General features: G+C 41.5%; 2 protein-coding genes across 2 annotated transcripts; one reads left to right on the forward strand and one right to left on the reverse strand.

Moving 5' to 3' along the window:
* Nucleotides 1-9,414: 9,414 nt before the first annotated feature.
* On the reverse strand, nt 9,415-41,923 carry LOC124284373 (NADPH oxidase 5-like). Its single transcript, XM_046720461.1, has 14 exons — nt 41,624-41,923; nt 23,231-23,336; nt 20,741-20,891; nt 17,700-17,910; nt 16,571-16,962; nt 16,120-16,295; nt 15,302-15,493; nt 14,580-14,712; nt 13,402-13,527; nt 12,866-12,963; nt 12,387-12,443; nt 11,621-11,830; nt 9,991-10,257; nt 9,415-9,749 (listed from the first exon to the last, which is right to left on the reverse strand). Exons 1-14 carry the CDS (start codon nt 41,857-41,859, stop codon nt 9,618-9,620), a joined length of 2,487 nt encoding a protein of 828 aa, XP_046576417.1. The 5' UTR covers nt 41,860-41,923; the 3' UTR covers nt 9,415-9,617.
* Nucleotides 41,924-51,033: 9,110 nt separating this feature from the next.
* Nucleotides 51,034-51,564, forward strand: LOC124284362. Its single transcript, XM_046720447.1, has one exon. The coding sequence runs from the start codon at nt 51,034-51,036 to the stop codon at nt 51,562-51,564; it is 531 nt and encodes a 176-aa protein (XP_046576403.1).
* Nucleotides 51,565-72,089: the final 20,525 nt, after the last annotated feature.

A 72,089-nucleotide genomic window follows, 5' to 3' on the forward strand; every position in this document is an offset into this window, starting at 1 on the left:
TTTCTCTAATGAAAATCAGCAGAAAATGTTTTAAAAGACTGTAATCATAGGAATGATTATTTTCCAATTTTACACACTCTACAGTTGTTTCTTGTTTTAACAGATGAAAAATGGTGACTTGAAATGGTTTATCTTTGTCTCAAAGCAGAATGTTTTTTAAACCTTTCTTTTGAACATCTAAATCGCTGTTGTTGGTTTATTGCGACATGGGCGAAAATAGGACAATTTAATACTTCTGAAAAGGATGCATTTTACCTAAATATGAATGTATTTGAGGATTTCTTTTCGTGATTTGCATCAAGCTGTGTTGTTAAGCTTTCTTCTAAACTAATACCTTCTAACATATTTTTGATAGTTTTTCAGTAATTCATAAAGGTAGGAGGGTAACGTTTCTTTTGGCGCGTTGTGTATATATATATATGATTCAAATGAATTTCTTCACCTTAGAGGAACTAACTGCAAACCTTATGCAGATAGACTGCACGAGGATCATGCATAAAAATTGCTGACAAGCATGTGCAAATATCGTACATGTGAACTCCTGCGTTTTGGTGTAAAGTTTTGTTAAGAATCCGTCAATTCTCACTGAATTTCATCATTTATTGAACTCATGACTATACTCTTTTCAACGTTAAGAATTTGTTTTACAATACATCAGTTCATGTGTAAACAATACCGTTAAACCTTATGGAATATTTTGCAAAATTTAGTTTAGAACAGTTGACTTAAGTAAGTGGCTACATTTACACTAGTGACCTTCAGTAACCCATGCTTGTAACAGGCGATCAACGGGATCGGGTGGTCAGGCTCGCTGTCTTGGTTGACACATGTCATCGTATTGTCATTGCGTATGTCGAGGCTCATGATGTCAATCACTGGTTTGTCTGGTCCAGACGCGATTGTGTATGCGTATGGCAGGAAATATTGTTTAAACAAACAATAAACCAACACACTTTGGTAGTTAAACGTAGTTGTAAAAGTTAAATACGACGAACCAAACCTTGCTTTGTACTTGGGTTGTGGGTTGTGTTATGTATGACGCTCTTGCTGGCTGGCCAGTGGGCGATAACTCGTAAACAGATTGCCAAGGGATACAACTCTGTACACGAAACCGTCGCTAGGACTGCTGGGACAAGTGTACCCCAAGAAAGACTGACAACTTTGCCAAGAAAGACTGACAACTTTGCCAAGAAACACTGACAACTTTGCCAAGAACCACTGACAACTGTGCCAAGAAACACTGACAACTTTGCCAAGAACCACTGACAACTGTGCCAAGAAACACTGAGAACTTTGCCAAGAAACACTGACAATTTTGCCAAGAAACACTGACAACTTTGCCAAGAAACACTGACAACTTTGCAGCTCAGAATACCAAGCTTGATTTTGAATCTGGTGCAGACTCCATTATTGGCGATCCGTGTAGAACGTTATTGTTCCCAGTTAGGATGATCTGGAACATTCGATGTGATGCCTACCACCACAGACTTTTCAAATTGAGTGATATGGTCATGCAGTTCTGTACGTTTATTAACATACACTTCAGACACGGCGCTACAACTTGGGCCTGGAAATGATGTACACTGATGGCATCCAACATAGGACTAGTCTCCATATCGGTCCACATAGTTAACATATCTTAATTCGCCCTTAACTGTTCACATACACTATTAAGTAAATAGGGGATAGACCAGTTTAGGGTGATAGTATTTGGGAACCAAGTTGTGTGAGTGTGTATGGTTTTTAGCAATATTCCAACAATATCACGGCGGGAGACACCAGACATGGGCTTCACATATTGTACTCATGCGGGGAATCGCACCCGGGCCTTCCGCGAGACGAGCGAAAGCTTTAGCTACGAGGCTACTACACCAGCCCACCACATTTTATGACTGCATACGGATTTGATTATTCCATTCACAGTAGTTTACTTATGTGCATTTCGTGCAAACACGTCATACAAGCGTTTTCGATGATGTGCACGTGAATATTGTCGGAGTAAAATTGAAATGCCCCAGTAACCTGTAACGAGAGATCCTAACCACCTTGCTATGGACAACATGTCAAAACGGCACCGTCAACAACACTCTCAACGAACTTGGCGCTGTTCTGCAGGAGGAGTGGAGTGAAATTAACCATTGGACCTTTGATTATGAGCATGCTTCGCCGTAACCGGGACTGTCTTCATTGTCACGTGATATTTGACTGTTTATGGTAAATGTTGTGAAGGAGTCTGATGTTACTTGTGTTAAACTATTTATCTCATTAAAGATATATATTAGCAATAGTAAAGACACCCTTTTTATTACTCGCCCGTAGAAGATTATAAGTTGTTCACTGGTCTCAGAGGGTGACATGGGTTGATGTACCATTGACGTTTGTTTATGTTCCCTGACCCAGAAGAAAAACAGATTTATAGTGATCTCCCTTCCATCGATTTGCATCGGTAATTTCCGTGCATCATACGTGATGTTAGTCGAGATAGAGAACAACTAAAACGAAGTACAACATGAGTTGCCATTGACAGCGGGGTAAATTGAAATGTTACTCGCCTGTAAGCGGGGTACATTGAAAATAATAGAAGAGCGCTCAGCCAATCAGAAAGCGACATTTATGTGTGAGGTAAGATAAACTGCAATGTAATATTTTGACATCAATATTACACTAGTGTATATATACCGCTAGACAAATGACGTCATAATGTTTACAGTCAAGTAGTACAAGTTCGGTTCGCCGTCTTTGATGTCGACCAGGTCTACGTTGTACGTTTTCATGGACCATATCGGATCAGTGGCGCGTTTTCTGCTGTCTCCCTTGTATTCGCCAGGCTGGTATAAGTACCTAACGCTGACACGCTCCGGTAATTTTGTCTCCGTTTTATCGCGACGTGCCGCCACCGGTGACGATTCGATGGAATTCATTTTGATGGCTTCGACGGGTCTCTTGCCCACGAGTCTGGTGACTTCGTTGTTGATGGCATCCACCACTCGCAGCAAGCGCACGACCCATTCCGTGTTTCTGTTTTCGGGATCCATCAAATCCTGCGAGTACTGATGCGAGAACAGGCGTTCAGCTAGGGTGCGATTGAATTTCTCGACGATGGCTTGGCTACGGTGAGCTCCCGCTATACTTCGTCTCACCCGTACTTTGTGTTTAGCCAGAAGCTGCGACACGGCTCCCACGAACTCGCATCCGGGATCGATTTGCAATACGTCAGGCCAGGTCAAGCGACTGCGTTTGTATATGCGTTCTAAGGCTTTGGCGACTTCGTTCGAATCTTTGGCCGTCAAAGGTTCGGCTTCCTTGTAGCGACTGGCGACTTTCAGGGCATACTTGTAGGTTTTGCGTCTCACCCTGTCTTGAGGTAGAAACAGGAGGTCAACTTGGTTGACGTGATTCGGTGTTGAAATGTCGAATTTTCTTCTCGGGATGTACCGAGGCGCCGGCAGGTAGATTTGCCAGATGGCTTGTGTTTTTAGCCAGGCTTTGGCTTTCTCTTCCGAGACTCGAGCGGCTTTGGCGAGTTTCGGGATGGCATCCGCGCCATTCGAGTACCCGCGCGGGCTGTAGTATATTTTCTCCATCGTGTATGTATTGCCTGTGTGTTACTTATTTAATACACGCGCGTGTGTCCTTACGCGTAGGTGGTGATTCCGTCGTCGGCGATCCATCGTTTCGTGTCCATAGGAGACAGCGACGTCTTGTTGATCGTCAGTGCGTATATCCTGTGTCCGTCGCCTCTCAACATGTTCATCTGGTGTTTGAACGGGTTTTTTTCGAACAGGGCTTCCTTAACTCTGGCGTGCTTCATTTGTCTTTTCACCACGTGTTTTTCACGCCTTTAGCCTTCTTGATTTCGCCGTCGTCGGCTTTCTTGATGGAATACATCTTGGGTCTCAATCCGACGTATTCTGTGATCGGCGTGCCCGCGCACTCGTCCTTCATCTTGCCGAGAACTATTTTGTTGACTTAGCTGTGCATGGGGTGATCTTTGGGGAAGTCGCTGGTGTCGTACAGGTGCATGTGTATCTTCATGTCCTCGTACACGTCCTCGGTGTGGATTTCCATCAGCAGGGAATCCGTGTCCGTGTGCAGCACTTCTCATTTATCGTCGCCGTACTGTTTCTTCAGCTCGTTGTAGTAGAAATCGTACAACAGGTGTTTGGAGAGGTCGAGGACGCTCATCCCCACGTAAACGGGTCGGTTGAACACGATGTGGTTTTTGTTCATGTGCAGTGCCGCCAAGTCGTCGTCGAATATCTTGCTCCGGTTGAACACCAAGGCGGAACGCACCATGTTGCTTTGTATTATACATTCGTTTTATCGTCGGCTTTTTAAAGGTTTCACAAATTACCTTGAAATATGACAGCACGCCCTCCAATGGCAACCATCAACAACCCTCGCCAGCAGACAACAGCAGGTATTCCGTAGATTATTAGAGTTGCCTATAGGGAATTTAAAATGTGTAGAGGGGTTTACAATGCGTACTGCGGTAGATTGGATGGATGGATGGATTGATGCATAACATGTATGTATGTATGGATGGATGATGGATGGATGGATGCATAAAATGTATCTGTGTATGTGTGGATGTATGTATGTATGGATGGATGATAGATGGATGGATGCATAAAATGTATCTGTGTATGTATGGATGTATGGATGGATGGATGATAGATGGATGGATGCATAAAATGTATCTGTGTATGTATGTATGGATGGATGGATGATAGATGGATGGATGCATAAAATGTATGTGTGTATGTATGGATGTATGGATGGATGGATGTATAGATGATAGATGGATGGATGCATAAAATGTATGTGTTTATGTATGGATGGATGGATGGATGTATGGATGATAGATGGATGGATGCATAAAATGTATGTGTGTATGGATGGATGGATGTATGGATGATAGATGGATGGATGCATAAAATGTATGTGTGTATGTATGGATGTATGGATGGATGGATGATAGATGGATGGATGCATAAAATGTATGTGTGTATGTATGGATGTATGGATGTATGGATGTATGGATGATAGATGGATGGATGCATAAAATGTATGTGTGTATGTATGGATGGATGTATGGATGATAGATGGATGGATGCATAAAATGTATGTGTGTATGTATGGATGTATGGATGGATGGATGATAGATGGATGGATGCATAAAATGTATGTGTGTATGTATGGATGTATGGATGTATGGATTTATGGATGATAGATGGATGGATGCATAAAATGTATGTGTGTATGGATGGATGGATGATAGATGGATGGATGCATAAAATGTATGTGTGTATGTATGTATGGATGGATGGATGATAGATGGATGGATGCATAAAATGTATCTGTGTATGTATGGATGGATGTAGTAATTTAACTAGAACTGGTTGAAGCAAGATGTCAGCTCAGCCATTGTTAACTGGTGTTCCTAGTATCGACCACCTGTTTCTCCTTGAAATGAGAGAGTGTGTGAGAGAGAGAAGAGAGTAAGAGAGAGAAGAGAGTGAGAGACAGAGCGTGCGTAGGCGAGAGAGAGGGGGGAGGGGTGTGAAGGGGAGGGGAGGGAAAGAGTAAGTTTAATGTGGCCCTGCTGTTAGCATTGTTCACAATGCCCCGGGACAGTACTAAACTCCTGGTGATCAGGATGACGGGTGAACACTTTAACCACTACCCTACCCGACTGTCCAAGATTCCGTTACAGGTGACACAGGGGCCGTTGAACCCGCACCATGGTCACAGAATATCAGATAAACAAACTCAAACAGAAAACAGACTTTATTATATTTTTATCACTGTATCAGAGTCAATAACAAATAATGATTGTTCGGTTATGGTTGGTTAAAAAGGATTGTAAAAATGCGAAACATTTGACTTGTAACACGTCCAGCCAACTTCGCACAGGTAGAACCATACGGACTGGCCAGTCAAGAGAATGAGTCTGCTTTTACTCTCGTGTCAGGGATGCCTCTTCCCGGTATACCAGATATGGGCTTCACATATCTTAACCATATGGGAAAGGGAACCCGGATCTCAACACCGACGAGCAAAGGCATTAACCACAAGCCTATCCTACCGGCCGCCAGGCAAGTTTCTGACATGTGAATGAGTGAGTGATTGAGTTTAGTTTACGCCGCTTTTAGCAAAATTCCAGCAATATCACGGGGGACGAAATGGGCTTCACACATTGTCCCCATGTGGAGAATCGAACCCGGGTCTTCGGCGTGACGAGCGAACGCTCTAACCATTAAGCTACCCAATCGCCCCTGACATGTGCCTATTTTCAATCGACTATATACTCCGCAATCTATGAATTATGTATGCGCAATAAACTGTTGCTGTGCTCAATACTTAATTCGACTGAACTTCTTATTAAAAGATTTATTGGGTAATGAGACAGTGAGAACAAAAGCTACTTCCTTTGCGAAGCGACTTAACCTACTGCCTAGGACGCGGTTGTATACGCTGTTAAGCATAAGATTGTACACACCCTCACCCTGACTGGGCCGTATGGTGACAAATTTGATACAACAATGGACATAACGCTTGCACTGTTTCTGCTTGGTTTTCAGCCAACCAATTAAAGTTCTGAAAGTGATTGCGTTTTGGGGGTATTCATTTAATGTTTTGATCGTATATTTTGGACAACATCTCCAACTTTACCTGAGCAAAGACATTCCTTCTCAAACTCAGAATGGAACCAAGGAAATGGTCTCAAAAACGCAACCTGATCTCGGAGATGGTACGGTGTTCTCCATGTTTTTAATGCAACTCATACTGCACGTGTTGTTCAGAAGGACTAGCCCTATAAAATGCACCCCCAAACCTGGTTGAAACATTCACATTACAACGTCAGCAGGATGCCGCGACTCACGACAGCTCAGAGGAACCAGGCGCTAGGAAGACTTGAAGCTGGCCACACTGCACAAGCTGTTGCCAATCACTTCCAGGTCAACGATAGGACCATCTAAAGGCTGCAGCAACGTTTCCGGGCAACCAACACCACAAATGATCTCCCCCGTACTGGCAGACCAAGGGTGAGCACAAGACGACAAGACCGCCATGTTGTACGACAGCATGTACAGAATCCCTTCATGCAGGCATCCGAAACAGCACGCCAGACAGTGGGAACACACGGAAGACCAATCAGTACTGAAACAGTACGCCGACGTCTTAATAGCGGGAACCTCAATCGCCGTAGACCTTACCGTGGACTTATCCTCACCCCTCGTCATCAGCGTGAACGTCTGCAGTTTGTCCTAAACTGGCGATACAGGAGGTGCAAGCATCATGGTATTGGGTGGAATAGGCCTGAACCAGGGAGGGGGTACTGTGGTGTTCCAGAACCTTGGTCACAGCGGTGCGCTACATCGACCAAGTTCTCAGACCCCACGTCATACCACATTTCGCTCGTCACCGGAACAACATTTTCCAGCATGATAACGTCCGGGCCCATACTGCCAGAGCTACACGGGACTTCCTACAGCAGAACGCACGGTGTCAACATTATGCAGTGGCCAACCTTAGTCCTGATTTAAACCCAATTGAACATCTTTGGGATGAAATTCAGAGGAGACTGAATAATGTCGAACCAAGGCCGAACACAGCCGATTCATTGCGCCAGGCTTTTCTCAGAGTGTTGTTCCAGGTGCCAATGGCCCTCATCAATCGATTGGTGCACTTCGTACATAAACGCTGTGCTGCAGTTATTGCCGCTCGTGGTGGTCACACTAGATACTGAAGTCAAGAGTCTGAATGGACTGCAAACGATCACGTAATGCATGGAATTGTGCTGAGCTATTCATTGATGTGTCAAGATATTGTACACAAAAAATGTTTTTGATCCGCTTATTATGTCCATTTCTGTAAAGATTTGATTACAGTGCCTATCTAATTTTGAATTCGTACTGTCGAGTTTTTTTGCCGCTGAGTATAGTATGATATTGGTACGAACATAATATTCTGTTTATTACCGAAGTCGTCAAATTGAGAAAAATAAACCCAAATCTACTTTCAAACATAGGCTGGCTAACTGCCGTCGCCGCATGTAGAACGCAACGTCATACAAGAAACAAGCATTGTTGATGACGTCACGTCACCATGGCAAAGTGATATTTTGCCCCAGGGCATCGTATGAAAAATATAAACCCCGATATTTTCGCCCTCGTAGGTAATAAATATTGCCAATGTATGTGGACATTTGACTTCAGTATCTATCTACAAATTGTACTCTGATCGTTAGCCTCACGTTGAAGACTTCATACGTTACGCCATGGGGCTTTTGAATTCTGTATTGGGATAGCAAAACGTACAAGTGTAACACGGATTGGACACACACTTTATATGAAAGAATTACTTTCAACTTATATGAAAGAATTACTTTCAACTTGTCCATAGGTCTGTTGATGGAGCACTAGGGTCACAGCAAATCAGCATGAACCAGGATCTGGCGCGAGCTTTTGACATGCAACTGGTTTCACTCTCAGTGCCATTTAAAATCTAAGTAGCCTCCACTTAAGAATGAACGTCAAGATGATCCTAGAGCCAAGGTAGCCTTGAACTGAGGAACACAGGAGACAGGACAAGTCCTGAATCAGTCGATGTGAAGAGGATAGTGACGTGTAGCTTGCATTCCTCTGTACACTGGTTATTTATATCACGAAACACAAACTAACCTAACTCCCCGATGTTTTGGATGTCTGTGGTTGTTGCATTCTAATTATACACTGGTCGTTTAATGACAAATCCGTATTATTATCAGACGTCTATAGGGCGAAAAGCAAAATATTTTGATCATTGCTTAAACATTTATCTGCAGACCGTCATTAAACGGTAATGCAGTTTAAGTCTTAATCCTTCACACATTGTCAAAATAACTGAGTTATGAATTACGCCACCAGGTTGACTTTATCATAGCCCTGACTTTCAACTGAAAATGTCCTATGTCTGCGATATGTCATCGAACAAATAGCACAGGAATCAAAGTGACTGAGTGAGTTTGAAGCCGCACTCCAGCTATATGACGGCGGTCTGTGAATAATCGAGTCGGGACCAGACAATCGAGTGATCAACAACATGAGCATGGATATACGCAACAGGGAAACGATGATATGTGTCAACCAAGTCAGCGAGCCTGACCACCCGATTCCGTTAGTCGCCTCTTACGACAAACATGGGTTACTGAAGGTCACTGGTCACAGCAAATAATTGGTCTACAAAAAAAGTTAACACTTTAAAATGTGCAAACCTTTTTAAATTATAAAGTATAACATCTATATTTTAAAAATAATCATATGGGGTGTTGTTCGCATTAATATCACAAACATGGTAGGGGGCCTGTGATTAGAGTTCATTTCCCACACATCCTTCATTCGAACAATATACTTTCCTACAAAATCATCAAGCCACAGACAACATTTTACAAACGGTTACAGGAATCAGTGACTTTTAAATAATCAATTAAAAAATTAAACTAAACAATAGTTCTTTCACTTTTCAATAACACAGAAAACGAACGGAATTCTTTTTCTTGCCCATCTGCCTGTGTCGCCGCGATGTCGTTGAAATGAGAGCCGTGTCTTCTTCGACTGTGCCGGTTTGTCTATCTAGAAATTTTCCTTTGAAAAGCCAAACCCGAAAGATACACAATGCTGTTTGATTGCTTTAGCCAGTGTTGGGTTTCCACAGAAGAACACGTTCACTTGCCCATTCTTCTCGGCAGCAATCTTGCCAAACAGCTGAAAAACAGCAATGACATGAGTAATACATAGCGGTGTTACAGCCATGTCTACAGAGACAACTGGTTTGACGATTCCTTGTGACAATGCATAATATTAAATAAACTTCATCAGTAAACCAGGATTCGGATCCAGCGTTTCGTATTTTAAAACCGCAAGAAGACAGGAAGAGTGTGGTGGCGACAAGGCTTGGAGCTGTCCATCTGATAAAAACATAAACGGACCTATAGCGTCTCCCTACCTTTCGGAAGTCTGGCCTCCCTGGCTGTGTGCGGGTCTTCAGTCCCGTCAGCAGGTCCTTGTCTTGTTTCTTATGGATGAGGTCCAGGGCCATCTGTAAACCGATTCCTTTCAGGTCCGTCTTGTTAAGTGCTGCAGTCATGTACATGTGCATCTCGATGAAGTTGCCCAGCCCGCCTTCCATAGTCTGTTCCATTTCTAACTGAGTGAGGAGGCTGACGAACCACTCGAAGGATTTCTGGTCACGGTTGATCCAGATGAAGTCGACCTGACAACAGAACCAATGGGGGAAATATCGTTATTACACATGGCCTGGTAATGGAACCAATGAAGGAAATACCGTTAATACACACGACCTGCCAACAGAACCAATGGGGCAAATATCGTTATTACACCCCACCTGGCAATAGAACCAATGGGGCAAATATCGTTATTACATACGACCTGACAATAGAACCAATGGAGGAAATACCGTTATTACACACGACCTGGCAATAGAACTAATGGGGCAAATATCGTTATTACATACGACCTGGCAATAGAACCAATGAAGGAAATACCGTTATTACACACGACCTGGCAATAGAACCAATGGGGCAAATTTCGTTATTACACCCCACCTGGCAATAGAACCAATGGGGCAAATACCGTTATTACACACGACCTGACAATAGAACCAATGAAGGAAATATCGTTATTACACACGACCTGACAATAGAACCAATGGGGGAAATATCGTTATTACACCCCACCTGGCAATAGAACCAATGAAGGAAATATCGTTATTACACACGACCTGACAATAGAACCAATGGGGGAAATTTCGTTATTACACACGACCTTGCAATGGAACAATAGGGGAAATATCGTTATTACACACCAACTGGCAATTAAACCAGTGAAGTATATATCGTTATTACACACTTCAGTGTGAGAGAAATAAACTCATGCCAATAATGGTTGTCACCCCCATCAATTTTTTTTATTGGAAATGGGGTGTGGGGATGTGTGGGGCTGGGGTGGGGAAGGGGGTGACAGCCATTATTGGCATGAGTATATTTTACTTGCAGTCAGATTACACGATATGTCACTGCAGTGAACATAACATTTTGTTCTTACCAGAGTTACCATACCACAAATTATCTCCCTTTACATCGTCAGCCCCGACAGACTTTCTACTCCACATTGATACGGCAAATTAATGACAGTCATTTTAAGAGTTAATACACTCTATTTACGTAGAACTGAAATGTTTTCAATTGGACACGTCTCATTAAATTCGTTGATCCCGTTTGGTCGTTTCATAATAGTCTCGTACATGTCAAGAATAATTTCATATGTACACAAAGAACTAAGTTAAGCACCCCCTGCCATATCTCACGATTGAATGAGCCCCGATCTTAACCATTTGGAGCATATCTGGGACATGATTGGTCGTCGTGTGCAACGAAGGGATCTCCTGGCCTGGGCCAGTTCCATATTGCTGTATTTTGTATTTTGGTGATTCCATACTATCGCGGCAAGTAATCTCCTTGAGCCCTTGCCCATAGCTCACTCGTCCACCTTCACTGGCACAGGGCCAGTAGTCAATGGGATGAAGAAGAGAGAAAGGGAACACAGGTGATACTGACCTTCTTGAGGTTCATGACGTGATGTGGCACTTCATCATACCAGGAGTGGCTACATCTAGGGCAGCATCTCTTGTAGGCCTTGAACCTGTACATGATGCTCTGTAGGATGGAGGCGTAGGGTGTCACGCCGATACCGGAACCAATCAGAACAGCATGCTCCGTCTCAAATAATTCCCTGGACGATGTACCATAGGGCCCGTCGATGAAACACTACAGAAGAACATGCACACACTTCCCCTCATTACGATAATCTTAACCGACTTTGATTTCAACAAATCCTTAATAATTGCACGTCGTAACTGAGTGACTGAGTGAGTGAGTTTAGTTTTACGCCGCACTCGGCAATATTCCAGCTATATGGCGGCGGTCTGTAAATAATCGAGTCGGGACCAGACAATCCAGTGATCAACAGCATGAGTATCAATCTACGCAATTGGGAACCGATGACATGTGTCAACCAAGTCAGCGAGCCTGACCACCCGATCCCGTTAGTCGCCTCTTACGACAAGCATGGTCGCCTTTTACGACAACGTCGTAACACGAGGTGACATAAGAATGTGGGTATGGACACAAATGACAAATTATTTGCAACCTTTGAACCATTTATATACGTTGTGAGCGTAAGCTGGTTTTGAATTAATTTAAAGAATCGATGTTCAGAGCTTAAATACAGATGACGTCTGTGCATGACTATGCTTCGGATTGAACTGATGACAACGTCCCCTGGTATGAATGACTTATATTGGTTACCGTTAAAGTAACTTACCCGCACGTGAACCTGCTTTTGTTTCTTCCCTCCTCGGACTTGTGTCGGCCGTCGGGACTAGAACAGATTATGAACGGAAAATACGTTCTTTTGTTTGTTTGTTTGTTTGTTTGTTTGTTTGTTTGTTTGTTTGTTTGTTTGTTTGTTGCTGTACTCAAGGATTGTGTAAATATTCGAATCTCGACGAGACAATCGATTGATTGACATCATGTGCATCGATCTACGTATTACTAAGTAGAATATGATGGCATGCATGAACTGCGTCAGCTAGCCTGACAACCCGACCCCGTTAAGCTTGCGACAAAAATGACCAATTAAACCCCGGATCTTCACGTGTTCAGAAACAAAGTTGCACATGACCTTGGTGTAACCTTGATACCAGAAGTTGTAAATGCGCTTACAGTCTAACTGATAGATTATTCATTTCGAATGGAAATGTTCCAAAACTCTGGCAGTGACGACCCCCAACACAACGTTACCTTCAGCCTGCTCTTGTCAGCTGCGACGGAGTTCGTTGCATCAGCTGCAGCTTCACCTTTCCGTTTAATACTCAAGAGATGAACTGGAGCCTGAAACCCTGCAACGTCACCATCGTTAAGAGTTAGCCAGGTGCTACTGGAGTGAGGAAGGTTTTACGCCGTCCATCCCAATAGTCCAGTAACACCACGGTGGGGGACATCAAACCCGGGTCCTCGTGTGATGAGAGAATGCTTTGACCACCATGCCCTTACTACACCACCGTTTTTCTATTCTCCTTAATATATCTGTATTTAATTTTGTGAGACAGCACAGTGCAAATTAGTGGAAACTGTCGATGAAAAGTATAGCTTTCCGGCCTGTACGGATGACTTAATGTATCTGGTTTATTGACCGTGTATAAGTATTGCCTGGATATTACACATTGGTATGCGCTCGAACATGCCCTCATCAAACATATTTTCTGTCATGTTAACCCACGTGTTTACGTGAATGTACATGTGTAAATCATGGAGCAAAGAACGAACAGGTAACCTACCAGCGTTCACGTGTCCGCGGGTCTCCTCGTCTTGCTTCATGTGTTTTTCCTCATCGTAGGTGCTGAAGTATTCGTACAGTCTGTTGGTCCAGTGTCCGGCCGATCTCACGTGCACCCATAACCTGTCTATATTGAAAACCTAATGGTATAATTACCCTGAAGTATCTTGCCACAGAAGTACCAGATAGAACAAGCAGACTAACCATCTACAGCCTGGTGGGAGTATGTTTCGCACTGCGCAATATTCCAGCTATATGACAGCTGACTGTTGCTCCGACCTGACCACCTGATGCTGTGAGCGGCCTCTTACGACGGGCATTGGTTGATGGGTGTCGTGCCGGGAAGGCTAAAATGTATTTTCAGATTTCCCGGGAGAGCTAATTTCCAAGGGAATATGGGAGTACCGCCAAAGCTAAAGATACGGTGCCGGGAAGCATAATCCATGTCGGGAGTAGATAGATTTCTTTTCAAAACATTGTTATAGTAGATTGTTTCAGATGTATTTAATTATAAAAACATTAGAATAATAGTCACAAGACATAATCCATGTGTAGATAGATGTCTTTCCCAAACATTGTTATAATCTTCTTCGCATGTTTAGAACTTTATAATACGTGGCCTTTGTATTTAAGATGTATTTAATTAGAAAAACATTAGGGCATAATAATTATCGTAGTAGATAAATTTATTTTCTAATTTTCTCTTTTCGTTCGTGAGATGTTATTTACAAGTGGTTTTAGCTGTGCATGGATTATGCAAGATGTTGGTGATGCCACTACCAGCTGTAACCCGAACCTGTGACAAGCATGCTCTCCTGCAGACCATTTATACCCAGGGACTGGTGATATTGGAGACCAACATGATTGGTAACCATACGGTGCCATGTGATATGTGGCTGATGTATAATCATGAATGGGTTCCCTGTTCCTAAAGGTTCATGAGGATAACCATGTGACCAGGACAACAGACATAACCATCTGATTTGTATCAGCGCTGGAAAAGGGCACAAGAGGTAAGAAAAACAACAACATAAATCGGAACGACCTGCATAACATGTTGGGTTTAGTTTCTCAACGCGGTCTCAATGTGTATCGCTATATGACAATTACTTTACACAGGGAATAGTGCAACCGTCTCTCATTGAGGGCAGCGGGGCGTAAGAATATAGGGCGACCTACCATCTAGTTCCGGGGCACTGCTGATGGTGAAGGGATGCCACTCATGCTTAGCGATGTCTGGAATCTGCAGGAAGAGATAGTCACCTGGACGGTACTTCATGCTGGTAGGTTTCGTTATCACAAGATGGGTCACCTGTAAGATTGGAATATGTCAGTACTGCAAGCACAAACAGGTAGGAATTGTTTCACTTGATTGTATGAGCATCACATAAGCACCACCTGAAAGCAACGTCGTCAATGTTTTTTTGTTTTTTTAACCCTTGCAAACTGGTCTTCACACAAAAGCTACCTGTCGCAAAGACGCCAAGCACACTGGGGTAAGAAATATGATAATTGCAGTATGTAAGCTACAGTTACTGATTTAAAGCGGTGGTCAAATCTTACGGACAGGCACGTAGTTGACCGTTGTGGGGAAACCATGTAGTAGACCGTAGTAGACCGTATTTGACATATCGAGGGTGCCATGCATATTCTTCTTTACAATTGCAACTGATTATTCTTTTTTATGGCAAGAAATACATACTTTGCTAGACAATTATGGATGATAATAGCTGGTACAATTTTCGATATGCTGGTTTTAAAATATAATATTCAAGGTAACAACTTTATCAAATCTGACAAAAAGGACATACTAGTATTAAGCAGATATATATATATATATATATATATATATATATATATATATATATATATATATATATATATCAGGTTCATTAACTTACCTGGGAGGGAAGAAGGTTGACTTCTGTTATGAAGGTGTTCCCGTACGTCATTCTCTCAATCAGTTTAGACCTCGACATTTTCTCTATTAAAAATACAACTCCGGGAACCAGGAACCACTTCCAGAAATGCCTCCCGTGAAGAATCAACAAGATCCAGAAGACCACGTACAGCATATGAGTCCAGTAGAACACCTGAAAGGGAAAAGAGAGGATGGATGATGCAAGGGTAGACAACTCCTGAATAGAGAGGATGGATCATGCAAGGGTAGACAACTCCTGAATAGAGAGGATGGATCATGCAAGGGTAGACAACTCCTGAATAGAGAGGATGGATGATGTAAGGGTAGACACCTCCTGAATAGAGAGGATGGATCATGCAAGGGTAGACAACTCCTGAATAGAGAGGATGGATCATGCAAGGGTAGACAACACCTGAATATAGAGGGTGGATCATGCAAGGGTAGACAACACCTGAATAGAGAGGATGGATCATACAAGGGTAGACAACACCTGAATAGAGAGGATGGACCATACAAGGGTAGACAACACCTGAATAGAGAGGATGGATCATACAAGGGTAGACAACTCCTGAATAGAGAGGATGGATCATGCAAGGGTAGACAACACCTGAATAGAGAGGATGGATCATACAAGGGTAGACAACACCTGAATAGAGAGGATGGATCATACAAGGGTAGACAACTCTCGAATAGAGAGGATGGATCATACAGGTGTGAACCAAACTGGACAGAAAGGATGGTTCACTTAGAGTTTACCTGCAACATCTGCAGCATCTTACTCAAACTATTTTCATGTACCTGGAAATATCCACTCCTCCTGACGAAGGGCATGGAGCAGATGAACATGACGACGAAGACGACGACGAGCAGAACGCCAGAGAGGGGAGCGAAGCCGGCCACCCAGCCGATGTTGGCCTCGGTGGTGAAAATGAAGGCAGGCACGGTGAGGTTGAACTGACTCTCGGCTACCATGACTACAATGCAAATAAGAGACACATTTAGAATCTCAGGAAATACTGACAAGAACATGCAAAACCATTTTGCAAAACCAACTGTCAAGTCTGAAATAAACACACCACTAATTGATACCAAAGGTGTCACCCACGGTATATCATGCTTTGTAATTGCATAAATCTGGTATTTTTTGTATATTTTCAAACACTAATAGATCAAGTCAATAGGTTTGGTAGAGCCATGTGACTATATTTTCGTGTTGATGGAGTAATGTATTGGTTTCTAATCAACTTACTTGCATTTCCAATGTGCATAGCTGTATGCACAATAGTGAAAAACATTATCAAGATGCCTGTCAGCTTATGGAACAAAATATTCTGGTCCAGTGGAAGTAAGTTTCCAGCAGGCGTCGCACGCAGCCAGGTAATGCACTTCCGCAGCATGAGGACAACGATGAAGGTGCAGTCGAAGTTGAGACAGAGGCCGCATCCTCTGGCTACTATGATGCACCAGTTGGATATGCGATAGTTCCAGCAGCCCACAGCAAACAGGATGCAGTTGAGGAGGATCAGGGTGGCAAAGAAAGCTATCTTCCGGAGGTTGTTGAGGAAGTACGCCTTCGAGAAGTAGTGCCGATACCATGCTGTTTTCTTTTTCGGTGGTGGAGGCAGCAACCATTGTTCCACACTGTAGAGGAAACAACCAGCTGAACATGGGTCTTCAAACATCTACAGTTGCATCATACGTTCCTGTCCATTTTGCGAGCGATCAACCAGTTTGGTTGCTTCATGTATAGATTAGACGTTGAGAATAAGGTTACCTGCTGCGCCTGTGAATATACGTCTTCCTTTCCCCATGAAGCTTACACACTGTGATATCATTGATTTAGCGTTTAACCGGCGTCAACACATACTTCCTCACTAGTCAATCAAAGGATGAAAAAGTGCAACGGATTCAAACCATCGGATTAAGATGCAGATCTGCACATTCCACTGCTCCATTCTGACCATAGACGAATTAACACATAAAAGTTGGAAGTTTTATGGGAATGAGGAGTGTGCTTTCACACTACATGTACGTTTAGCCATATTACGGTGTGCAATCTGTTCCCAACTGCGCAGATCGATGCTCATGCTGTTGATCACTGGATAGTCTGTTCCAGACTCGATTATTCACACATCGCCGCCATATAGCTTGAACATTGCTGAGTGCGGCGTAAAACTAAACTCACTCACTCACTCATATCACGGTAGGATACACCTGAAATGGGTTTCATACATTCAACCCATCGGGGGAATGGAACACGGGCCTTCGGTGTGACAAGCAGACAACATAACCACTAGACTACCCCAGCAACCTGTAATACATAGTGGAAGTGTAGATATCATCCCGTCAATATGTTACGAGGACACATACAGGCTCACCTCAGACACAGGTTTTCCTTGACTCCGGGATTCTTATCCATGACAGATTCAAGTTCTTCAAAAGAAATTTCTCCGCTGTTGTCTTCATCTGCGTCCTCAAATAATGCCTGAGTCAGCATGTCCAGTTCCTCCTCCCCCAGCTTCACCGAGCTCTCCACCATGCACGACCGCAACGCAGTCCGTAGTTCCTCGATGTCGATATAACCGTCACCTTGAAGGAAGAACAGTGTATAAGTTATGTTGATATAACCGCCACCTTGAAGGAAGAACAGTGTATAGGTTATGTAGATACAACCGTCACCTTGAAGGAAGAACATTGTATAGGTTATGTGGATATTACCGTCACCTTGAAGGAAGAACAGTGTATAAGTTATGTGGATATAACCGTAACCTTGAAGGAAGAACAGTGTATAAGTTATGTGGATATAACCGTCACCTTGAAGGAAGAACAGTGTATACTTTATGTGGATATAACCATCACCTTGAAGGAAGAACAGTGTATAAGTTATGTGGATATTACCGTCAGCTTGAAGGAAGAACAGTGTATAAGTTATGTGGATATAACCGTCACCTTGAAGGAAGAACAGTGTATACTTTATGTGGATATAACCGTCACCTTGAAGGAAGAACAGTGTATAGGTTATGTGGATATTACCGTCACCTTGAAGGAAGAACAGTGTATAAGTTATGTGGATATAACCGTCACCTTGAAGGAAGAACAGTGTATACGTTATGTAGATACAACCGTCACCTTGAAGGAAGAACATTGTATAGGTTATGTGGATATAACCGTCACCTTTAGGGGGAACACTGTATACATCGTGTGGATATAACCGTCACCTAGAAGGAAAAGCAGTGTATACGTTATGTGGATATAACCGCCACCGTGAAGGAAGAACAGTGTATACCTCATGTGGATATAACCGTCACCTTGAAGGAAGAACAGTGTATACGTTACATGGATATAACCGTCGCCTTGAAGGAAGAACAGTGTATACATTATGTGGATATAACCGTCACATTGAAGGAAGAACAGTGTATACGTTATATAGATATAACCGTCACGTTGAAGGAAGAACCCGTGTATACGTTATATGGATATATCCGTCACCTTGAGGGAAAAACAGTGTATACACTATGTTGATATAACCGTCACCTTGAAGGAAGCGCAGTGTATACGTTATGTGGATATAACCGTCACCTTGAAGGAAGCGCAGTGTATACGTTATGTGGATATAACCGTCACCTTGAAGGAAGAACAGTGTATACGCTATGTGGATATAACCGTCACCTTGTAGGAAGAACAGTGTATACGTTATGTGGATATAACCGTCACCATGAAGGAAGAACAGTGTCTACGTTATATGGATATAACCGTCACCTTGAATGAACAACAGTGTCTACTTTATGTGGATATAACGTCAGCTATGAAAGAATAGTTTTACACTTCATGTTGCCATAACCGTCCTGAGGGTGTCACCCCCCCCATCCCCCCCCCCTTAATATTGCTGGAAAACTGCCAAAAGCGGTATAAAACTAAACTCACTTACTCACTCATGAAAGAGAAACAGTAGAAACTGTCCTGAAGGGCATTGTAGTATCTAATGCAAATAAGATAAAAGAATCGGTAAAACTACATGCGTCACCAGTTATATTGATGGACACCATTGACCATATCATGATAAGTTACAGGCTTGTGCACATTAAGAGGTCTAGAGGTTAATGTGTTCTTCGCAGAAAGTCCCAAACTCTCTCCAAAATGCTGGGATTTTCTCTATTTAAAGCCAAACAATGTCATATTTGAATTTGAAATTAATATTAACAATCCTTTAGTGAGTATATCCATTTAGAGAAAGTAAAATTAGCTTATTAAAGAGGGGTAAAATATACATTTCTCATTAAAGGTTGGAAAAACCTATCTCATTAAATGGAGGCAACACATACCGCCCTCATCAAAGGTTGGCCTATCTCATTAAAGGGAGGTAACACATACAATTCTGATCAAGGGTTGCGTCGCGAAGACGCATATCTCATTAAAGGTAGGCAACACATACCACCCTCAGCAAAGGTTGGCCTATGTAATTAAAGGGAGGTAACACATACAATTCTCATTAAAGGTTGGAAACGCATATCTCATTAAAGGTAGGCAATACATACCGCCCTAATCAAGGTTGGAAAGGCCTATGCCATTAAAGGGGGGTAGCACATACCGCCCTCATCAACGGTTGGACACGCCTATGTCATTAGAGGTAGATAACATGTACAGCTCTCATGAAAGGCTGGTTACAACTGGGTCATTAAGTGGAGAATAGAGGGACCTAACATATACAGCTCTCATCAAGGGATGTTTTTTACATAGCCAATTGGGATGAGAGGGGAAAGAGGACAGGGAGAAACTACCACTTTCATAAAAGACCTGTCCCATTAAATGTTGATAAACCAGAGAAGGGAGAAAACATCCTCATCCTATCAAAAGGAGATAAAGTACCTGCAACACGTATCATAGTGAGATAGCATCTCACATCTCAACTATACCAGCTGCTCATATTGAAGAGAGGTGACTGCTCTTATCATAGGGGTGTTAAATGTACCATTGTTGCCAAAGTAATGTAGTACCTGCGTAATTGTTCAAAGCTTGAGCACGCTCATCAATCAGAGGAAGGCTGGACTTGATACACTCCCCGAAGGACTTTAACACTCAAATCTCTAATCATATTGAGGATATATAGTATGACAGGAAATGATTTAGAATTTTAGGAATATGTTTCATTGGATTTCTAGTATAAACAACCTTGACCAGCTATCAAGTGCTTGGTTTCATTCAACAGAGACAACTCCGTTAATCCTTTTCATTAGTTTGTGAAGAGTTATCCCCCTTTGTTTACTTGCTAGCAGACGACATTTTCAGTGATCCTCAGTATGGATGATTTAGAGAAGAGGAAGTTGATTTTAGATGTACGTATTTGCGATGTAGCAATACGATGATATGTTCCACTCTGAAGGGAGATAACACACGGACTTCACTAGGAGGTGGCACCTACCGCTCTCATCGTAAACGTCAAACAGGAATTTGAGTTTTTCTGTAGACGTCCCATGTCTGAGACGTTTTATGGCAGACAACATTTCTGCGACATCTACAGTGTCGCTCTTGTCTGTGTCGAACAGCTTGAAGAACCGTCTGGCGAAGAACGACTAAAACAGGAGACAACGTCAATAGAAGCAATATGAAACAAAGTTTGTTCATCCACAAGCATGTGCTCTTCGTCGTGCAGGTATGAACCATACACACAACACTTTAAGATATTCACGATTGCACTTTACACGTAGGTTATCCTGGGGTATCTCCGCGTGAGATGACACCTACAAATCCTGGATTCTCGGTTCCCATGGTGTTTCTAGGCTTGTAAACAACACATCCTTGTTGATGGATTTCATCTCAGTTGCCAGACATGGATGCAATGTGTGATGCCCAATTCTGATCTCCCTCGCCGTGATATTGCCAGCATATTGCTGAAAGTGGCGTAGAACTAAACTCACTCATTTAATCACTCACCTTAGTGGTTAGCTCCTGAGACAAACATTATATGGGGTCCTTCTCCCACTTTAAGCTCACATGCATTGACATACCTTGACTACTTTAAAAGGTGGCTTTAAACCCAATTCACTCACTTTCTACCTCACATACCATTATCTTAATTTAAAGCCATGAGCACTGGTGTGGTGCTGGCAAACCGAGAAGCATAACCGTGTCGACCCAAGAGTGAAATCGTGGTGAAATCTGTGACAGTTTGATCAAAAGATAGCTGTCGCCAACTCACTCTTTAAAAAGCCATGACTAACTCAAATGCAGACAAGCGAAGCCTTGTTTAACTCAATGACAGACAAGCAAAGCCTTGTTTAACTCAATGACAGACAAGCAAAGCCTTGTTTAACTCAATGACAGACAAGCAAAGCCTTGTTTAACTCAATAACTACTCAATGACAGACAAGCAAAGCCTTGTTTTTGACAGACAAGCAAACTAACTCAATGACAGACAAGCAAAGCCTTGTTTAACTCAATGACAGACAAGCAAAGCCTTGTTTAACTCAATGACAGACAAGCAAAGCCTTGTTTAACTCAATGACAGACAAGCAAAGCCTTGTTTAACTCAATGACAGACAGGCAAAGCCTTGTTTAACTCAATGACAGACAAGCAAAGCCTTGTTTAACTCATTGATAGACAGGCAAAGCCTTGTTTAACTCAATGACAGACAAGCGAAGCCTTGTTTAACTCAATGACAGACAAGCAAAGCCTTGACTAACTCAATGACAGACAAGCAAAGCCTTGTTTAACTCAGTGACAGACAAGCGAAGCCTTGTTTAACTCAATGACAGACAAGCAAAGCCTTGTTTAACTCAATGACAGACAAGCAAAGCCTTGTTTAACTCAATGACAGACAGGCAAACCCTGTTTAACTCAATGACAGACAAGCGAAGCCTTGTTTAACTCAATGACAGACAAGCAAAGCCTTGTTTAACTCAATGACAGACAGGCAAAGCCTTGTTTAACTCAATGACAGACAAGCAAAGCCTTGTTTAACTCATTGATAGACAGGCAAAGCCTTGTTTAACTCAATGACAGACAAGCGAAGCCTTGTTTAACTCAATGACAGACAAGCAAAGCCTTGACTAACTCAATGACAGACAAGCAAAGCCTTGTTTAACTCAGTGACAGACAAGCGAAGCCTTGTTTAACTCAATGACACACAAGCAAAGCCTTGTTTAACTCAATGACAGACAAGCAAAGCCTTGTTTAACTCAGTGACAGACAAGCGAAGCCTTGTTTAACTCAATGACAGACAAGCAAAGCCTTGACTAACTCAATAGCAGATAAGAAACATTGTTTAACTCAATGGCAGACAAGTGAAACCTTGTTTAATGCAATGGCAGACAAGCCAACCTTGTTAACCTCAATGATAGACAAGTGAAACCTTGTTTAACACAATGGCAGACAAGCAAAACCTTGTTTAACTCAATGGCAGATAAACGAAACCTTGTTTAACTCAATGGCAGACAAGCGAAACCTTGTTTAACTCAATGGCAGACAAGCGAAACCTTGACTAACTCAGTTGCAGACAAACGAAGCCTTGTTTAACTCAATGGCAGACAAGTAAAACCTTGTTTAACTCAATGGCAGAAAAGTAAATCCTTGACTAGCTCAATTGCAGACAAGCGAAGGCTTGTTTAACTCAATGGCAGAAAGTGAAACCTTGCTGACCCACACATTCGCAAATTAGAGAAGTGGTATGCCTCACTTAATCACATTGAAATGAATCCGTACTGATTATCGCCATGCACGGTAAGCATTACTGCCTCACTCACTCACAGACAAGGAGCAGCTCTCTCGCTAACTCTTCACGGACAAGGGTAAGTCAAACTCACTCACTAACTCACATACACGGGGAAACTGACTGGCTCGCTGACTCATTCACTCACTAAGTGACAGACAAGGGAAACTGACTCGAACAAAAGGGTACGGTGCTTGACTCACATCTCTAACTTGAAGGCTCCTCTTGAATGTCTTGTAGTCAATCTCTGTGTCGAGGCCCACTGTCTCCGACAGCTGCTTCTCAAGGGAACGAACCATGTTGGCCTCGCTGAAACAAGGGAACGTATAGGAGTCAGCGTCCCAATCACACCACATCATCTGTCAATTGCGGGAGAAGCGATGGCGGTCTCGGGTGTGTAGCACTTTAGTGAATCCAACGAGCATGGATCAACTGCTGACAGACCTCAAACTGCTCAAATCATACTCAGGACACACCAGGAATCGAACCCACAATCACAAGTTCTGTAACACACCACACACCCCACACCCCATCACAAATTCTGTAACCCCCTTCTCTATCTCAACCTCCGTAACTCACCTCATCTCAACCTCCGTAAGACCGCCTCCGTGGTGTAGTGGTTAGAGCGTCCGCCCGGAGAGCGGAAGGTCGGGGGTTCGATCCCCGACCGCGTCATACCAAAAGACGTTAAAATGTGGTACTTGTTGGTCCCTGCCTGGCACTCGGCATTAATGGGTACAACAAGGACTGGTCGGCTCGGAGTCAGTATAATGCACGTCGTCATATGAGCGAAACATTCTCAAGCCCGACGTTAAACCCAATTTCACCTCACCTCACCTCACCTCACCTCACCTCACCTCACCTCACCTCACCTCCCACCTCACCTCAACCTCCTCCGTACCTCCCCTCATCCTAACCTCCAACCTCCGTAACCCCTCATCTCAACCTCCGTAACTCCCCTCATTTCAACCTCCGTAACTCCCCTCATCTCAACCTTCGTAACTCCCCTCATCTCAACCTACGTAACTCCCTTATCTCAACCCCCGTAACTCCAAATCGTATCCTTCGTAACGCCCCTCATCTCAACCTCCGTAACTCACCTCATCTCAACCTCCGTAAGACCGCCTCCGTGGTGTAGTGGTTAGAGCGTCCGCCCGGAGAGCGGAAGGTCGGGGGTTCGATCCCCGACCGCGTCATACCAAAAGACGTTAAAATGTGGTACTTGTTGGTCCCTGCCTGGCACTCGGCATTAATGGGTACAACAAGGACTGGTCGGCTCGGAGTCAGTATAATGCACGTCGTCATATGAGCGAAACATTCTCAAGCCCGACGTTAAACCCAATTTCACCTCACCTCACCTCACCTCACCTCACCTCACCTCACCTCACCTCACCTCACCTCACCTCAACCTCCGTAACTCCCCTCATCCTAACCTCCGTAACCCCCTCATCTCAACCTCCGTAACTCCCCTCATTTCAACCTCCGTAACTCCCCTCATCTCAACCTTCGTAACTCCCCTCATCTCAACCTACGTAACTCCCTTATCTCAACCCCCGTAACTCCAAATCGTATCCTTCGTAACGCCCCTCATCTCAACCTCCGTAACTCCCCCTATCAAAACCTCCGTAACTCCTCTCATCACAACCTCCGTAACTCCCCTTATCTCAACCTCCGTAACTCCTCTCATCTCAACCTCCGTGACTCCCTCATCTCAACATCCGTAACTCCCCTTATATCAACCTCCGTAACTCCCCTCATTTCAACCTCCGTAACTCCCCTATCTCAGCCTCCGTAACTCCGTAACCTCACCGTGTTACTCATACCTATTCTTAACCTAATAGGGTCGGTCGGGCAGCCTAGTGGTTAAAGGGTTGGCTCGTCACGCCGAAGATCCGGGTTCGAATCCCCACATGGGTACAATGTGTGAAGCCCATTTCTGGTGTGCCCCGCCGTGATGTTGCTGGAATATTGCTAAAATCGGCGTAAAACCAAACTCAGTCACGGATAAAAATATGCACGATACGGTAGCAAATAATTTAGAAAACGTAGCAGATACGCACCACATCAATGGTGTACGGTCTTAGAATCATTTACAGACGTATTTATCTGGAAAATTATTGTTTTATTGTTTATTGACCTGTTTACACAAGAATTACAATGTTATGGTGAATATATGACACGAAACACAAGATTACTGATACTCCATTAAATTCCATTCAGTACTCTAAATGTACTCGTAGGGTTTTCCAGTACTCCTGTATTGAAAAATTATCTGGAGCCCTGCTATTATTTTTAAGACACATGAAGAAATAGATTAATACATCCTCATAATCATGTGAGCATAAACAAGAAGCATTATCAGAAATGAAACGATTATATTTACCACTGTTTAAGTCCCTGCATCCAAGTCTAAGGCGACAGTGTATTTTTTTACAAAATCGACTACCAAAATCTAAATCGAACATTGTATTGGTATCAGCTTGTGGTGTGAATAGGTTCTTAAACTGCCCAACAGAGGAAGCAGTTGTCCCATATGTGGAAATTTTATTCCACTGTTTAATTGTATCGGGCAAAAACGAATTGGCATCCACAGTAGGTTTGCATCTTATAGTGTCATTTACTGGTAATGTTCATGATCATGGTGTCAGACACATTCCCTGGAACAAGATCACAAAGATTTTCGTGGATCATATAATGGTTTACCATTTTGTAAAATAATGTTAATTTGGAAATTTCTCTTCGTTTCGCTAAGGAGGTCTGGTTTGTCTCATTATACAGATTACCTGTGAAGGTCCGGGTTAGAATATTAATCTTCAGTAACCCATGCTTGTCGTAAGAGGCGGCTAACGGGATCGTGTGGTCAGGCTCGCTGACTTGGCTGACACATGTCATCGGTTCCCAGTTGGGCAGATCAATGCTCATGCTGTTGATCAATGGATTGTATGGTCCAGACTCGATTATTTACAGACCCCCTTCATATAGCAGGAATATTGCTGAGTGCGGCGTAAAACTAAACTCACCCACTCATTATATAGTTCGGCATGGCTCGTACCTCTCTGACTGCACTGCATATTGTGCGTAAGGCATCTTAGTGAAGGTGCTCTAGTGACAATACTGTTCGTTTGTACAATTGTCCCAGAGATGGCAGCAATAATCAAATAAAGGTAAAATAAAGGATTTATACATTGTTTCGAGAGTTCTGCGTGACAGTCTGTATTGAAAACTACGATGACAATTAATCATTGGGCTAATTTCCCTTATCATTTCACTAATGTGGGAATGGCAAAGGAGGTATCCCTGACATGTAATACCTAAATGTTTAAGAATCTGCACTTCATTTATAGGGGTACCATTCATGGTCACGTGAAGTTTCCTAGAAGGTTCAGTTTTGCGTCAAAATTGAAAAGTTTCAGTTTTGTTTGGATTAAATTTTACTTGCCAGGTCTCCACACATTTACATATTCTGTCTAAATCTGAGGTCAGAGTTAATGCACTCGTATAGGGATCGTCGATCATTACATAGAGTGATGTGTGGTCTGCGAAAAGACGTACATGTGTATTGGTTTCGATTCTATCAACTATGTCGTGTATGTATACTAAGAATAAAAGAGGCCCAAAGACTGATCCTTGCTTTGTATCCTTGAATAACTACTCTTTGAATTTTAGTTTGCAAATAACTTTCACACCATTTCAATAGCTTCCCATATATCCCACATGATTTAGTTCATGGACAATCCCTCTGCGAAACTTTATTAAATGCCTTGCTTACATCGCAGATTACAGCTCCGATTTCTTTTCCGTTATCTGTAGCTTTAGCAATGAAATTATAAAAATGCTTATGTTGGTAAGCTGTTGAGTTTCCTGACATGAATCCACATTGTAAATTTGAGAGACAATTGTTATCTCTCATGAAATTAAAGACAGATTTAAACGTACACGTTTCAAGGACCTTGGCTAAACAAGATGTTAAGGCAACTGGTCTATACTTAGAACAGTGGTTAATATTACCTTTCTTGTGGATTGGTATGGCTGATGATTCTTTCCATACATCTGGAGAAAATGATGTTTGAAGTGACTTGTTAAAAAGGTTAGTTAATGTTGGTGACAAGGAGGATGATATCAAACGTAAGAAACGGTTTCCAATACCATCTGGTCAAGCCGGCTTGGGTAATGTTTAACGATGATAGCACATCTTCAACATCCTGCTTTGTAAGATATAAATCACTCAATTGTTTCCTGTTGTTGTTTAAGGTCATGTTTGGAAGATCCTAATTAGGGTCAGTTATTGTTGCTTGGTCAACAAAGTAATTATTTAAGACATTTGGAAGTGATTCTGGCTCTTGATTATTGTGGGTAATAGGAGGAAAGGATGTACTTTCAGATTGTTTGTTCATATAGCTTTTAACTAAACGCCATAGTTTAGTGCTATGATTACTGTTGATATGAGTGTCTTATTTTGTTGCATAATCTTTCGTGGTTTTTCTAACTGAAGAAGTCACTGGATTTCTTAGTGATCTAAAGGTAGCCCAGTCATTTTTACCATTTCTTTTCTTCGTGATGATATGTTCTCGATGTCGTTTCCGCATGAGTTTGTGAATTGTATTATTCATCCAAGGAGTATCTTTACATCTTATTGTAACAAGTTTGTTTGGTATATAGGGCCCGTAAGTAGGTCACGGCACTTCGCGAGACAATACGTTGTTTAATACTTCCGGTGACAAACAACGTTTTGCGACAATGGCGATAGCACTGTTACATGGGACATGTCCCGGATAGTTATACTCGACACACTCTGTGTGGCTCATAAAACGGTGACATGTAACAAACTACCAAATTACTTGTGTATAACTGTCAAATCAGCTGTAGAGGTGCCAAAGCGTCGTCTTGAGGCTGGTCCATTCATTAGTCGAGGTAAGTTTTACATCTATGTCTTTTCTTTGTTTTATTAAGACGCTGGTATAGTTCAATCATGGCATGTACAGTAAGCCAGGAGTTGGCATGTGTGCAGATCAGTGAACCGTATATAGCAATGTAAAGTTCTTTGGAACCTCACAAAACTATTTTTTTTGTGACCAAAGGAGATGGGACAAAAACAAACATGAGTTATTGTGATTTGGGATTTTGGGGGGTCAATATTTGTAATAAAGTACTCATGTAGTGCAAACAAAAATTTTAGGGGAGTGTTGTAATAAATATCTTATAAATCTTGCAATTTGGAATCGTCCATAAAATAACTTTATGTGTAATGGAATACCAGGTTCAGTTCTGAAAAATAATAAATGTAATGAATTAAATAATAACTTATCTGCGTGTAAATAATGATGACAATTTCAACACATTGATTTATGTTAATAGCTCTTAATAGGTGTCTTTCACAAATGTATTCTGTAATATGAGCTTGGTTATTACAACCCATTTTGTATGTGTTTATTGTGTAGCATGTTATAAAACCAGGGATAATCTATAGTCTCCCTGGTTAAACATAACATCCACTTGCTTAATTTATCAATAATATATTGATGTCAGTATTCTAAGGATTGTTTACATTTTAGAACTATATCATACTTGGTCTCACATGTGTTATGTATTTTTTTCAGTTGGAACAGATGCACATCTTTAAGAAGAGAAAGGAGGAATAGATTTCTATATCACCACAATTACCATTCACATCAAGAATAACACAAACTGAAGCAGATCTTCAGATTTCTTTCAACATCTGGTGGTCAAGCAATACATTGCCAATGAAGAAACAGCAAGTGTGGTATATACAGTTATAAAACATATTTAAGCCCTACACATCACACTTTGGATACTTGCTTGAACAGTAAATGCTTATCATCAGCAAGGTGTTGTGGAACGTCTTGTGACATCTTGGGACTCTCAGATAATTCAGTTAGAATTTAGATGAGTGACCATGAAAATATTCCAGTTCATGCTGTTTCAGTATTTTTTCAGGCTGAATAAAGTTTCTGAATAGTTCTAGAACATGTGTGTATTTATTTTTAAGTGTGGATAAAACAAACACAAATTAAATGGTTTGGGAGATTTCTGATTTTAGTTGGGATATTGATTTTCAGTGTATATATCAAAGGTTTCCAAGTGCATGAGTGAGTGAGTTGGGTTTTACACCGCTGTTAGCAATATTACAGCAACATCATGGCGGGGACAGCAGAAATGGGCATCACACTTTGTACCCATGTGGGGAATCGAACCCGGGCCTACAGTGTGACAAGTGAATGATTTAAACACAAGGCTACCCCACTGTCCCAGTTTTCGTGAAAAAACATGCTTGACAATGAAAACTAAACTTAATGATTGGCATTGGCACATGTATTTCTACATGAAATTAGTTTTTTATTGAAATATAAAATTCTTTGTATTTGCTGTAAGATTTCAGCATGCAATTACACCAGTTCATAGCACATTAACCAGTTTACATTATTCCTTTCCATTTTCTTAAAACATATTAGTCCAGCTCTGTAGTTGAAAATATAGAATGTCAGTTACCAAACTTGGCCTTTTTCGCAGAATATTTGAACATATAAGTGAAAAACACGATATATACATTTCATGACAAGTAATCATACTCATGTAGCTGTCAGTCAGGATCTGTAGAATCTACAGTCATGACATAGTATTTCTACACATTTAGTTTTTTCTGAAGTATTGGTCAGTATCTTTTGTAATACAGGAAATATCTTTGAGTGATTACTTCATATTTTAGTGTATTTGATCTTGCATTTTGGCAACTTGTGACCTAATGGTGTTGTGTGCTAACACTTGCTTACTGCACAGAACCTAAACCCTGCATAACCAAGAAGCAAAGAACATTCATGTACTGTACATCACAGGACACGGTTCACTGAACTACTGTATACAAGACAAGAAGTACAAAGTGTAAAAGCAATATTGTTAAACAACCAGTTTTTAGTTACCACTGGACTATAATACTGTTTACATAAATTGATAAATAATTGTTTCATGATGAATACTAATATAGGTGAGGCTTTTGACATTTTTGTTCTGAATACCTGACAGTGTTCATTGGTTTGTGACATTGACTTTTTTGTGTGAATAAAAAAGTCACCATATATGGGAAAGTTTCACATATTTATATTTTTTATTATATTATAAGAACTGGTATTTATTCAGGATAAATTAGTTTTGGGGTCTATATCTTTACAGGTCGACAAGGAAAACTAATTTGACATACACTGTCATACCTGTCATCTATCCAAATTAAACTTTACAATACATTTTCTGTGAACTTTTCAATGCAACAAACAATTTTTTTCTTGTATTTTTTAGTCATTCTGTCACCTGAACTTGCATACAGTCATCCTTTAGATTTGGAAGAGAGTAACATTATGTACCAAGCCTACCAAACGTGTATATTTACAAACTATTTATGTTAATAACTCGAGTATTTATGCACATGCATTCTACATTGTATAAAGTCAATTGTCTCCATCGATTATATTTATTAAATTGTTGCTAACAAATATAAATATTAATATGTATAAAATAGTTTTAAATCTGGAGAAGTTACTGAAAATATTGTTGCAGCATAATAATGTACTTTGAAAATTAATAACAAATTAAACAAACATGTTCTAATCTGAATGCTTTTATTACATGCTTTAACTGAAAATGGAAATGACAGAGTCAACATGGTCAATGTGGCCAAATATGAAAAGAAGATCAACTTGATAAAGTTGGTAACACATGCAGTATATTGATTGATTGTTTTATGAAATCAATAAATACAATTTGCTCAGATACATTTCACGTTAACCATATTACTATTCTTCCCCAAATATATTTTGACAAACACTGTCCGGTATACTGAAAGAAACAGGTTCGGCGATAGAACTGCACTGGTTATCAAAATACATTACAGGTACAGGAAAATACTCATACGTTTTCGAATTGTCTCATAGTTGTCGATTGTCAGTAAGGAACCGATAATCCTTGAAGGAATAATACATTTTCGATCTTATTGTCCCCAAATTAACCAACTACATGTAGCACCTCGCGAGACTTACGGGCCCTATTGGAATCATATATATGAGATACGTTTTTCACAACTGCGTATGTGCTCATACTTATATAAGGTGGTGATAGTACGTTCTCCCAGTCAGTATTAACCCAGTCAGTATTATCCCAGTCAGTATTATCCCAGTCAGTATTATCCCAGTCAGTATTATCGACGTGGGAGCAAATAACATCTTTATTTATCTAGGTGTGATCATAAATCTTTCTCTGATATGTTTTCGTTAACTTCATACATTCTTTTATTGTTATGGGTACTTGACAATGATCGCAACAAAACTTTCAAAGATATTTGGCTCTTTTGCCAAATCTCTGAGTTTACTCACCCTTCTTAATGACCCACTTACTTACCCCCCTAGTACCTCTTACACCTACACGCATTACTCACACCTCCACTGTGGTGGTGTCCCATTTTAACAGCGTCTTGGTCACTGATCCGTTAAGGTGTGAAGTTTCCCTGTCAAAACTGGGACTAAGAAAGAAGTGTATATTTTGCAGCTGCAGGGTGGGCAGAAACAGATGAAGAAACGTCGTGTTGAAAATGCTTCAGCAACTTTGTACCAAGCTCACTGTAAAATTGGGACAACTGGCTAGATCAATTACAGAAGTGTCAAATTTCACTGTCGAAATTGGGACTGTCACAATAGTGAGTAAACCTCCACTAACCCCTTACACCCCAATTTAAACTCACCCCTAAACACGAACCTATCTCAACCCCTATCATAGAAAAGACCTCCCACCACATCCTCCGTACCCTGAAGCGACAAGCATACACCGAAACCTACTTTACCAGCTCTACACCACTGCAAGCTGGTTTATTACAGAATTTAGTATAACCAAGAAAGTTATTCTCTTACAACATGCACCGACAGTCCCCAACATCGAAGATGTTTTACTGTTATAACAAATGTCTACTTCCAGGTAAGACACCAGCAAACCCAACTGAAAGCTAATGGCAGGAACACCTCAAAACGACAACATCAACCCAAAGCTTTTGTCTACAAAATCAACTGATGTTGAGGTGAGGCCTATGTGGGTGAAACCTCCCGACCCATAAATATCAAAGAACACTTATCTATCATATGTCAAATAACACCTATCTATCATATGTCAAATAACACCTATCTATCATATGTCAAAGAACACCTTCCATCTACCATAAAATCACAAAACCTCTGACCACATCATCAACTATCCTAATCACAACATAATTTGCGACATTTATTGAAAACCTACAGGACTTCACCAAAAGAAAACTAGCAGCAGCAGTTCAAATCCGCAGACACAAGCCTTTAATCAACAGAGATCAAGGACAGCTGATCCCATCTGTATACAATGAACTATCAAAACAACAGAGCAGAGCACTCCAGCCATCCAGCCTAATTAATCTTATCAGCCATGTATATTTTGTTCTGCCTCATGGAGAATTCGCTTCCTCGTATTGTCTCTAATCCCCTTGATTCAAACCTACATGTTGTTTTTACTGAATCCCTGTTGATGTATATAAGTCCGTTGTGTGCTGTGGTACTTCACTCTTGCTAGACAATGGTAGAAGAATCTATACCGAAACGCAGCATAATACATAATAAAGACGTTTTCATCCATAAAGTATCTCACTTTCTCATCACTTAGCAACTTCTAAAATTCCAAACAAACGAATCATTGAACCGTACAAGATTAAGGTAGAGAAATGAGACAATAGTACAAACGTCACACTATTCAAAAAAAATATTCCAACTATGTAACGCCTGGCTGTTAATAATTGAGTCAGGTCTACCTCATACAGCGCGATAGCAGGAACACGCTGTCGGTTTGTTGTTCTGCCCTATTTCAATTAGAAACGCACCTGCACACTTTATCAACCACCAACCAACATCCCGGATCTTCATCCTGCTTCTTTGTCACCCGCACGGGACTCGAGCTGTCATCATGCAATCCAACAAACCAGGGTGCACGGAGTTGGACTGTTGTCACATTGACTGAGTCAATGTGGGGCACGACGCAGCAGGGTTTGAAAAGACTCGTCATGTGGAACTAAAAAGGTTACTTTCGTGACTGCTCTTAAACCCACAACCACGCAACGACAAAGTTAACACAAGGAAGCTCCGGAACGATATCAAACTACCGGGACTAGAAAGAAAAGTACCATAAAAGTGGTGACGGGTAACTGTTTTAGTCATTATAGAACAATTGTAAAGCATGGAAATACACGGGCAATACTTACATACATAGGGCAGTGCATGTGCAATACTTATGAAAAAGAGAAAACGTACAACACATATATGTTTGCAGTACATGTGCAATACTTATGTAGGGCAGTACACGTGCAATACTTATGTAGGGCAGTGCACGTGCAATATTTATGTAGGGCAGTACACATGCAATGCTTATGTAGTACACGTGCAATATTTATGTAGAGCAGTACACGTGCAATACTTATGTAGTACACGTGCAATACTTATGTAGGGCAGTACACGTGCAATACGTATGTAGGGCAGTACACGAGCAATACTTATGTAGGGCAGTACACGTGCAATAATTATGTAGGGCAGTACACGTGCAATACATATGTAGGGCAGTGCATGTGCAATACTTATGTAGGTCAGTACACATGCAATACTTATGTGGGGCAGTACACGTGCAATACTTATGTAGGGCAGTACACATACAATACTTCTGTTTGGCAGTTCACGTGCAATATTCAGGTAGGGCAGCACACGTGCAATACTTATGTAGGGCAGTACACGTGCAATACGTATGTAGGGCAGTACACGTGTAATACTTATGTAGGGCAGTACACGTGTAACACTTTTGTAGGGCAGTACATGTGTAATGCATATGTAGGGCAGCACATGTGCAATAATTACGTAGGGCAGTTCATGTGCAATATTCAGGTAGGTCAGCACACGTGCAATATTTATGTAGGGCAGTACATGTGCAATACTTATGTAGGGCAGTACACGTGTAATACATATGTAGGTCAGTACACGTACAATACTTCTGTTTGGCAGTTCACGTGCAATATTCAGGTAGGGCAGCACACGTGCAATACTTATGTAGAGCAGTACACGTGCAACACTTATGTAGGGCAGTTCACGTGCAACTATGTGACTAATGTCCAAGGCAGTACGTGTGAAATAGTGAGTGAGTGTCTTTAGATTTTAAGTCACATCGGCAATATTTCTGCCATGCCGTGACTACAAACAAGGCATAGGTTTACAATAAATAAAGGTAAATTATAAGAAAACCTGTCAGCGAAGTTGAAAGATTTCAATGTAAAACTACTATGAATGTATTGGGACTTACGTACCCTCCCATGAGTACAATAATTTTACAAGACATCAACCCCCTTTGAGGGACACGTGCAATAAGTATGTAGGGCAGTGCATATGCAATAAGTATGTAGGGCAGTATATGTGCAATACCTCTGTAGGTCTGTAGGGCAGCACACGCGCAATACCTCTGAAGGGCAGTAAACGTGCAATACCTCTGTAGGGCAGTACACGTGCAATACCTCTGTAGGGCAGTACACGTGCAATACCTCTGTATGGCTGTAAACGTGCAATACCTCTGTATGACTGTTATTTTATCTGAAGCACAGTTACTTTTTTCCGTTAGTATATGAGTCTTATATAGAAGTATGTAATTGATGAAGAGAATGAAATTAGTCCAGTACATAATTGCTCATGTTGTGTAGATCTGTGGTGATACCAGTCCACCACACTACGCGAAAACCATGTCGGTAGGAGTGTTCTTATTAATAATCTTAAGCGGAATAAAATCTGATGTAATTAATTTTTTTGTGGATTTCCCAAGATTCGACCACATGATGCAATATTAGACATTTTGGGGGAATATATATCGATGTTGTTGTGTCATTTCCTGGGTTGAACAGTGAAACAATTGAAGATTTGACGCCCTGAGCATCGATCAACTCAATTGGCATACTTTAACATGTGTCATACCAAGTGATCGAGCCTGACCACCCGATCCCGTTAGTCACTGGGTTGCTCAAGATCAATTCTAACCCGGATCTTCACCGGTGTTCTTCTAAAGACAACTGTTTTTGTTTCATTTAAATTCGAGTTCATCTGTGTAAAATTTACAAAATATTTCTAACACACAGAGTAGTGCAGCTGTATAAACAATTGGAGATCATGCATCTACATACAGCAAGACCAACCAATGTGGACAGTCACCTGCTGTGTATGTGGCTTCCCCTTCTCTCTTCCCAAAATTTGAGTGAGTGAGTGATTTTAATTTAACGCCGCATTTAGCGCATTTACACAATGTACCCATGTGGAGAATCGACCGGGGTCTTCTGCTTGACGAGCGACCGCTTTTACCATAAAGATTTGATATATATTCATTTACAACTATGAAAAACTAATGTACGGCTTAGGACACATCCCTGACGTACACACAGTTAACGTAATCAGATCATTTAGATCGATAATCGTTAACTAAATATCGATCGATTATCGATAAATATCGGAGAAGTTATTTTGAGCAAAAATGCAAAAAAAAGTCTGAACGAAATTGATATATTTCATATCACTTGTTTATGCATTAATTACTAACACACAGGTCTACAGAAATAATTCAAAAGCAGCCAGTGATTAAAAAACTAAATTTCACCTGTATTCTATCACAAAAGATTAGGTACGATAGTATTGATAACACTATTTTCATATCGATAATGATAAATACGTTTCCCCTATCGACAACATTTTCGATTATTGATCTTTATAACGAGTCCTACTATCAGTTCATGATCATATGATCGTGGGTTCGATCCCCGGCTGCGCCATACTAAAAGACGTTAAAATATGGTACTTGTTGGTCCCTACCTGGCGCTCGGCATTAATTGGTACAACAAGGACTGGTCGGCTCGGAGTCAGTATAATGTGTCTGAGTGGGGTATTCATGCTTCACTGCCGCATGGTATCTCAGTGGGCTAGCACTATAAAACCAGATTCAATCTGGGCTAGTACAAGCAGCCGCACATACACATACACATGCATGCACGTCGTCATATGAGCGAAATAAGCACGACGTTGAACCCAATTTCACCTCAGCTCATGATCATATGTAAAAGCACATAGTCATCGTCAACTCTTTAATACGCATGAAAGACATGGGTCATAAGCTCATATGCATATGAATATAACTATTCCAAACAGATATAAAGATTTTTTTTAGGAAAAAATGATACAATTTTTCAAAATGCAATTTATTTACCTGTCTACTTGCACATATTATTCTACATCACCAATAAAATACATTAGTAACATATAAATGTATAGCGGGCAGAGAATCCGATGAATTTTAATATCTACATTTGTATTTTCTAGTTTTTCTTTACTCTCATTTCGTATACATAATAGATAAACGGGTTAGATTGTCTTCAGTTTTGTTTTGTTTAAGGATATTGCTAAAAGATACGTAACTTGCAATTTGTCATTAAATATTCTAAATCGGTGTACTTTATGGGAATTAAATCGCTGCATTGTAATCGGGGTCTGCAGTGGATTATTTGACAGAACCTGTTTCCAATGTTGATATCAAATCCAAATGAAGTATTACAATATGATGTAATCTAATTCTTGAATTCACTTGGTGTTTGTATAAGTCTGAGTTCTTCAAGCAAAGAATTCCAAAGTTCAATAGTACTGGGTAAAAATGATTTAGCAATTTAGTGATAGTTAATTTCTTAATTCGCCTTCTTTCTACAAGAGGTAAGAGATCAGTTCCTGAATATAACTTATTATGACTTGTTCCCCTTGTAGCCCCATATATTGTTATCAGTGCATCAAACCGACTTTTTCAAACATAGATGCCTGGCTAACTTACAATTATCCCATATACAACTACAATGATCAAATAATGGCAGCATAAATGATTTTATACATAACGAATGTTTTTCTGGATGATTGGTAATGTCACTAGTGTCACCAAGTTAGCAAGTCCTAAAATCCTCCAAAACAATTCAAATAGTACCATATCAATATACATGTATCTCACGTTAATACAAATTTCACTAATTGAACATTTCCTTGAAACAAACTATGGCTCCTGTGGACTAAGTGTTATCAAAAGACTCACCCCACTCAGCCACATCTCACTCTGGCTATGTGAGAGACGTGTTTTTACAGAACCTGGCTAAGTGGGAGGACACCCTTTATAACCGGACATTTCAACAGACAAGCTTTCTCCATCGTCTAATCCTACCTTATATACCGGACAATTTCTTAGACATACATCAATACGTTGCCTCCTTCCTACGTTATTCTTTAAACGTAAGACACCAGCTCTCTATGTGCTATTCCTAACTTGGAAGATAGATACCCCTGTGGCTGAAAACGACTCCAACTCGGGTAAAAGATGTTGATCAAGCATTCTGTAAACATGTGAATAAAAGCGCACTGATCACCGACAGTTTGTGAGAGTCCAAAACCGTGTGAGCAAAGTATATGACGGATCTCAGACGCCCATGTGTGCTACCCAGCAGTATCTAGGTAAGATAACAAATTATAAGCCCTTTTCGTTATTCTGCCATCTTGCATTGTCGTTAGAAATTTCCTTAAGTTAGTAGCTAATTCCTCTAATGCTTTCTTATCATTATTAGTCCAGGTAATCATTTAGACTACAACCTTGTTCAGACATTAGTAAACATTCCTCCATTATCTCCTTCCATAGATACAAAGATGTTATGAAGTTGCCTTTATGTCCTTCTTATTTCAAAGTGTTACCTAGTGGCAAATTATCTCGAAAGTCAACGAAGCTGCTGTAAAATGTACCCCTAGCTTTTGAAATGCAATTCGGTGCAACTGCCTGTTATGTAAAAGTGAGATCCATGGTTTTGTATTCAGGTCAAACGCCAGCTTGATAATCTTGTATGAAATTAGTGTAAACATGTATCCAGTATATAAATAAGGTCTTTATATAGTCAGTCAATGAAAAACATAACACTGCCTTTATCTGACATGGGTCGGTGGGGAAGCCTAGATGTTAAAGCGTCCGCTCGTCACGCCGAAGACCCGGGTTCGATTCCCCACATGAGTTCAATGTGTGAAGACCATTTCTGGTTAAAAACGGCGTAAAACCATACTCACTCATTCACTCCTGCTGAACAAATGATCTAGTAACAAGTCTTCTGTTGCGGAGGTGAAGAAGTAATGGTACACGTAATAAGATTGTTTGTCAGAAAAGCCTCCCGAATCCTATTCAGTCGAGTTGTAGTCCAATTAATAGACTATCAAGATATTCTTCATTAATGATAGATAAATCTGTTTAATCAATATTTTCTATCAAAACCTGTTCCGTATTTACCTCACCGATGAACGTGTTGTAGTTTTTACACTGTCAGGGATGTGCCTGACCTGTACCTAGCAATAATTGTTGTGGTTGTTTTGGTACTGCTGTGGTTTTGCTTGTGGTCATACTTGACGTTTGTGGTCGGTGTTGTTGTCATTGTGGTTGCTGTTGGTCTTGTTGTGGTTGTGGTGGTGGTTGTCGTCGGTGGTGGTTGTATTTTTTCTTTATTGAAAAAGCTTTGCTGTATAGTGTTGGTTGTTGTCGTTGTTTAAGTTGTTATTGTTGTTGCCGTTGTTGTGATTGTTTAGGTTGTTGTTGTGGTGGTGGTTGTTGTTGTCATTGTGGTTGCTGTTGGTCTTGGTGTTGTTGTTGTTGTTGGTTTTGTATTTTTTCTTTATTGAAAAGGCTTTGTTGTATGGAGTTGGTTGTCGTTTTTGAAGTTGTTATTGTTGTTGCCGTTGTGGTCGTTGATGTTGTCATTGTGGGTGCTGTTGGTCTTAGTGTTTCTGTTGTTGTGGTTGTCGTTGGTGGTGGTTGTACCTTTTCTTAAATGAAAAGGCTTTGTTGTATGGAGTTGGTTGTCGTTTTTGAAGTTGTTATTGTTGTTGCCGTTGTGGTCGTTGATGTTGTCATTGTGGGTGCTGTTGGTCTTAGTGTTTCTGTTGTTGTGGTTGTCCTTGGTGGTGGTTGTACTTTTTCTTTAATGAAAAGGCTTTGTTGTATGGAGTTGGTTGTCGTTGTTGAAGTTGTTATTGTTGGTGTGGACGTCGTTGTGATTGTTTAGGTTGTTGTGGTGGTGGTTGTTAATGGTGATTTTCTTCACAGTAATATTGAAAAGGCCTTTTTGAAACGTTTACCGGTCTTCTGACAATATCAATATGGTAATACGACCACACGCACAAAGGTGTGGACAGTCAGATAGGAAGGTACGTTTCTGAATGTTCTTGTTTTGTATAGGGGCGGTGGGGTAGCCCAGTGGTAAAAGCGTTCACTCGTCACGCCGAAGACCCGGGTTCGAATCCCCACATGGGTACAATATGTGAAGCCCATGTCTGGTGTCCCCCGCCGTGATGTTGCTGGAATATTGCTAAAAGCGGCGTAAAACCAAACTCAGTCAGTCAGTCAGTCAGTCTTGTTTTGTAAACAGAAGTGGGATTCCGATCAATAGCTGACCCATTAATCACATCATTTAACCTGCACAGGTCATCGCAGATGTTGATAAAATGATCATAAGAGCTGCTGATGGGGATATCCTAATTATGTGCTGACAGAGATTTCCGCCACGATTACTTGCCTTGATCATAACGGCGATGAATAGTTTGGTAATGGTGGGTGTTAAGTTCTCTCAGAGACACATAACTATTTGCAGTGTTGTTATAAGTCAACGAAGGTATGTATGTATGTATGTATGTATGTATGTATGTATGTATGTATGTATGTATGTATGTATGTATGTATGTATGTATGTATGTATGTATGTATGTATGTATGTATGTATGTATGTATGTATGTATGTATGTATGCATGTATATATGTATGTGTGGGGGGTGGGGGGGGTGGATGGATGGATGGATGGATGATGGATGGAAGTGCATGTATGCATGAGTGTGTGTATGAGCCTGCGTTTGCCCAATTGTGGATGGGTCTTTGTGTGTGCAAAAGTTTAAAACGGTTGCGTTTGTGCACTAATGTTACCAGCAATTACTTTTATCTTGAATGGTTCACGAATAAACAAAATCTTCATTTTAATTGCCGCGTGTGTGTGCGTGTGTGTGTGTGTGTGTGTGCGTGCGCGCGTGTGCAATATTACACAAGACGCAAGTGCAAAATAACACAGAAACATATGCAGACGGAGCAACGTAACTGTGAAGACTTTTATGAGAGGAACTCTGAAAATTAGCCTGACGCCGGGTGTTCAAAAAGGGTAAGCATGTCCTACAGGTACCATCTGTAATTCATAAAATCGGTATTGGATCTTTCATTTTGAATGAACGCATATCGCCAAAACATATAGTTTCAACGTAGGAATTAATCAATTCTGCCGAGATCTCTGCAACATTGGAAGGTTTCCCAGAGAAAGTTAAGTTAAGACTTGAGTGAATTGGGTTTTACGCCGCACTCAGCAATATTCCGGCTATATGGCGGCTTAAGTTAAGAATACAGGTGAGTATTAACATTCTACAGAAATCCACACAGATGTAAAATAACATGGTTTTAAACGTTGTTGAAAACGCATTAATTTATTTGTTAACAATCTATTTAAACATTAATGTCACACCAGCGAGAGATACCTGTTCATTCATATTTAGCGAGAAATTCTTTCATGCTACTAGATAAGGTGTGTTCATGCAAGCGTTTTGTATTAAATGAGAGAATATCTACATTATACAGCGGTTGACAATGCAACATCATATCTTCCCCTCTAAATACGTATACATCGTGCAGGTCGAAACGCTCAATACATTTTTGACAGTGTTTTGTGTGGTGTTTCATGACATTTATTGTTATAAAGTCATCACGTCCTGTGATCTGTAGCTGGAGGCTATGTCAGCACTGTATATAACTAATGGAGTCATCTATTTCGTTATATATCTGTGACGAACAATACATGTAATGAATTCATTTCTCAAGCCCCTGTACTTCGTTAAATCAACGTTCTTTGACGAACAATGTCTACGCGGAACTGGTTTTCCAGTTATTCGAAGTTCCTTATATCATGCATATATTCATTGTGTTACTGATGACGTATACAACGAACTCTTATTCTCTTGTTCTTCGTTATATCAACATCTTTCGTTCAAAGACTAACACGTTATGTAAGGAAGTGATTTCTACAGTCCTTTGTAGTTCGTCATTAATTAAATCGTTCGTCACCGAACATGTATATAACGATCTGTGGTTTGTTTTAGTTCTTTATGGGGCGGTCGGGTAGTCTAGTGGTTAAAGAGTTCGCCCGTCACGCTGACGGACTGGGTTCAATTCCCTACATAGATACAATGTGTGAATCCCATTTCTGGTGCCCGCCGCCCTGATATTGCTGGAATATTGCTAAAAGCGGCGTAAAAACATAATCGCTCCCCTATTCTTCTTAGTTCGTTATGTCTATGTAGATCTTGACATCCATTTCATTCTGTTGTGTAACATGCAGATAACGAATTGATTACCCTATGTGCGTGCAATTCATTATTGTCCTGTTGTTACACCCCCGGTTCTACTGTAGTGCATACCTTTTGGAATGGTTCAGCGGCGGAGGTTCCTTTAAGTAACGGCGTTTCGTATGATTCGTCCTACCCTCAGCTTCCGTCTTCTGTCCATCCCCTAAGTCTATCACACATTCCTGAAATCCACCGTTTGAACAACCTTCTCCATCCGGCACGTTTCCGTGTGTCCCGATGCTATCCAAATCGCCTCCATGATCTCCAGGAACTTGAGAATTGCCTGGTGTTTCGGTAGGCCTATCCATCGTTACCGCTCGTTGGTGACTCTACTGAACAGATGGCCTTTTTAATACTCTGACTGTCACTTGACCTGGTGCGGGTGCGCAGCAGTCACCCGTGTCTCGAGCAGCTATCTTCATTTTATTGTTGATGACGAGACGAAAATGAAAACTTTATGATTTCCCTGTATGTTCGGCGAGGGCCAGGATTGGCTGTGAAATACAAGCATATACGTGTTCAACGACCCACTGTCAAAATGTAAATTTATGCGCGTGTGTGGTGAACAGACTGAACGTTATTTAATAACATCGATTATAGAATACTGATCAGATGTATAACAGGTGTTGTGCTATAGTCTTTCTTCGTTGCTCCTGACGAACGTGCTGTGAATGTCTAATCAACGTTAAACCTTTGTAAACTGTTTGTAAATCCATGAATTAAGAAGGCAGTTACGTTCCATGGCAGAATGAAATGTCAGGGGTGTAAGCTCGTTTATTATAGTCCCTGTCTGGCTAGCAGTCCTTTACTTTGCCCCTCTCCTTTACCTGGCCTCTCTCGTTTCATCGGGGCGGTGGGGTAGCCTAATGGTTAAAGCGTTGGCTCGTCACGCCGAAGACCCGGGTTCGAATCCCCACATGGGCACAATGTATGAAGCCCATTTCTGGTGTCCCCCGCCATGATATTGCTGGAATATTGCTAAAAGCGGCGTAAAACCAAATTCAGTCAGTCAGTCAGTCTCGTTTCATCAAAGAGAGAAATGCCAAGGATTTAGGCCAACTTTAGGTCGTCTTTCATACAAACCTGATTTGCCGTAGCATAATCGGAACACAGTGTTTAGTGTGAGTATAGTACTGACAGAAACATTGTAGATTCGAACCTAAGATCAGCTGATCCGGACAGGATAAGAAAGATCCGGACTAGGCAAAGAAAGATAGTGTGTTATAGGGGGTTCACCATCGCTGATGGAAGCCAGTGATGGAGATGCACGTGTTCCCGTGTCATCTGCACCAGTAATTTGTGTTTGTTTGTTTGTTTGATTGTTTTTTGTTTGTTTGTTTGTTTGTTTGCGATAGACAGACGTCGGGGTCATGACCACTGATCCAAGGAAGTAGATACCCACAGGTATACGCCCAGCAGTGCCGGTGGCCGTAGCATGTCGATGACAAGAAAACACCCGGATGTACGGGTCTTGTGCAGGGGAAATTACTCTTCTTCCATCACTTCGCTGACAATGTAGAGTTCAATTTGGACGGGAATATTCATCCCAGGATCGAGGAATGGTGCTCGGGTGTACGTTGAAAACTACAAATTACAAATTGGGACTATTCGGCGTTGGGAATGCTATGTGACTGGCAAAACTCAGTAGCACCACTTTCCCGCTTCAAATATACTGAGTCAAAAAAGAAACTTCACATTCTTTCTTCAGGGCACTATAAAAGAACAAGAGATGGTAAGATGGTTAAATTGTTATTATTTCATTGCTGAGATCTGTGTGATGTACTCGATACACTGACAGTGCCATAATCAGTTCCATTAGGCTACACCGCCGTTCCAAAACATGGGTATACAGAATGTCAAGTCACAAGAATACAAATGCGAAACTTCTCAGTTCAATACCGTGTATGGCCGCCCCGCGCATTCACCACTGCCAAACGGCGTCACTTCATCGACTGCCTGATGCTTGTGAACACGTGGTTGGGGATTCTGCGCCTTTGCTCAAAGTTCCTGCAAATTCTGAGGTTGGTTCCTAAGACCACGAAGGCTTCTCCCAAGTGCATCCCAAACGTGCCCTATTGGATTAAGGTCAGGGGACCTCGATGGCCAGTCCATGACGTTGATTCCAGCGTTTTGAAGGAAATTTCGTGTCAACATCGCGGTATGCGGCCGAGCATTATCATGCTGGAACTGTAGACCTTGGCCATGAGCTGCCATGAAAGGAACGAGTTCAGGGGTGAGCACCTGGTCGCCGTAAGCAGCAGCTGTGAGGTTTCCACGGATGACCAGAAGTCGGGAACGGTTGTTCCCACAGAAAGCACCCCACACCATGCAACTTCCGCCCCCGAGTCTGTCGACTTCCTGTACACAACATTGGGCATACCGTTCACGACGTCGTCTCCAGACTCTATGCCTGCCGTCCGCGAATCTGAGGGTAAACCTGGATTCATCGCTAAAGACGACTCGATCCCAGTCTCTCTGGGTCCATCGGAGGTGACGTTGGGCCCACAGCGGACGTTGACGTTGATGAAACGGCGTCAATATTGGCCCACGATATGGACGTCGAGAATGGAGATTGGCAGCCCGCAACCGATTTCGAATGGTCTGTGAGGACAGTCGACCTCTAAACATCTCAGCCCTGGTTCGTGTAGCCGGCAGAAATCTGTCACGTAGGTGACGTAGGACGATTTGACGGTCTTCTGCTCGTGACGTCACACGTGGACGACCCAACCTTTGGCGATCAGAAGTGCTGCCAGTTTTTTGTAGACGACCTCGCAAGTCATACACAGTACGACGGCTGCATCCCATTGCTCTTGCGACGTCAATAACTGATCTTCCCGCTTGCAACATGCCAACGGCACGTTCACGTTGCACATTTGACAATCGTGGCATTTCAAGTACCGTTAGAACTGTGGTTTCAAAGTGTTTTTTCAATTCTTGAGGCCAAAGGCAAACACGTGCATATGAAGAAAACTTCGATGCAAAAATCACGTGATCGACTGCACGTGCAAAACCTGATTTGGCACTAACGTCATTTGCACAACGAATGGATTGGTTTGAGTGGGTTTTGCTAACGTTTTTCTAGAGTCGAAAGATAGGGATCCCATTTCGGATACATAGATGTATCATCAGAGAAAAATGATTCATTATTTTTCAAATTACGTTTTGTGAAGTTTCTTTTTTGACTCAGTATGTTGACGAAATTGTGACTAACGTTAGGCCTAATATATACTCTCCCTAAAACGAAACGCATCATGAAAATGGCAATATCATGTAGCAATGAATTTAAACGTGATTCATTTTACAAAAGGTTTTGCTCTGTTTATGAGTCCTATGGTGTTTATGTTTTGAAAAATCACAACAAAACGCACCATCCGTACAATACCCGTATTTAACAGCATGATTTTCAATTTCGGCGTGTAGTGTCACAGAATACACAATTCACACGCAATGCACGTGAAAGTTGGGGATCAGATAGTCTCAATGACGGGTATAACAGGTTGATCACTGTCTGTCGATTATTCACTGTATTTGGAATATTGTTGACGAACGCAAAATGCCACGTCTAAGTGAAGCCAACTGTCATATCGCCATTGGTATGCTTGAAGCTGGCCAGTCTCAACGTGCAGTTGCCCGACGTATGAATGTTCACCAAAGCAACATTTCATGGCTCTGGGAGATTATATCGCCGGCAGAATTCGGTAGCAGATGCCCCTCGTAGTGGGCGACCTCGAGCGACCACTGCGGCGCAGGATCGCTACATCCGGGTACATCACCTGCGTCATCGAACAGCTACGGCGACCAGTACCGCTCGACAAATACCCGGATTGAGGAGGCTTTCTGCACAGACCGTCAGGAACAGGTTGAGAGAGGCTGGTTTACGTGCCAGAAGACCTTATTTTGTCCCTGTGCTTCGACAACAACATCGTCGACATCGAGTTCAATGGTACACCAACGTTCAGGTCTGGAACCTACCGAATTGGCGTAGAATCTGGTTCAGTGATGAATCACGATTTCTATTGGAACGACGCGATGGAAGAATGCGGGTGTACAGACGTCGACGTGAACGCTTCGCCGACGCTTGCATTCCCCAGGTGGACAGATTTGGCAGGGGCGGTGTTATGATGTGGGGAGCGATCACCTGCCGTAGGGGAAGTGATTTGGTGATGATCCAGGGCAACCTAACAGCTCAACGGTACTGTGACGAAATCCTACGCCCACACCTCCTTCCAATCATTGATCGCCAGAGGGAGTTGTTTCAACAGGACAATGCCAGGCCCCACACAGCACGTCACACTAGAGACTTCCTCCAGAACCACAACATCAATGTGCTCCCCTGGCCCTCAAGATCCCCGGACTTAAACCCGATCGAACATCTGTGGGATGTCCTGGACAGACGGGGACGATGCCGTAACCCTCAGCCCCAGACACTTCAGCAACATGCACAGGAACTACAGGCAGAGTGGGCTGCGATTGGGCAACACGAGATTCTGAGATTTATTCGTTCGATGCCGAAGCGATGCCATGCAGTTCTGGATGCCCACGGTGGTCACACGAGGTATTGACTTCAGCGCCACCACAAGTCTCCATGTGACACTCAAACTGACTTTCCTCGAGTTGGTTCCAAAGATGGAGAAGTCTGCATTCCCAGTGTGCAATTTCGCTATATTTCATTGACTCATAAAGCCTACAAGATGTTTCAAAATAAACATAAAAATACAGTTGAAATTCCTATGTGCGTTTCTTTTTTGGGAGAGTATATTTTGTTGTCACTGCACACGATTGCCAAAACCTGCACGTGAATTCTCCTAATACAATCCCTTCCATGACATGTTTGCGCAGTCATATAGAAAGATTCTGCAAAACGGCAGAAAAGCTTAAAACATTAGAATACTGGTCTTAATTACTAATAAAACATTTGATACATCTTTGATGACTTTTGTGCACTTCTTGATTCTCTGACGACAACACCCGGTAAGCTCTTAATATGTGGGGACTTTAATTACCACATTGACAAGACAAATGACAGAGATGCACAGAAGCTGCTCAATATTCTGGAAGCTCATGGTCTAACTCAAGTTATACATGAGCCAACTCACGCTCAGGGACATATTCTAGACCTGGTGATTGTGCGTAAGAATGAACTGAAGGTCAGTAACGTAAGATTTGATCATTCTGTAAGGTCTGATCACTACAGTGTCTTGTTCAATGTCAACATCTCAGTTGAAAGACGAACCAGAAAGAACATCTCATATTGCAAGTGGAAGGACATTGATCTTCAAGAGTTTCTGCTAGATATGACAACAGCTATTTCTAGCTCTTCAGATCTCACCGCCAGTGAATATGTTACTCTGTATGACAGCTCAGGAAACTTGCTGACCATCATGCTCCATTGAAGTCCTGTACTGTAACTCTTCATCCAGAATCACCCTGGTATAATGACGACATTCGATCAGCTAAACGCCTGAGGCGTAAACTCGAGAAACAGTTTAGACACACCAAGTTAGCCATTCATAAGCAGATGCATGACAACCAGAGACATCATGTTCACTCTCTTATCGAGAAAGCCAAGTCAAGCTATTACAAAGCTGCACTGCAGGATGTGGACGGACAGAAGGACGTGTTCAGGATAGCTAACAGGCTTCTGTTTAAGGATAATTCCTGACTCTTCCATCTCATTCATCCCTTGATCAGTTAGTTGACAAGTTATCAGACTTCTTTTCTCAGAAGATTTCCACAATCAGAGACTCACTTTCACATGATGACCTTCCACACAGTGAGCCCCAACCAATAGCTGCATTTCCATGCCTATCCCATTTCCGACCATCAACAGAAGCAGAGATTGTGAAACTTGTTTCTAAGTCACCGACAAAGTCATGTATTCTTGACCCTATACCTACATGGCTTCTTAAGAACTCTCTGGATACCTTTGCCCCTATATTGACCTCTGTTGTCAATAAATCTCTTCAGGAAGGTATGATGCCGGATACATTGAAAAATGGAGCTGTAACTCCACTCCTGAAGAAGAAAGGTTTTAGCTCTTGAAAAATTATTGGCTAGTCACAAATTTACCATTCACCTCAAAAGTGATTGAGCGTGAGGTCACAACAAGACTCAAGGAACACATGACCTTAAATGGGTGTTTCGAAGTCATGCAATCAGCATACCGGAATTTCCAACTCCACGGAAACTGCACTCGTTAAAGTGCACAATGACATACTGAGAGCCGTAGACAAAGATGGTGCTGCAGTATTGGTTCTACTTGATTTGAGTAGTGCCTTCGATACTATCGACCATACTATTCTGATGCATACACTTGAGACCAGGATGGGTATTAGAGGAACTGCTCTTCAGTAGTTTGAGTCATACATAGCAGATAGATATCAATCGGTGATCATTGATGGTCACATCTCCAATCCTAAGGATCTTGCTTATGGCGTGCCCCAGGGATCGGTTCTTGGACCTCTACTTTTCACTATTTATACTTCTCCTCTAGGTGATATCGTCAGATCCTTCAACCTTGGACTGCATTTATATGCTGACGACACTCAAATTTACATATCATTCAAACCCTTACTTTCCTCATCAGCTGTGTCTTCATTTCTCACCATTGAAGAGTGTGTCAGCTGCATCAAAATCTGGATGTCGTCACACTACCTCAAACTGAATGATGATAAAACTGAACTCATAGTTTTCCACCCTAAGCGTCTCCAACCCAGTATCTCTCTTCCTAAATTCAGCATCGGTCAGTGTGAGATTCAGCCAAACCATGAGGTGCGAAACTTGGGAGTTATTTTTGATTCTTCACTGTCCATGGAGCCACACATCAATAACATCTGTAGAAGGGCGTACTACCACATTCGCAACATCGGCATGATTCGACGATACCTGGACGTCAAGACTACAGCATCTCTTATTCAGGCATATGTAACATCTCGTCTTGACTACTGTAATGCGCTTCTTGTGGGCCTCCCAAATTATCTTATACACAAGCTTCAGAAGGTGCAGAATACTGCAGCCAGAGTGGTCTCTCTGTCAAAGAAATCAGACCACATTACTCCCGTTCTTCACTCACTTCATTGGCTTCCCGTCCACTACCGCATAAAATATAAAACTCTACTCCTTGTTTTCAAAAGTTTACATGGTCTAGCACCTCAGTACCTCTGTGCTCTGTTCCACCGTTATACTCCTGTACATTCCCTCCAATCAAATGACCAGTGTCTTTTGACAATTCCTGTGACTAGGACAAAAACATATGGTGACAGGTCACTGGAGACGACTGGCCCTCATCTCTGGAACAATCTTCCATCTCACCTCAGAACACAACCAGACTTAGCTGTTTTTAAATCAAATCTGAAGACGTGTCTCTTTGCTGAAGCATTTGAACTCTATGTGATATCTAGACCATCTTGAAGCCAGAGCGCCTTTGAGCGGATTACGGATATTGGCGTTATACAAGTATTTGTATGTATGTATGTATGTATGTAAAAAAACAATTGTTAGAACAACTGGTGTTGTGCACAAACACAACCGTTTTAAACTGTTGGGCCGACCTTTAGAATTCATCAGCACAAACATTACAAATGACATCACAATACCTGAAGTAATTTGTGAAACGTTGTTCACATAAACAATGCCCTGTGACGTCAGACTTCTGCTGGGTTTTCACGTGTGCAAAAAGCTCCTCTCGGTGTTCTGTTGTCTCCGTACGTAGTTTCATTGAGTAAGCCAAGCGTTGTAGGGAGTTTGTGTTCTAAACAGAGATGGCGTCAGCGCAATTTATAGCAAGCGCCAGGACTTAATCCAAGTAGGTAGACGTCCAGTGTAATGCATGGGTACCATATGTTGCTTATCCTTTCGCATTTTAACACTTTTTTCACACAAAAACGTTGAAAGTACACGTTGAAAATGTTAAAAATAGAAAATTTGAGCTAATAGAAATTGGCCTAGAACTTGCACTAAGCCACTTTCACACGCGACAACCGTCTTCTGTTCGCGGCATATCGGCTCATTCCACACCACACGGTATCTTGTAGATTACGGAATGGGACGAGTGCATCGGAGCCATTCGACAATTGTCCTTAGATTCAAATCACGAGACCCCAAATATACCCGTAACCTTCGTAATTGGCCGTGACCTATTCGACGCTTTCCGTTCACTACCGTAACGTCTCAGGAATGACTAGATAAATTTGCACATTGTGCAACAATGTGGACGTAGCTCAGTCGGTTAGCTGTCGGGCTAACAATCCGAAAGTCGCGGGTACTAAGTTCGCTGCATTTCTACCAAGAAAAAGAAATTATTGTATATTCTGTCTGCATCCTGTGAGGGACGAAATCCCCATATTTCTGAGCCGCAAGCTAAAGTTAGGAATACTTTGTGGTCAAGGACTGACTGACTGACTGAGTTTGTTTTTACGCCGCTTTTAGCAATATTCCAGCAACATCACGGCGGGGGACACCAGAAATGGGCTTCACACAATGTACCCATGTGGGGATTCGAACCCGGGTCTTCATCGTGACGAGCCAACGCTTTAGCCACTGGGTTACCCCACCGCCCCTGTTGTCAAGGATGTTCAGAAGAACAGATAATGTTAATTTTCTGAAATTTGACTGCTGGTAACGTAAAATGCTGGTAACGTAAAATATTTTAACACTTAAAATATTTTAACACTTTCTGGGCTTGATATGACAAAGTTGTTTGTGCTATATGCCATGACCCACTGCTTGAGAAATGAACACCCACATTTTTGTAGGAAGACACAATTTCTAGTTAGGTATCATTAAGACAATGTTTTTGTATTTCTTTAATCTGCCACCTTTCCTGAAAACCATACAGTTAGTTTTACTAATATTGACGGTTAAAGACCACTTTTTACAACATATTGCTAGATTATTCAATCTTTTTTTGTTTGAAAACCTCGGACAGTGCTATCAAACAGTAACATATCATCGGCGAAGAGTAGACAGACATCGAGGTGAAAACATCTATCTTCATTAACATAAAAAAATTCAGTAATATCATTAACATACAATGAAAATAGCACTGGTAATAGCTGACAACCCTGTTTTACTCCGCTCGCACAGTCAAACAGTTGTGTGTAGAAATCTTGCAATGATATTCATGATTGAACATTTGTGGACATATTTCTAATTAATCTAAAAAATTTAGCTTTCACATTGCCAGTCCAAAGTTTAGGCATCAAACGTGTTCTATTGATGGAATCCAATACAGCTTTAAGATCGACGAAACAACAGTATAGTCTGTCCTTATATAAAGACAAATATTAGTGACCAGTGTATCTAACACAAATATATCTGCACTGAATTGGTTTAGCTCCTCAGATTCAGTACATCTAAACTGCGGTGTGCCTCAAAGTTCAGTATTGGGCCTGATATTATTCACTCTTTATACCAAGTGATTGGGTCAAGTCATCGACCAGTACAAGCTGCCAAGACACCTCTACGCTGATGATACGCAGCTCATGAAAATATTTCGACCAATAGCATCCATACCAGAAGCAGCCTCTGCCGATGTTACCAACTGCTGTACACAGATAAAAGAATGGATGAACATCAATAAACTCAAGCTTAACGACGACAAGACGGAGTGCATGCCAATAGGCACATCTGCAAGATGTACCCAGTCAGGTCTCACCGTAGTTCAGATCGGAAGCTCAAGTATTGATATCACTCGGTCTGTGAAGAACTTGGGTGTCGTTTTGTCCATGAAGCAACATGTCAGCCACATCTCCCAAGTTTGCTCTTTCCAGCTGAGGAATATCAGCAACATCAGAAAGTACCTGACCAAAGAATCTCTTATCATCCTGATTCGCACCCTGGTAACATCTATGATTGATTACTGTAACAGCCTCCTTGCCGGTGCACCCAAGTCTGTTACCAACAAACTACAGTACATCCAGAATACAGCTGTTCGGATAGTCTCTAGCTGCAGGAAGTACGACCACATCACGCCCATCTTACATGACCTACATCCGACAGAGAATCAGCTATAAGATCTTGTGTCATGTGTATCGATGCCTGTCTGAAGATGCTCCACAATATCTGTGTGATTTGATCACAGAGTGCAAACCAGCTCGATCACTGCGGTCAGAAAACAAGCTCCTGTTGCAAGTTCCATCCGTAAAATCTGGACAACGTTCCTTTGCTTTCAGTGCAGCAAAGGAATGGAACGATCTCCCAGTCAATCTCAGACAGTCTTCATCTCTTGCCTCCTTCCAATCTGAGCTAAAGACCTACTTATTTGATAGTGCCTTTCTAGAATGACTGTTAATACCCACATATATGTGCGCTTAGAGCATGCATTGAGCATGGATTAATGCGCTATATAAATTCACTATTATTATGTTTTACAGATTAAAGATTGTATGCAGCAGAGAGGGTTCGGGTGATCCTGGCACAGTCAGGCTGGTAAGGCTCATTATCAGCTCAGGGCCCTTGCCCCCTCTACACGCAGCCCAGACAGCAAATGGGACTTCTCCCAGGAAACGCTGCCTAGTCGAACCCACCAAGAACTTTCCGGAGAATATGAAGGCTCCCCAACACTGCAGCCTTCTGCATTACCCAGAGTGTCAGAAGGGCTGTACTCCCGGTGGAGAACCCGGGCACTCTCCTGATCTGTGCCAAGAGATCAGGAGGTACCAAACCAAGGGCACTGAGAACAATGGGGAGCCTGGCGACAGTGTACTTGGGATGCAAGTGAGACATTTCAAAGGCGAGTTCCGCATATTTATCATGCTTTTCCTTGATCTTGCCAATCACATTGGTGTCAAAAGGGACAGAAAATTCAATGATATAAATAAATTCATTGGCTTTATCAAAAAGGACAAGATCAGGTTTGTTAGCTGGAATTCTTCTGAGGCTGTATATGGGCTTATTCCACAGAAGTTTGAAAGCATCATTTTCCATGACGCCCTGGACATGTTCAGGGTCGTACCATGGATGGACCTTGGAGTCAAAGCCACAGGCATGTCGGAGACGGTAGTGAAAGCAACGAGCCATGCCATCATGTCGTTTAAGATATGCTGTTTGTGCCAAGGAAGGGCATCCACTGACAAGGTGTTGGACAGTCTCTGTAAATTCATTGCAAAGTCGACATTTCATGTTAATATTCTCTTTCAGAATCACATTTAGGCGATTACGAGTGGGAAGTGACTGGTCCTGAGCAGCAAAAAGGAAGCCCTCAGTTTCACATTTAAGACCAGCCGACTTCATCCAGGCGAAGGAGTCGGTGGGATTGCTATTCTGTTCAACACACTGCATGTACACACGATGCAATGGCTTCTCAGAAAGCTTCTCCACAAAAGACCGACTCTGGGCAGACTTGGTTAAGGACTTCACCTGGTTTACTCCTATCGCTGTACCGTCCAGCAGTACATTGCCATCAGCAAAGTCAACCTCAAATTTCAGATTCTGTCCAACAACCTTGGCACGCTTAAAATAACTGTGGAATTCCTTGCTTTATTATTATTATTATGTTTTACAGATTAAAGATAATATGCAGCAGAGAGGGTTCGGGTGATCTTGGCACAGTCAGGCTGGTAAGGCTCATCATCAGCTCAGGGCCCTTGCCCCCTCTACACGCAGCCCAGACAGCGAATGGGACTTCTCCCAGGAAACGCTGCCTAGTCGAACCCACCAAGAACTTTCCGGAGAATATGAAGGCTCCCCAACACTGCAGCCTTCTGCATTACCCAGAGTGTCAGAAGGGCTGTACTCCCGGTGGAGAACCCGGGCACTCTCCTGATCTGCGCCAAGAGATCAGGAGGTGCCAAACCAAGGGCACCGAGAACAATGGGGAGCCTGACGACAGTGTACTTGGGATGCAAGCGAGACATTTCAAGGGCGAGTTCCGCATATTTATCATGCTTTTCCTTGATCTTGTCAATCACATTGGTGTCAAAAGGGAAAGAAAATTCAATGATATAAATAAATTCATTGGCTTTATCAAGAAGGACAAGATCAGGTTTGTTAGCTGGAATTCTTCTGAGGCTGTATATGGGCCTATTCCACAGAAGTTTGAAACCGTCATTTTCCATGACGCCCTGGACATGTTCAGGGTCGTACCATGGATGGACCTCGGAGTCAAAGCCACAGGCATGTCGGAGACGGTAGTAAAAGCAACGAGCCATGCCATCATGTCGTTTAAGATATGCTGTTTATGCCAAGGAAGGGCATCCACTGACAAGATGTTGGACAGTCTCTGTGAATTCATTGCAAAGACGACATTTCATATTGATATTTTCTTTAAGAATCACATTTAGGCGATTACGAGTGGGAAGTGACTGGTCCTGAGCAGCAAAAAGGAAGCCCTCAGTTTCACATTTAAGACCAGCCGACTTCATCCAGGCGAAGGAGTCGGAGGGATTGCTATTCTGTTCAACACACTGCATGTACACACGATGCAATGGCTTCTCAGAAAGCTTCTCCACAAAAGACCGACTCTGGGCAGACTTGGTGAAGGACTTCACCTGGTTTACTCCCATCGCTGTACCATCCAGCAGTTCATCGCCATCAGCAAAGTCAACCTCAAATTTCAGATTCTGTCCAACAACCTTGGCACGCTTAAAATAGCTGTGGAATTCCTTGCTTTCATCATGAGTCTTCACATGCATCACCAGAGGATCATCCGATAAATAAATATGTGCAAAAGTACACAATAAAATTCTGTCATGAAGAGCCTCCACATTAATCAAACCCCGACCTCCAGAATTGATTGGCATATATACACGGTTAAGAGAGGAACGAGGGTGGTGGGCTCTGTTATCAGACATGATCCTTCTGGTCAGGCGGTCAAGACTCTGGATGTCTTGTTTCATCCAATGAACTACTCCAAAGGAATAGGAGAGGACTGGCACAGCAAAAGTATTGGTGGCTTTGACCTTGTTTCGAGCATTTAGCTCTGAGCACCAGATTTTCTTTAAACGAGATTTGTACTCGGCCCGAAGTTTGTCTTGAATCTGGGCATTCTGGAGCTTATCTCGAACTTGCATTCCAAGCTAGGTGTAGGCCTGATCTTCCACAAGATGCTCAATAACTCCTCCCCCTTGTAACTTGACTGATCCATCATTAGTTACCTTGCCACGTTTCAAATGAAGAGTATTACATTTGTTGAGTCCAAATGTCATGCCAATATCATTCGAAAAGGACTCGACAAGGAGAACCTGCTCTTTCAAATTGGAATCTCCTTTGGCAAGGAGTTCGATGTATTTTGCTGGAATGAGTCAATACAGTTAATACATTTTAAAGGGTTATCAAAATAAAATTACTCTACTCCCACATTAAAAGGGATATGAAGGTGACACTTCAAAACAGACCAGATGTTTGTTTTCGTTTTCGTCTGCAATGTCAGTAGCAGACATCATGGCCGGTCTGTTGTCAAGGGACATAACTCTGATTTTTTTTTGTGAGGTAACATTTTATATGACGAGTCGGTACGTTCTAGGTTCGAGTCGGCGGTGTTGGAATGAAAAAACAAGTTGTTTTGGGGGGGCCTATAAAATTAGGGTCGGTCGGGCGATGACACAGAAAATATAAATGATGCCCTTACGTCATGTGATGTCATGTTGTGTTACATTACATTACAGTACAGTACAGTACAGTACATAAGAGTACAGTACAGTACATTATAGAATGACGTGCACCAACAAAGTCAGCGGGACTGACCATCCGAGACCTTTAGTCGTCTGTTGCGACAAACATGGGTTGCTGAAAATCAGACATATCCCAGAATTCCACAGGAGCTATAACTTCAGTAAAACTCTCAGATGGCCTCAGACCACAATTATTTTCCTTCTTTGCTATCTACAGTGACATGCCAGTGCACCATAATTAATATCGGTCGTAGGCTGTTCTCCTGTTGCATGCTGACCAACCTGCCACTTGTCACTTAATCGGCAAAATATGAGCCTGGATCGACCATGTCGATTTTGCTGTATCCACTGTAAACAATGGTCACCGGAAGTTACGAGCCGAAACACACCAGACAGCCTTGAACTTGGGGTCAAATCAAGGAAGGCTGGTGTCAATACCATGAGTAGATTGTGGACCCAAAAATTTTGCAATAAAGTACAATGTCTTACCTTTCATTTAAGCTATCACAAGTCACCCTGAAAAAATCAGCACAAGCAGAACAGCCCATTTAAACAAGGCACTATATTCTCATATTTTACTTCCGGGTCATGGTAAAAGTTAAGGGGGGTAACTGTGGTCTGAGGCCTATCAGGACACCAAAATGTCTGCAAATTAAATAAAACTTCATCAGTACTAAGCCCAGACACTATGTAAGGCTCACAGAAAATTTGAAAGCCCTAACTCATACACAACTTGACTTATACTCCTTTTACTCCATGCTGTATCTCTGGCATTTGAGTGTTAATTTTGGGCATGAATTAATTTCAAACACAATTCTAATTTGTCTATAACTCCATAACCAGGTGGAAATTGACAAAAACATCAAGTGTTCCTCTTTGTTATTGCATGTGCTATCAAAGGACACTGGTTTCAGTCCATTAAAGCATTTTTTTCATTTTTTTCTATTTTTATATACATACATGCATTTTATACTAAAATAATTCCATTAAAGTTCATATTTTTCAACAAAAATGAAAATTGAAACTGTTAAATTTTTATTCATTAGAAAGCCCTATCTTTCCTCGTTAAATTGATTGGCTGCACAAGTAGCTGTGTACAGCCAATCAAGTGCAGCGAGTCACCAAGCGTGTCCACTCTCACCTGACACCTGGCCAATACGCGACAAAGTGTCAGTAGGTGTGTATGGCTCAACTGCGATTTACACCAGTGGCACAAGACATGTGTATGTCTTGAGTTTCCAATACATTTTCTAATACATATACCTGCTTGTCAGTGCCAGTGACAACACAGAGATGGGATATATAAGTACATGCTGTGCTCAGAGCTCATTAGTTCTATTCGACACAATCACGATGAAAGGCGACCGCAAGAGAATCAAGTCACAGTTCAGCAAAGGCCATACTCCCTGGAACAAAGGTCTCACCCTTGAATCGGAAGAGTCGGAAAGTGCCTCTCCACCCCAGATACCCAGGACAGTCACTAGGTTGAGTGCAGAAGACTTCTCCCTGGTCACCAAGTCAAGGCTGGATGGCACTGGGCTGTCAACACCTGACTGCGATGGCATCTCTACTTCAGTGAGGCTGCTGCGTCCCACTTCAACGAGCAAGCATGACCTGAAACAAGAGTCAAGCAAAGATGACTTGGAGGGTATGCGACTAGTCGACAATGAAAAGGTGGCTGAAGCATGGAACACGGCTCTGCGTCTGCATCGGTCAACATCCAGTGACTGTGACGACCCTCAGCTGCAGATAGCCAAGGAGAGAAAGTGGGGAGCATGCTGGAAAATAACACTGAAATGTGTCACATGTGACTTTGTAGCACCTGAAATGAAGTTATACAAAGAAATCGAGACGGGTAAACCTGGGCCAAACCCAGCAGCACCCAACGTGGGACTTGCCTTGGGTCTACAGGACACACCTATAGGAAATACGAGAGCGAGGTTACTGATGGCCAACATGGACATTCCACCCCCATGCAGGAGCAGTATGCAGAGGACCTCCAACAAGGTGGCTAAGGCTGTAACTGAACTTAACACTAAGGATATGGCAGAAAAGGTGGAGTTAGTGAAGGAAGTTAATCGAAAGAGGGGTACTGAGCCGTGTGAGATGAACATTGCTATGGATGGCCGATACAACTCGACAACAATAGCAAGCAGGAAGAAGCCAGGGCAGAATGCATCACAAGCAATCGGCATCGCCTGCGAAACTGTTACTGACAAGAAGTTCATCGTCGGTGCGTCATTCCAGAATAAGCTCTGCTGGACTGGTGCCTGGCTGAAAGGAAAAGGCATGGATGTGAAATGTCCAGGGGGGCACCCAGACTGTACTGCGAACATGTCGGCCTTCACGCCATTCTCTGAGTTCAACATGGGAGAGGACATTGGTAATCAGCTCGCACTACAGGGTGTACTCATAAAGTATGCCACAACCGATGGGGATTCGAAGTCCGCAGATGGTGTAGACAAAGCTCTCAAAGTGTTGGACCCAATGTGGAAGGTGCAAAGGCTAGCTGACCCAACCCACTTGGCTCAAGGACAGTTCCGACAATGTTACAGAGCTGATTTTAACCCAGATATGTTCCCCGGCACTACTCGTACACATAAAATGGAAGCAAAGAAGGTGCTGAGCCAGGATGTCAAAGCACGGTGCAGCCTGATGCTAAAAGAACTCATGAAAGATCATGCAGGTGACATGAAAACACTTCGTAGTATCTTACCAAGAGTGCTCGAAGCAACCCTCAAGTGCTACAGCGGCGACTGCTCCAGGTGTGCCCGGTACTCAGTTGTGTGTAGAGGAGGTGTAACAAACAGCTGGTGGCAGCGATCCATGTTCCTCGGCTGCAACAGTATCACTCATTTCAATATGGATGACAATGATAAACACTTGCTTAATGAAATTCTCAAAATGAAGTTAAGTGTAGAAGTGGTGGAACAAATGAAACTGTACACAGACACACAGAAATGTGAAGCAGCCAATCGATCACTGAGTATTTCTTTGCCAAAGAATGTAAACTTTTCAAGGAACATGATTGGGAGGGCTTCTTCTACAATTCACAGGCTCAACAATGGCCCTGGGACATCAGCAATCGACAAGTGCGACCATTCTGGGGTGAAACTTTCAAGCCGAGCTGTGCGGTCACTTGAACAAATGGACAAGGAGGCTACCTATCACAAAGACTATCAGAAAAGCCCCAGTGTTGTGAAAAGGAAACTTACACAGCATGGAAGCAAGATCTGTGAACATTTGAAGTCTAAACAGACTGACAAGCAGAGTGGGGACTACAGAAAGGGTCAGTTAGACCCTGTACCATGTTTCAGCAAAAACCATGAACATTCTTATTCAAAATATTGAAAATGTGCAGTGATGCTGCAGAACTGTATGTGCTAATTACTTGCTAAAGACAGATACTGTTTAACTTTAAGTTTAAATACATCATAATGTCTCTAAAGCTATGTGTTGTGAATAAATGCTATGTCACAACTAACTGTGACTGTGGTGAAAATCAGGAAATATGAATAAAATTTTACTATATTATATGATATAGTATTTTTCATATACTTTGCCTTTGTTTTTCTGTTCTCCTATAACTTCAATGCCAAAAGGCAATCTGGGAAAGGTGCATGGCCTTTACACACACCCCTGTTTACACAGGCCACTCTGTCTGCATTTATGCTGTGTGGCTCAGCAGACAGGTGTTCGACATAGGTGCATTTACTGTTGTGGCACAAATGGCTGATGTCGTAATCACCTATGTCGAAGTTTTCCCGGTGTACTATAAAACTCAGCCTGTGAGCATGAGTAGTATGCCACTGGTAGGCTATGGGGCAAAAATACCGCAATACCCCATACCCACTGTGCTTGCATGCTCCAGTCTTCATATGACATATGCCATTTTCCTCACTGAGGACTGAATTTTTCACAAACTTGGCTCTATATCTTTGGAAAAAGGCTTGAATATTAGCCATTTTAGGTATCACATGCATCTAAAAGGCACGTGCGGCGTAGTGATACATACATTCACCATAATTGAACCAATTTGTCCAAATATGATGCGTCCGCTCACTCACTAAAACAATATGCAATCAGAAAACTGAAATAAATTCATAAAAAATGTTAAAAAAAATATTTTCAGTTGAAAACACATGTATACATATTTCAAATGTTCCTGGCAGTAAATATGCAAAGTTTCAAGTGAATATTTTGAAAAATAACAGACATATAGCAAATTAAACACTGGGTTGCTGAAAATCAGACATATCCCAGAATTCCACAGGAGCTATAACTTCAGTAAAACTCTCAGATGGCCTCAGACCACAATTATTTTCCTTCTTTGCTATCTACAGTGACATGCCAGTGCACCATAATTAATATCGGTCGTAGGCTGTTCTCCTGTTGCATGCTGACCAACCTGCCACTTGTCACTTAATCGGCAAAATATGAGCCTGGATCGACCATGTCAGTTTTGCTGTATCCACTGTAAACAATGGTCACCGGAAGTTACGAGCCGAAACACACCAGACAGCCTTGAACTTGGGGTCAAATCAAGGAAGGCTGGTGTCAATACCATGAGTAGATTGTGGACCCAAAAACTTTTGCAATAAAGTACAATGTCTTACCTTTCATTTAAGCTATCACAAGTCACCCTGAAAAAATCAGCACAAGCAGAACAGCCCATTTAAACAAGGCACTATATTCTCATATTTTACTTCCGGGTCATGGTAAAAGTTAAGGGGGGGTAACTGTGGTCTGAGGCCAGGTTCAGGTAGATATAGCTATATATATCATATAAACCCGAATAGTTGGGAACGCAGTTCTCAGGCTCAGGGGAAAGAATAACATTATAATTGATTTCCCGTTGCAGCCATGCATGACACAAACAAATAGTGACCTGTCTGCCTGCTGTGCTTTACGAGGGTAAGATCGGTTCCAATGTCAATCTAAGAGACATTAAGGGTTTAATGACCACCGATAACGTACTTGCTCTGTACAATCACACTGTCGGCGAGTGCATTTGATGGGTCCCTGCATTCATCAGTAAATGCAGTGATTATATCTTAAACTAAACAAAATATATAGTATTCATTCCTGGAGCACATGTTTCTTTTGTATACTAGTAATTTCCTTTAATATATAATTTTATATGTGATTCCATCTTACAATACATATTTTACGTTCCATTTCGATTAATGGCTTGTGACAACATAAATACGATGTTGTGCCTTGCGTTAATTGCGCTGCTTACGTAAAAACGTCAGTGTTGATGTCATGGTGATGTATGTAACATTAGTGCTGATAAACACCCGGGGGGGGCGGGGGATAATGATATTTCAGGCAACACACAACTTACTGTAGAAATTACGATCCTGCTCATGACTGCGTTTTCAATCCTCACTGTGACAAAACCTCTCTGAGGAAACAAAACCTGGGCCTAAATTTTCGAAGCTCTCTTAGCGCTAAGACAGTCGCAAGTGCCATACATTAACATTAACCTACGGCTATCTTAGCGCTAAGAGAGCTTCGAAAATCTAGGCCCCGAGTTCTCCACTTTGGATTCGTATCCCCTAGTAATGTCGTAAATCTTTATCTGGATAAAATATTTTGCTCCTAACGCCTTTCTCTACTCAGACTCAGACTAGTTTATTCAATACTACAGGCCTTATAACCTAAGGTACAATTACAGCACAATATTATATTTTGTCACGTGGATGTGATATAATATCACAGTTAGACATTTCACTAATAAGTTTTATAAAATACAAATCGGTTTTATATACTACAAACGAAAAGTATGGGAACACCCTGAAATTTGAAAGTCATATATAAACATAAATGTGGTGAGGTCATTTATACTCTAAGATAAATGCTTCTTTTTGTGTGCTTAATGGACACTTTAAACGACATGTTGGAACATGCAGTGAAGCAACAGATTCAATATTCGTTGAGTTTGAGTGAAATGAAAAATTGTCAAAAACAGCGAAAAACAAGGGTGCTGAAACATACCACCACCATGTTTGATTGAAACGCACAAACACAACAGCCTAGTGCATGTGGAAGACAGACTTTCCATACTTTGTACGTATATTAACACGAATGGCTACAGTTTAGAGAAAATACGATATTTGTTGTTCAGTTTGACTGGTCCAGGGCTGTTCACTAAAAGGTTTTATAAAATCTAACGCAGACCAAATAGAATGTCAAAAAATAATGAATCAGGCCTAGGATAGTGGCAAAGCAGCAATGCCACCGTCGTTAGAGACCCGTGAAGATCCGGGTTAGAATTGATATCGGGCAACCCATGCTTGTCGTAAGAGGCGACTAACGGGATCGCTGACTTGGTTGACAACTGTCTTTAGATAAACCCATAGGATGCTACGCAAGAAATATAATGCCAAAGACGGCCGACATTCAAATGGCTGTGAAATAGAGATTATTACACGAGCAAGTTTGTCATACGACTTATACGAAACAAGAGTGAAATTTTGCATAAGTTTGCACGAATTTCGTAAAAGTCGTATGGCACTCTTTATTATCCATTTTATTCGTGCACCTTTGTGCAGTAAAACACGGTAAGCAAGTATGACGGCCCTCTTCATTGACGTCACGTACAATTCTTTAATGACGTCACAGACGACGAAATACAGAAACAACGGTTGCTAGGCAAAAGTAATATGTGCACATATGATATACATGACACTGGCTATGTCTCACCATGTGGGTAATAATGGTCTTTATGACATGAAATAGACTATAGGTTATAAACACATATGTTCCATGCCCCTCATAGACACGCATAGTTACTGAAAGCTGAGGACCTCATTCTGTATCCCTTTAAAAAAGACGATCACTGTCAAGCATAGTTTGCTGACTATAGACATATTTTTCTCTCTCAAGGGGTATCTGTTATCACTCATCTTCTTAAAAGTAACTGTTAATAGTGTAAGTATTTATTTAATTTTGACACTCTTAAGAAAAACAAAACATAATAGAACAACGTGTTTGAAAATATGGATAATAAACCCTCATAGACGAGAAACGCAAAAGAGATGAAATATGACATTGTAGTCAGAATAATGGAGGTAGTCGTTCATGGCTAGTGCAAAGATGTGAATTCGGATATCAGGACAATTCCAATTGAAGAATTCCAACTCCTACTTAACAATTCCAGTGAGCAAGACCTAGCTAACAGGGGCCGCCTGCTCGAATACCATGTTCTCTTAAAGTAGTCGCCGGTACACTGTATGTCAACTGATCAATACAAAACGATTTCTCAGATGAATTGTCCGATTGTGGCACACTGTTTTGGGGTTCTTTGTACTACTGTGTTGCTCACATGTCGCAATGACTTATACCTTCAATATGCACGTGCATTTCGTGCTACATCAGAAAGAGTCGTTTTGGATTTTTTGCCACGTTTAGGCGATTCGTTAACTTGTTTCGCCGTTTGTTCCCGGAAATGATGGGTCTGTACATGTCTCAGTATGGTTTTATCACTTCATTTTTTTATTTGTGAATTTTTGTGTGATATATAGCAATGTATAATTTCTTTTGAGCACTAGTTTATACACAAAATCTGGATTTCAAATGTTTGTGAAACACAAGTTCAACAACAACAACAACTACTACTACTACTACTACTACTACTACTACTACTACTACTACTACTACTACTACTACTACTACTACTACTACTACTACTACTACTACTACTACTACTACTACTACTACTACTACTACTACTACCACTACTACTACTACTACTACTACGAATAGCAGTATCAGGTATATACTTGAAACCAGGCTATACTTCAAAGAGCGAACATTCACACAAGAAGTTAGATGTACTCTAATCTGTCAACAGCAAATACCGTTCGTTGCATAGCTGTGCAAATCAGCTCGGAATATCACACCAAGGTTTCAAAATGTTGCATAATAATGACTGAAATACGATTTCAATGTCACAATGGTGTCTTTTCAAATACATTTGAAATGTTTCGTTCTATTTGAATGAGCCCAAAACGTTACTGTGTGGCTATAGCCATATTAACACGACCAGCAGACGCATATTGAAACACCTGGTAACAATGACCACACCGGAAGACAAGTCTACCCGTCTCAACATGATTTCATTTCATTTCTCTCACATGAATGAGGCGGTGGGGTAGCCTAGTGGTAAAAGCGTTCGCTCGTCACGCCGAAGACCCGGGTTCGATTCCCCACATCGGTACAACATGTGAAGCCCATTTTTGGTGTCCCCGCTAAATTGAACAAAGGGGCTACCGAGAGACAAGTGACTTTGTATTTCATGTTGTTGGTATATTTGGCTATGTCTTATTTCCCATTACTCATTCTGTGGCTGGGTAATTTTGTTTAAGACTATACACATGGCAAAATTATTGCACCTATGTTTTTACCTCGGATAGTCATATATATCTTTAATTCTGTTTGCTTGTATGACTATTTTGACCCTTCGGGAGCACCAGAGATTGAGGTTAGCCGTGCACGTGCTACGACCAACGGCTTGAAAGTGCATCACGTTAATACGTGTTCTCATCAGTAAGCAAATATCACGTTTCAGTTAACTGCTCTTACAGTTCAATATCTTGGAAAATCAATGAGTGAGTGAGTTTAGTTTTACGCCGCGCTCGACAATATTCCAGTTATATGGCGGCGGTCTATAAATATTCGATTCTGGACCAGACAATCCAGAAATCAACAGCATGATCAACGATCTACGCAATTGGGGTACAATGACATGTGTCAACCAAGTCAGCGAGCCTGACCACCCGATCCCGTTAGTCGTCTCTTACGACAAGCACTGAAGGCACATTCTAACCCGGACCTTCACATGTGGAAAATCAATGGATTTCGTTGTTGATCAGCAAATATGGGGCCTCCTCCTCTGATAACTGCTGAAAGATGGTAAGTAATTGGCATGGCATTGAGGATTATCGGCCGGGTATAGAGCCAGACGACCTTTCATTGATATTCAATTCCAGTTTGACTCCAAACTAGTCGTGCTGCTTTGTGCTCTGAATATCAATGAAAGGTCGTCTGGCTCTATACCCGGCCGATAATCCTCAATGCCATGCCAATTACTTACCATCTTTCAGCAGTTATCAGAGGAGGAGGCCCCATATTTGCTGATCAACAACGAAATCCATTGATTTTCCACACGTGAAGGTCCGGGTTAGAATGTGCCTTCAGTGCTTGTCGTAAGAGACGACTAACGGGATCGGGTGGTCAGGTTCGATAGCTTGGTTGACACATGTCATCGTATCCCAATTGCGTAGATCGATGCTCATGCTGTTGATCACTGGATTGCCTGGTCCAGGCTCCCCTATTTACACACCGCCATTATACAGCTGGAATATTGTCGAGAGCGGCGTTAAACAACAAGCAAACTATACATATCAATGAAGCCCTTTAAATATTTCAAGCAGGCCAATAAACGTCTACATATTCAAAGGCAAAAGTTGTCATCAACGCATTTGTTTATATAAGTGAGATAATGTTTAGAATGCATTTTAATATTCTTTATAATACACTTAATCCAAAACCCAAACAGGGCCCTGTCGGTGGTTTGTGTTTTGCATACGTTTTTCGTTCTTTCAAGAAGTCCGTGGAAAAGGCAAAAACGAGCCCTTTAAAAAGTGGGTCTCTAAACCTCGAATAAATGTTACCCAGATCATTGTTTATACGTCCGCGGGTCCGAACAACACATCTAGAAGAATCTGCTTGCATTTCTCTATGCCGCGGCTAACTAAAAATGAAAGATTGAGAGCCATTGGAATGCTTGATACCGGAACACCCCAGCGCAACGTTGCTCGGCAGTTTAACGTGCACAGGAACACCATATGCCGTTTGTGCAGACGTTATCAGCAAACGCCGTCGTTGCAGACCGTGCCTGAAATGGCCGTCCCCCTGTAACCACACCACGCAACGATCGTTGGATTCGATCCACCCGTCTGCGCCAAAATGTTCAACCAGCCACACTGGCAGCGCGAACAGTTCCTGGTGTCAACAGGATATCGCTAAGGACCAGCACACGGGATACGTGCTAGACGTCCTGCCAGACGACAAATTTTGACGTTACGTCACAAACATCTACGACTGCAGTGGTGCAGACAACATCTGCGGTGGAGGGCACCTGAATGGAGATATGTTCTCTTCACTGACGAGTCCAGATTCCTCTTGCACCGCGCTGATGGCCGAACCCGAGTTTACCGGCGACGCGGTGAGCGTTATGTTAGGAAAAGTGTCCTTGAGGCCCACCGTTTTGGCGGCGGTGGAGTGATGGCTTGGTGTGGGATAACGAGTGCTGGACGTACACATTTGCTTGTAATCAATGGAAATGGTCTCAGGTGAAGAGAGGAAATTGTTAATCCAGTTGACATACCGTTTCTCCAGCAGAATGGTCCAGGAATGATCTTCCAGCAGGACTACGCCAGACCTCATGTCGCCAGGGTGGTTCAGCAGTTCGTGACGCAGCACAATGTCAACGGCCTTCCCTGGCCCGCTAAATCCCCAGATCAGTCCGCTATCGAACACGTCTGGGACAAAATAGAGTGGAGATTGAGACGTTGGACAAATCCCCCAGTAACGCTTCAGGAATTTCGCCAGGTGCTTCCACAGATATGGAATGCCATTCCCCAAGACTTCTTGCGACGTTTGATTGGCTCTATGAGGCGCAGGTGTCAAACATGTATCAATGCTCATGGTTGACATACGCGTTATTTACTGTGTGAATTTCAATTTGACCGTTCTATCACTGTAATCTCATTAGCATGTGTCCGCCAGAAAAGTTTAAGATGTGCCATTTGCAATCCTATTGTGGAATGATTTTCTTGCAATAATAAGAAAGTCTCATCATAAAAATATCAGTTGCTAATTCACATATCTAACTTCAAGTCAATCACAATAACTTATGTCTTTGAGTATAGTTTAAGGCATACAAATAATCTAGCCCTATATGTTCAACTTTTCTATGAATTTAACATGAGTCATGATGTGGGTATTTACTAACCACCCTTGAGATTGTGTAGAACTATCTGTTTGGTTTGTATATAATGTAAAGCTCTCAGAAGAACGTCACGAATAATACATGATTTGTATTTGACAGACTAACCAGTTTATCTAAGTGAGGACATACTAACCAGTTTACCTTAGTGAGTATACCTGTATTTGACAGACTAACCAGTTTATATGTAACTATGAAACAACCCTTGTATCCATCCAGCCAAGACACTGTCTGAAAATGTGAAATAAATACATATCTATACTAATATGCACGTTTTACACTTAACCCACTTCATCAGTGTTGACTGTGTTTACACATGCTTCCTCGAACTCACTCTGCCAGTTGACCATGTCATTTTTTAAGAATGCGGACAGTCTTTGGCTGACAATCACTGCTGATCTGTCTGTGTCTGTGGAAGGTCACGTGGACAACATTCAGCTTAAACTGTCTACGACACATCGGCTGCAGCTGTTTCCATGCTGCTCTTGTTCCAGTCAGACCTAGTTAGATCATATTGCAAGTTCCCTTCTCACTGAAACCTATGTATTCAGGCATGTGTGATGTTTAACGGATTTATATTTTTCATACGAACCCAGTTTAGCGTGAGATTTATCAGTTTTGAGAGCGTGACATGAGTTATAAATACGCGAGTCTCAGGCCAAATGCGTGGGAGTTGGCAGGTGTGTGTTCTACTGAGATCCCTCACACTACCAAGAGTGAGTGAGTGAGTGAGTATAGATTTACGCCGCTTTTGGCAATATTCCAGCAATATCACGGCGGGGGACACCAGAAATGGGCTTCACATATTTTACCCATGGAGGGAATCGAACCCGGGTCTTCGGCGTGACGAGCGAACGTTTTAACCACTGGGCTAACCCACCGCCCACAGACACTACCAGGAATAGATTAGTCGTCCTCTGGGACATGTCACGGCTTGAGAGAAATCTCATCATAGCACTGCATGGAGTCCAGAGTTTCTTTTTCACCCGAGCACTTTTTTCTGGGGCCAGATTAAAGATAATCACTTTCAGCGGTTATTTAAATCTAAATATCTATTTAAGATTAAGTATGCAATAAGCGGCACCGGGCGCATAAGTTTAAATTCAAGAACTCAGCGCGAAGGTTATCGTAAGTCCCACACCTCTACATAGACTTACTACAGTCGTAGCCCTAATTTGATCGTAAGTCCCACACCTCAACATGGACTTACAACAGTCGTAGCCCTAATGTGATCGTAAGTCCCATATCTCAACGTTGACTTACGAAAATCGTAGCACTAAGGTTATCATAAGTCGATACCTCAACATAGACTTACGACAGCCGAAGCACTAAGGTGATCGTAAGTGCCATACCTCAACATAGACTTACGACAGTCGTAGCCCTAATGTGATCGTAAGTCCCATACCTCAGCGTAGACTTACGACAGTCGTAGCCCTAATGTGATCGTAAGTCCCATACCTCAACATAGACATACGACAGTCGTAGCACTAATGTGATCGTAAGTCCCATACCTCAACGTAGACTTACGACAGTTGTAGCCCTAAGGTGATCTTAAATCCTATACGTCAACACAGACTTACGACAGTCGTAGCCCTAAAGTACAACGACACCCTGATCACGAGGCTGACTGATTGAGTTTTCCATCTCTCTGCCTGCATTGTTAAGAAGAAACGTTTACGTTTTGACGTCATCAAGCACGACTAAAAGAACTATATACATCTAGTTTTATTATCAGCCCAGTGTGTGTTTATTCATTACCCCATGACTCAAAATGAAGCTTCTCTATTACCTGCGTCAGTTAAGTCGCATGAATTCAAGCATTAAGAAGTACATTGTTGGGCCGACATGTATGTAAAACAGTTTCTTTGTTGGTACTTATTCTCAGTGGTGTTACTTGCTGCGGCTTTGTTTCCATGACTAAGTTTAGCCGCCTGCAGCACCTGCAAGCCATGAAATGCCTGGCTGGATGCACTACGTAGTTTTGAGACTCCGATGTCGTCAGACGAGCAAGGAAGAGCAGCAGGGATCGTTTCGTTGACTGCAGTGTCCTCCTCAGCAAGAAGGGTGACTGACGCTTAGTCCCTGAATTTGTAATATGTATTAGGGCTGTGTATTGGCAAGTAACTTTGACTGCAAGATATTGCGATTCAGGTACCCGTATTGCGATACGTATTGCAATATATTGCGATTCCGGTACCCGTATTGCGATACGTATTGCGATATATTGCGATTCCGGTACCCGTATTGCGATACGTATTGCAATATATTGCGATTCCGGTACACGTATTGCGATATATTGCGATTCCGGTACCCGTATTGCGATACGTATTGCAATATATTTCGATTCCGGTACCCGTATTGCGATACGTATTGCGATATATTGCGATTCCGGTACCCGTATTGCGATACGTATTGCGATATATTGCGATTCCGGTACCCGTATTGCGATACGTATTGTGATATATTTCGATTCCGGTACCCGTATTGCGATACGTATTGCGATATATTGCGATTCCGGTACCCGTATTGCGATACGTATTGCCATATATTTCGATTCCGGTGCCCGTATTGCGATACGTATTGCAATATATTGCGATTTATTGGGAACTTAAGTCTTTGACATTGAGCGACGCTAATGTGTATGTCAATCCCATTTTCTACATTATAAGTTCCTAAACATATATGTTATGGTTCTGATAACAGCAATCTCTAAATTAGGTTGCATAGTCAAGGATTCTATTTTCTTTTATACACTATATATAGTATTACAGTATTCCGTTTTGTCATTGAATAACTAAGGAAAACATTTGTTGTGAATGAAACTCTGTGCAGTTTTTAATTCAAATCATAAAGATAATCACAAAAAATATGTTCTCTACCAGATATTCCGGCTCTCAGAAATAATATTGCAATGCAAATCGTTTGAAAAGCGCATGACGATATACCTGTATACCTTTAATACCTCACAGTCCTAATTGTTATAGAAACAAGCAATTCCTTGCAAAAGGGGCCCAAGTGAGAAGGAGATTCCTAAACCTGAGGGAAACTAGTCTTGCTTCAATTAGAACTTCAGCGGTGCAGAAAGGGCTAGGTTGTGGGGAAATGATAGGGTTCACAATATACGAAAGATTAATGCTGCATACTTTGTTATGGAAATTTCTCGTTGGGTCGATGGTTGCTTCGTTTATTTTCTCGTTTTTTCAAGTTTGTTTAAAATCTTTATCTGGATTGAAACGAATAGCTTTACTGGTTCTATGCCTTTTGAATCAGAGTGCAATATGTTGCACTACATATTGCAATACACTCACCAATATTGCAATGCAATCTTTTTGGCAATACTAGAAGCCTACTATTCTTATATATGTATGTGTGTGTATATATGTGTAGGTATATATATATATATATCTATGTGTGTGTGTGTGTGTGTGTGTGTGTGTGTGTGTATGTATGTTTCGTTTCTCTATTTCCTTGAAGACTGTTAATTACTTTAATATTGACTGGGTTTGGTTAGACTAAGGCTTGGTCTCTGAATATATATAATTTGGATAGTAACAAACAAGCCCATTTATATTGAAAAGGAGCCCTAGGGAGACCAGAGATTCAGAACCTGAGGAAATCTAGACTTGCTTTATTTAGGGCTTTAGCACTGCAGAGAGGGCTAGGCAGTAGGGAAAATAATGTTGTTCAGGGACTGTGAGACAGACTAGGGTTTGGTGGACACAGTACCATAACGTCTTTCCTTCTTTGTTTTTCCCCCTGTTTTTCTTTCTTTGATATTTTTTTAAAATCTTGTTCCCATCTTGACTATACCGCTGATATGTCTTATATGAGGCTATTAGTAGATCTATCTACTAATGTATTTGCAGCATACCACCAATTGCAATACTATTCTCCCATCAAATATTTAAGAAACTTAAATGTAACGATTAAGGGAAATATAAGAAAAAATAAACTGATTTCAGCTAGTTGTAGTGGATTAGCAGATAAAAATAAAAGGAAAGAGGTAATGAATATTTACAGAAAGATTGTTTTCTATAACCTGTTTGCAAGATATTCATGTAGCTAAAGAAGATGTAGATATAAGGAAAAATGAATGGGGAAAAGCTCAAGAGGGGTGGCTATACTCTTTAAACAACAATATTAATATTACTATACATAGAACATTAGAAGATGAGAATGGAAATTATATAATTGCAGATGTAGCCATAGAAGAAAAAAGATTTACACTTACAAATATATATGGACCAAATATTGATGATCCAAACTTGTATGTAAAACTATTTGATAATATTTGCAATTTTGATAATGAATCCTTGGCTATTGTTGGAGACTGGAATTTGATTAACGATCATTCAGTGGATCTTGAAAACTATAAAAATATTAACAACCCTAAGGCCAGAAATATAATTTTAGATAGGATTGAAACGCTTGATCTTGTAGATGTTTGGAGAGAGCTTAACAAGGATTTAAGAAAGTATACCTGGTGGAAAAAAAACCCTAGACAACCAGCTAGACTGGATTTATTTTTAATATCACAAGACTTGTTTAGTCTTGCACTTGATCCTCATATCTTACCTGGATACAAAACAGATCATTCACCAATTAGCTTTACTTTTTCCAACACTATAAAGCAAGAAAGAGGGCGGGGTTATTGGAAATTAAATACTTCCTTACTTTTACGTCCTGAATATGCAGAATTAGTTAGATCAATCCTGAAAAAAAACTATAGAAGAATACTCAGATTCTGATAGCAAGGTGTAAAATATAAATGATTCTGAATTTAAACTTAAGGTTAATAACAGTCTATTTTTTAAAACATTTTTGATGAAAGTTAGAGAGAGAAAAAAAATTCATTTTCATCATTTCTAAAAAAAGAAAACAAGAGATAAGGCTAAGGCATTAGAATTAAGAATTAAAGATTGTGAAGATGCAATTAGAAAATATTTTCAAAACATAGATGAAAACTTAATTTCAGAACTTGCAAAACTGAAATTGGAATTGCAGCAGATTAAAGAAGAAGAAATGAGAGGAATTCAGTTCAGAAACAGAATCTTATGGTGTGAAGAAGGAAAAAACCGGAAAAATATTTCTGCCATTTAGAAAATAGAAATTATGTCAGCAAATCAATAAACAATATCATTACGGATAAGGGTGATGAAATTACTGACAGTGATTCAATCTTAAATGAACTTAGGGAATTTTATTTTAAAAAATCTATTCTTCAGATAAGAAATATGAAACAGATTCTCATTTTAAAAATGTGATAACTCCAACCTTGAGTGACCAACTGCGAGACAAATTAGAAAACGACATGACATGAATGAAATATCACTGGCAATAAAAAGCATGAAGAATAATAAAAGCCCTGGAATAGATGGATTTTCGATAGATGTATTTAAGTACTTTTAGTAGATCTTAAAGTTTGGATTTTCAGATTTATTAAAGATGTTTCTGTAAGAAATAAGATGTCTCTTACCATGAAGAGAGAAGTTATCACCTGTATACCAAAAGGTAATAAAAACAGAAACCAATTCAAGAACTGGAGACCAATTAGTTTATTAAATGCTCTGTATAAAATAATAAGTGCCTGTATCTCTATCCTATTGAAAATTACCTTAAATTGTCTAATACCTGATAACCAGACTGGATTTATACCAGGCAGAACACTAAGTGAAAATAGAAGATTACTGTATGATATTATGTTTGAAACAAAGAAACGAGATATAACGGGTTTATTGATTTTGAAAAACACAGTTTCTAAAGATTTTATTAATGCTGTCTTATTAAAATTAGGTTTCGGTCCAAACATTATACGCTGGATTAATTTGTTAACTTATGATACAACCTCATGTGTGATTCAGAATGGACATCTCTCTTAGTTCTTCCCTAGCAAGCGGGGTTGCAGGCAAGG

Source organism: Haliotis rubra, unplaced genomic scaffold, assembly GCF_003918875.1.
Source record: "Haliotis rubra isolate DU_JTF1 unplaced genomic scaffold, ASM391887v1 Scf335, whole genome shotgun sequence".
Taxonomy (NCBI): domain Eukaryota; kingdom Metazoa; phylum Mollusca; class Gastropoda; order Lepetellida; family Haliotidae; genus Haliotis; species Haliotis rubra.

Coding starts and splice junctions, on each gene's coding strand:
- LOC124284373 (XM_046720461.1), bottom strand. CDS start 41,859: ATGGATAGGCCTACCGAAACACCAGGCAATTCTCAAGTTCCTGGAGAT. Junction 20,892..23,230: donor GGAGCCTTCAAGTTAGAGAT/GTGAGTCAAGCA, acceptor CTCCTGTTTTAG/TCGTTCTTCGCCAGACGGTT. Junction 16,296..16,570: donor TATGCACATTGGAAATGCAA/GTAAGTTGATTA, acceptor TTTGCATTGTAG/TCATGGTAGCCGAGAGTCAG.
- LOC124284362 (XM_046720447.1), top strand. CDS start 51,034: ATGAAAATATTTCGACCAATAGCATCCATACCAGAAGCAGCCTCTGCC.